The following is a 51,229-nucleotide window of genomic DNA, read 5'->3' on the forward strand; positions in this document are numbered from 1 at the left end:
ACCGAGCGATTCTGTGTGTGTCTGTGTGTGTATGTGTGCATGCACATACTCTGGCCTGACACAGCTGGGTCCAGTGGTGGCTGAGTTTAAGCTGTTGGTGGAGATAGATTTAGCCTATGCTGACTCTGTCCTAGAGCAATTAATTTTATTCAGTTCCACAAATCCAGGAGGTGGTAACAGTTTAAGTCACCACAACTGTTTGCAAAGTGAGTTTATTTCAACACTGATTTAGGTTAAACCACACAAATGCACTGTTGCCACTTCATACAGATTCCTTAGACATGATGAAACGTAGCTGCGTCTGGTGCTGTTTTACTACAAGAGGACAAAATCTTGTGCTTTGTTAGTGCTGTGGGAAGTCACTCTGTATTTAGCTGCTCACCCTTTTTTGCCCCTCTCTGGAGTAGAGCCTGGCTGGCCTCCCTGGGGTTGTTCTGGCAGGAGGAGACTGCTGAGGGCTGAAATGAGTTAGCTGCATAAGTAAGCAAAGACTCAACAAAAAAGCTTCTTCCCTGTACCCCCTGTGTTGTCTGGCACTTCAATTATTTCAGTTAGAGTGAAGTAGTCTTTGTGGGTGGAGAGTGATCTTGTAGGTAGCTAGAAGCAGTCCCACAGACAACTTGGATACCAAGAAAGAGACAGTGTCCTGGGGGTTTATTCTGGGACTACTTGACCTGGTTTCAGGCAAGAGCTATCCTGTTTTTAGCATTTTTGGATTCAAGATCCATCAGAATGGGAGCAAGAAGGATGAAATGAATTTGGGAGAGATATCCTGAGAAGAAATACACTTTCATTTTTTTTTAAATTATTTTTTATTTTATTTTTTTGCAAAACACCAGTCTGCAGAAAGCCTACAATGTGATCTTCAGAACAAAATTAGCTCTTCTCTCACAAACTGTTAGGGATTCCTCCAGTTCCTTTTACAATTTAGGGCATCAGTTCATGAACATGCAATTGAACCATGAACGAAGCTGTGACTGTGCATTGTGCTGTGCAGTCAGTACCTGTTGGTATGTTTGTTGTGCTAGGTACTGTATTCTCTTCACCTGTGGTGAACAGGAGGTGGCTTCTTGAAAGAAAAAGAGGGGCATGCTTTCTTAAGCTTTTACCACAGGTAAAGACCAGGCACATTGGCATTGACCACTGAATCGTGAGGATGCCGTAAGCGTACACCACAGCTTACACCATGGGAGCATTTTTATCTACTGATAGCTTTAGTTTAATCGATTGTGTTATACAAGCTTAACCAAAATAAAATGTTTAATGCTGCCTCTCTCTGGCAGCCGGGTAAGGAGAGTGACTTATGGCATGTTTGAACTTTGCTTACTGCTAATAGTGATGCATTTATTTTTTTTTTTTTTACTTTGAGGGAGAATGCAAAGTTGTGGCAGAGCTCAGTGGGATGGTTCCAGTGGTTTAAGTCAGCATGTTCTTGTTATAGAAAACAGAGAGACAGTGGGATAAACTTTAAATCCTGCAGATGTTTAATGACAGGTTTCAGCAAAGTTACAAACGCCTCAACTATGTAGCACTATACCAGAGCCAGACACCATGGACAGTATGTTTCAAAGAAATATTTAGAAGTTGCTACTGGAAGCTAAACTTTGAAACATGTGAATTTATTCTTGAATGGATTCAGATTTGTTAAATGTCATGTGAACAGCCGCTGATTTCTTGAAGCTACTGTTAGTATGCCTTGATGGAGAAAATACTGTATAGATATGAGTTCACATATGAAAGAGGGATGCTGTTGCGTGCAGACAGGGCGAAGTACTACTGCTAGTTTCATGTGGCATTCTGCTCAATGCATGTTTCATCTTTTTATGTGAGTCTTAAATAAAAACTATTTGGATATTTCTCTTTCAGAATCGTAATGAAATAAAAAATGGAGCGATCCTTCGATTAACAACATCTCCGGTGAGTTATTGTGAAGATTTGATTAGTAAATCACTGTGAATTATATGTGTATTTTTAAGTTTTACCCACACTGTTTCCCATAGTCCCCCTGCAAAGGAGGATGGATGATGGTGTGGTCACAGGATGACTGTATGTGGTGTTCTCTTTTTCCGAGTTACGGAGGCAGGGATGGTATCTCTGAGTGGCATTTGGTGATAGGGATGGCACAACTGGGTGTTTTTAGTCTCTCACTTCTCTCACACTGGGAATGGCTTTCATGTCCAAGATACCACTCCTTCCCTGCTGGCATTGCAGCCTCACTGAAGTGCTCCTTTTCTGTCCCAGAGCTCAGAGCCAAGAGAAAAGGCTGAGAGCTCTGCTGGGCAGCTCAGGTCAGAGCCTTCCTGCTCTCTTGAGTTTCTAATGAGTGATCAGCAACTGTAGTGTTGAGATTTTACTGTTTGCATATTGTTTTTTTTCAACACCACGTCCTTGACAGCTCCTCAAAAAGCACGGCAGAGTTGCTGGTTGTCTTCTAATGGCCTGTTTTCCCGCTGAGTTGAGCAGTACTGTTGCCACATGCTGAAAGCCACTGTTAGTCCCAGAAGATGTATGTCTAAGGCAGCAGCAGTCCCATTTCCTTGCTGACATATGTAGTGTGCCATTAAAATGGTCTACCTCTTCATGGTGCTGTTTTGGCTTCTGCAGATTCAAAAGATTCTTATGGCCAGACTCAACCACCCTGTACTGCAGCTCATTTGAACAGGCAAGACAGAGCTGTGGGGGTTTAACTTTTGGCTTCTGTTAAAAGTGGGGTCAGTTGTGCCATAAAATGTGAAAACTTCTAGATAGAAGCCACACAGAGTCTATAGATACAGTTTTGGACAGATCACTTTTCAGCTAGTAGGGCCTAGGCTGAAATTAAAGAAATAGGGAGGTGTATGTTGTTCTGACTTCTCAGGTTCTCCAGACATTGTGTACGTTTCCTCTCCTATCTAGCCTACTTAACCTGATGGTGGCTTATATTGGACTTAGGAGATGACTGAATTTGTATGCAAGTTTGTGTATAAGTGGAAATTGAAGAAGCCAATGTGGGAACATATACATGTCTCAAGTTTTTTAATAAATGACTGTAATACTACTCTACAGGAGTGTAGCTTGTTAACAGAAAGGACTTCCAAGCAGCTGCCAGTTGGGCAAAGACAAGAGTTTTCTGTTATCCTTCATCATCTTTTTCAGTGGTTGTTATATACAGAGCTTTACAGTCATAAGAATAAACAACAGTTTAAGACCATGGCTCTGTCAGAGTCTTATGTGACTCCAGAGTCTCTTGCTGTATGTCTCCAGAACAGCCTTGTATATGGAGAAACCACTTGCTGCTGGAGTAAACCCCATTTGGTGAAACTTCCTCAGAAACAGCCCCAGCACCAGCTCTTCCTAACCTTTGGGACTTTTTAAGAACTAATTCTGACACCACTGAAGAAGGGCTATCTAATGCCCAGACTTGGGACCTCTGCTGCACCATGCAAAACTGAAGAGAGACCGTGCTGCAACTCATCTGTGGAAACGGCTGTCTGCATGTCTTCATGATCACTTGTGCAATTGGAAATGTGGCCTACAAACACAAAAGACCAATTTTGGATTTATAACACTTTCTTCCAATATCTATGGGCAGGAAGGTGGAGCTTTGCATAAGACTCTCTTCTACTTGTTCTGTTTATTTGGTGATTTGCCTTGTCAACCAAGACAGGGGTCCTTCAGATATTGAGGTACTGAAACCTACCAAGTTATGGACCACTCTGGCACTGGCCTGCAGTTATGAGTGACTTGGCCATCCTGTTATAAGGCCAGTCTACATTCTAGTCTTCAGTATTTATATTTATCCCTGAACCAGTGCTTATTTTCAGATTTTTTGATGTTCTAAAAAAGTTTGTGTTAACTTTTTCCCGGAATTGGAGAGGTAGCTTGGAAGGAGGTTTCCACAGACTGGATTGATTTTTGACTGTCAGATTACAGACTCTTTGTGTTCTCTAAATAAACATAAAGTTCTGCATGTTCCCGCCCTACAATAGTATCTTTGCTTTTAAGATACTGTTGAAGTGGTCATCACAGAAGTACCTAAAATAGACAGATTAAAGGCTTCCAAGCTGTGGTTTTTAGGCTGGTGACCCGCACAACACTTTTCGTTTACCCTGGAAAGTTAACAGGCCATCTGTTTCCATTTTTTCCTCTGAAATTCTGTATTAGAGCAACAGTAGTTGGAGGAGATAATGTGAAGAACAGGCTGCATGATATACTCCGACAAAATGGGAAAGATGCTTTCCTAGCTGCTAGAGCTGGGTGGGAAATGGTTTTCTCATCCTGTGAAAATATTAAGATTCTGAATTCACCTATACTCCCTTTTTTCTCTACCCTACATCAGTATAAAGCTGAAACTATATCCCCTTTTCCCCAGAAAATCATACCAAAATTGCTTTTTGAAGATGTGGGGAAGTTGGAAAAGAAGGAAAGGAAATTGGAGGCAAATTAAGAGGAGCTACGTACAGGTTATGCAGTATCTGGGATGTGTCCATGTAGTTCCAGAGAGGCCTGAGCTGCCTACTTCCTGGCTATTTTGGGCAGAAAACCCTCATGTCCTGAGCTTCATAAGCCTTTTGAGGAAACTTTTCTTCCTTGGAAGAGTTGAGAAGAATAGTTTTGGCCAGTCTGGAAGATTGCATGAATTTAAAATGCTTTTCTAGTTCTTAATTTTCATGCAACTTATTACCTTGACAGCCAGTAGTGTGGCCCTACCCATACACAGCTGCATATTGTGAGTCATTGAAAGTTGGGTGAGAAGGCTGAGAGATGATTTTTTTTTTTTAAGTTCATTAGCCTCAAATTGTGTATGGTTCATGTACCTGGAGCAGGTACTATTAAAGATTAAAATGAGGAAGAGGAAAGAAGATAGTTTTACCTATAATTAGTAAAACAGCATTTTTGGGTTGGCTTTTTTAAAATTAGGATTTCCAATCTGTCCCCCTAAATCTAAATGTTAAATATTTTCTCTCTTTTAATCTCTAATTTAGATTGTTTTGTGTGCATACATAGGGACCTTTCTCTGAAAAATCATAATTAATATTGCAAGGGTGAAACTGCAGTTATGGTGTGCTGCTAAATCCATTATAAATGCTCGCCTTCAGAGATTTACAGTGTGTCTATTTTAAACTTCTTTGAGTTAAAACTTTGCAAACGCCAGTCGTCAGGCCTGGTGGGAATTTGAACTGCCTCTTTGTTTCTGTAGGTCTGTTTGCTAAGTTTGTTCGATTCTCTGAAAGGCTGTTTTTTCTAAACAACGCTATTTTTTTCCCCTCTACAAACCACTCACCACACAGACACTCTGTTTCCTAGGTAACTTGAGTACAGATTGAATTTCTCTCATATTATCTTTGTTCCTATATCATCTTTCCTATTTATTTTTAACCTCGCCTATCATCTTTCTTAACCATTCTTTGTGCTATTGTGTGTTTTTGCAGTTTTCCATTACCTGTTTTCCCCCCTTGTCCATTTGCATTTCTGAAGGGACTCATCAGAAGTTTCTTATGCAACATTACTTTGTATTGGAACATGTGTGACAGTTGAAATGCCAGATTGCTGTTGTCTCTTTTGTGATACCCCTATTCCAGGGGATGGTGGGTTGATAAATGAGCTGTTCTTGCTCCAGACTGTGAGGCTGTTTCGTAAGGACAGCTGTGTCCTGCAATGCAGCAAGCAGAGTCCAGCCTTTTAGTGTGTGCAACTGCAGGATTCCTTCAGTCAGATCCTGCAGATCCTCAGTCAAATGACTTATCATTTGGCAAGGATGCTAAAATACTGGGAAAATTATACTGAAGGAACTGGCCTCTTAAATTTATTGGTTTTCAAACAGAACTGATTATTTGAGTACTTGCTGTTTGTTTGAAAGTAGCTTCTTGGGCACTTAAAAAACCCATGCCTTGCTCATGAACTATAAACCTTAAAGGTTGAGTCAGTGGCTGGCCTTTTCTAATGTGGTATTTATGGTGCCTGATCATTTGCTTTTGTTGCATGTTTTTCTTTGATCTCCTGGTTGGAGATGGGTTGAGTTCTTAAACCTGTAAGTTGTTTGTAGGCAGCTGTATTAGGATTTCTAGCATGAACAATCCTGTAAATAGGGTTGTTCATTAATAGTCATCATGGTGTTTTCCCTAAATGCTTTTACAGATGTGAGCAATTTTTATTTATGTGATCTACACAGATAATTAAGTGTAGAGGTTTTTTAAACCTATTTCTGCTTATGCATCTGAATCCTCTGTTTGATTAAAAGTTTGGGGATCGAATCTATTATCTTTGATCTACAATTGCTTTCATATGTGTTCAACTGTCTTAATGTTTCAGTAGAATTTCAGTAAATGTGTATTTGTAGGTCTAGCCTGTGATTGTGATTATGTTTATCATGTAATGGGAAGTTAGTTATTATTTGCCTTGTACCAGCAGCACTTACCATGGAAGTCAGTGAGCCAATTTTGTTTGTTTTCTCATAGTACAAGAGGAAGATTTGGAAAGTGGAGTTGGTTTTTGTCTTTTTATAGATAAAGGTTTAATCTCGTGGTTTCAGGTTTCCAAAGGCATATTCTGAATAGTGAGCAAAAAGGATTGTTTCAAAGGCAGCAAGAGGAAAATTTGCTTCTCAAACATTCATAAGTGGCTAGTGATTGCAAAAACTTATTTTAGGTATATTTACGTAATACTTATGGCTATGTATTTGTCATGCTTTTATCATTGATTTAGTACATGACTCTAGACATGCCCATTTTCCTGTTTCTCTGTTTCTGCCTTCTTAATTGTGCGTAGTGATTGTGTAGGACTGCTCTGTGTATTACGTTTGTACAGGGCTTTAGATGTAGGAATTGTGCTTGAGTATTAATGTAAAAATGTTAACAATTAATGTCCTAAATAATTAAAATGTCAGCTCGTTGCTTACCTGGCATCAGATGCCAATCAACCTTGCTGGGTCTGTTGAATCTGGTTTGCATATAATGATGGTTATGTAAGATAACCCCTCCTCCACTGCTTTCTGACGTATATGCCATTCTAGGTGAAGTGGCAGCAAGGAGCCAGGAAAAGGCAGCACCATGGTGTTTCAACACTGAGTGATTTAAATTAAACCACAGAAGCTGACCTGTTTGGTTAATACAAAACTGTATTGGGTAGTTACTGATGGTCTGTGTGCTCTTTTCCTAGCAGAACATTGAACCATGTGACAAACTTACCAACAGGGAAGACCAAAATACTCGTATTTTACTTTATTTGCTTTTTGTGAAGGATAAGGAAGAAAACTGTTTACATAATGGCAAAACAGCAATTTAAATTAATGGCCCAAATTTCTTCCGTAGCACATTGTTTGATACTGGTTGCATTTGGAATCTGTGTCCTCCCTCCATGCTCGCTGTGTTGTGTATTCTGTACAGAAACCCTGTGTACGTCTGGGTATTAAGTTGCTTTCAAAGTTTGCACAAAGTATTCAGTGGCAAAGAAATGATAATTTGATCACTAGAATCCCTTGTTAGGATGATCTTGGGATTCCTAACCTCCAAGTGGCTATTTGAGTCTCTAAGCAAGTCACATCTTGGATTTAGGTCATTAGTTTTCCTTTTAAGCTGACAATCCCATCAAGCTGCTCCTTTTAAGCACTGCTCCTCGCTAAGGGCAACCTTTCTGGCTGTCCTTGGAGCAACTCATTTAAGACTAGACATGCAGCTTATGCCTCTTGACAGCCTTTTGAAATGCTGGGGCTTCAACAGCACACGTTTTACAAGCTTTCCATCTTCCTTCCTAAACAGGAGAGCAGTTAATGCTGTCTTTCATTTACTTGAACAGCTGTATTTCTGTTAATTCCCTCATAAAAGTTCTCAGTTGGGCAGGTTTTATATATTTATTTATTCTTACCTGAATGATATTTTGGTATGGGCAGAGACATGGCAGCTCGCTCAGCTGTTGCTTTAATGAGCTGTGCTCTCTGTCCATCCACTGATGGATTTTAAATCATTAAAATAGCTCCCTGGTAAGCCCTCGGAGCATATTTCATCTGAGTTTCATTTTTAAATGCAGTCGTAAGTGAGCTGTACATTCCATAAGCACGTATGAGTGCTATGGCAACAAGAACTCGGAGGCTTGGGATAGCGGTGTGGTATTCACTGAAGCAACATTTTCACCCATCGGGCTCTTGTGATGACAACAGCCAGTGTTACTTTTGGCCATGTTTCCAGTGAGACACGTACCAGCACTGTTGCTGAGACAAATATTTGTTTGTCCCTTTAATCAAGTTCTGCTCTGCCATTATCAGTCCTTTTCTGATAAGAAGGACTGAGATTTATTGGATGCAGTGTCTTGCAAAACTTATTTAAAATAGAAAAGTCATCTGTGTAGAAGCTTTGCTATGGGGCATTAACATTGGCATAGCCAGATAAAGCCTGTGATGTTAGTAAGCTCTCTTTTATGTGCTTTAGCTGGGACTGAACCACTTTGATATCAGAGAGACATTGCTTTATAGATGTTTTTGTGCTCTGTAGAGGGGACCAAGCTGTCTCTGATCTAAGTTTATCTTTTGGTTTTAGTGTGGTGAATTTCAAAGCTCTCACTGACTTCAGAGGAAGGAGGATTAATGCATCTCTGTCAATAGATTGGTCCCGCTCATGCTGCTGTTCTGCAGTATAGGTGAGCTGGTAAAGCACATCCCTGTTTTGGTCAGAGGTAGGGTCAGCTGTTTCCATGCTTGGCATTGATTCGCATGAAATGGAAGTCTAACTGGGATGGCAGCAGCAGTTCATCAGCCCCGGGTGTTTATGCTGGGAGCAGGAATTTCTCCCCTAAAGGAAGAGTGAGCTTGACCATTAGCAATCTGTGTGCGAAGATGAGTCATTGTTTGCACAGCAGTTGTAGATGTGATGTGTAGGGATTTAGAGGAGGATGTTTTCCTGGCTCTACTTACATGTTCTTTTTTGCTTGCTGCTGTGTTGCACAGGCGATTGCAGTCCTCATCTATTTGGCCACAGCTCTGCTGCCCCAGTTCTGCCCACTCAGTCTTACTGGTTGAGCAGCTCAGGAGAACTGCTCGGTCACACTGAACCAGGTGTTTTGTTCATCTTTACTGCTTGTTTCATTTTCACTGAGTCCAGGAGCTTTCAGAGGAAAAGCTGGAAAAACTGTGTCCATCAATAGGCAGATAGTGGGAGTGGTAACTTCCCAGAACCATGGTACATGAAAAAAGTCATGTGCTCATATGTTAATGACCTTAAGGTTAAATTTGAACAACCATTCCCAAAAGTCAGGGGAAAGGCAGCTGCCATGGCAGTATTGAAGATTTTCCAAAGTGTTTCTTTTCTGAGGTGGGCAGGAATTCAGATGTTGCCCAGATGTTGTTCTGAGAAAGAGTAATGTTTTGGGGATGCTTTGCATCTGAGTCTTCTTGAGTTGTTATGACGGGGCTTCTAGAGTAGAAACGGTTCAATGGAGGAGGTCTTTTGGTGAGGTAGGAGTTGGGTGTTGAACAGTTTAGGTGATAGTAGTGCTTGCTCTGAATTTTTGTAGCTCATTATACAAAAGTACTTTAGCAAAGCTTCCTTCACCTGCTCTGAGAAAGGGAAAAGGTTGGAGGAAGTATTCTGTGGTTATCCTGGGAGTGAGAAGTTAGTGGGATTTAATTTTACTACTTCCACATGCTTTGACAAATTATTTAGCCTACCAGCTGCTTAAGTTTGAGAGAATTTTCTTTCAGTACCGTTTGGTCAGACATTGCCATTATAGAGAGACTGTATAAGCCTTGTTTCTCCATTACAACTCAAACCTATTGGTAGAGTGGATAACATGGGGTGGTAGAAAGACCTTTTGGATGACAGGAGTCTGGCTTTTTATAGGTAATATAACTGCTATGGCTGCACCACCCAGTACTTAAGGCATAGAAAAGCTCAGGACTAAAGATATTCTGTTTCTTTTTAATGTTGCCTTAACCGAAGATGTTAAGCACAGTCTCATTAACTAGAAGATATTTCATCCCCACACATGCTTCTCACAACGTAAGTTCTGGCCAAAAGCTGACTGGAGACGGTACATTAGCTTTTACTTGTAAAAATGGGAAGCAGAAAACCTTGCTGATCTTGGAGGATATTTCACAAACATTAATAAATTAAGTGTTCAAGCAGTCATAGTTATGTGGATAGGAAGCTGTATCTGTAACAACACTCTGGTGTTTTGTTCCTATATTCCATGTTTAAATGTTCTCTTACACTAAAAGTGTCTACTATCGCAGAATCTTGGTCTGCAGAGATGACCATCTCTGTAAAGAGTATATTCATTACTTGAACAGAAAAGGAATTGTCTGTCAGCACAGCCTGTTCTTCTATTTTTCTTCTCCAGCTGAGAAAGAATAAGCATAATCTCAGAGAAAATAACTCTCAGCAGAATTTACCATTATTTTGGTTTCCTAATGACACACTGCTTCTCATTCAGATTTCATTTGGTGCAAGTAAGAAATGAATTTTAGGTAATTGAATTTTGCAAGTAACTGTATGTAGTGAGGAGATTATTTTTCTAAGAAAAGTATTACCTAGCAAGCTGTTATCTGAAGCTTTTGTGTATTGTGTTCAGGTAAGCGAAAGCATCACATTGAAATCGTGAGATGTATTTGTATGACTAAAGAGAGAGACAATTTAATATGCATTATTTAAATATCCCTTTAGCGTTTTATCATTAGTGTTCATTTTAGATTTTACCACCTCATCCTGTATTTGAAGCAGTAATGGGCAGAATAGCCTAATATGTGTGGATATTGAGCTTACATAAAGACATATGAGTGATAATATCATAGTATTATGTGGGAAGTAATTATTCCTATGCTCCTTGTAAGAGAGTATGGTAATTTTTGAATTGGTTGTAAACAAAAGGAAGAGGGGGAGGAAGGAGCAGAAGACCTGAAGTTGGTCTCTACTGATATAACCTGATTAGAACAGTGTACAGTCTTCATTGTTAAAGGTCACGAGAAGTGCATAAATGGAGTAAGAGTTGACAGGAAGAAAGTGCTGCCACTGTTACACTGAGATTGTCTGATGCAATTCGGTTTATTTTCATTTCTACTTTTATTGATGTGGCATATAAGCTCTTCAAGCCAAAGACTCTTCTGTAATGCTTACATTTTGCCTGAGACAATGGGACACACATATTATAATTCTGCAGCAATCCAAATAATTATAGGTAATAATGGAGTAATATATGAGTAATACAAATTACTTTCTTATAAGTATATGTGAGCTACTTGATTATTTCTGAGCATGCACATGTTAAGTATCGTTGGTATTAACCATGGCCATTGTTCCTGTTTGTGCTAATGTTATATTAATTATTGCCATTTTAATGAAAGCTTTTTTGTTGTTTTCTGGTTTGTGTGTTTTTTTTCTCTTTCAGGCTCAAAATGCACAGCAGCTGCACGAGAGGATCCAGTCTTCTAGTATGGATGCAAAGTTAGAAGCACTGAAAGACTTAGCCAACTATTCACGGGATGTTACGTTTGCCCAAGAATTTATAAACCTAGATGGCATTTCCCTCCTAACACAAATGGTTGAAAGTGGCACAGAGTAAGTATTCTGCTTAAATCGTTGATAGTGTATTTAAAGGCTGATATTTAAGTGATGTCATCTGAAAACTGGGTTTTAAATTTCATATTGCTGAGAACATGTGGAGGGAAACCCAGGTCTTACTTTATTTCCTTTTTTATTGTTTTAATTCTGGCTGTGTTTTTTCAAATGACTGTGGCATTTTGACATAAAATTGAAAGCTGACTTCTGAAAATACATTTGTTCTTTACCAGAACACCTTACGAGTTTTCACCATTGGTGAAATTCGGGACCATAGTCTTGAGTAAGTGTCTGCTGGCTTCATGAGAAGGGTACTACAGAAAGTATCAACTGGGTTGTTGCACTATTAAATTATGTTCTGACAGTTACTACTTCAAGTAGGCTTTTGCTCTCAAGCAACAGTAGGGGTTAAAGCAAAAGTAGTAAGTGAGCTTTGAAACAGAACACAAATTGTCTCTGACAGTCCCATTCAAGAGGTACTGGGAATTTTCCACAGAAAAATTAAGTACTTTTTAGAATCCAGTAGTTCTTAGATTGGGAAATGTAAAATATGATCTCATTGATCCCTGCCTGTTGTGTGGTCAATGGTTTATTGGATTTTTAATCCCTATTGCCTAATTCCAGCTATATTCTGCATTTCCAATAGCTCATGGTTTCATCTTCAGTGTTTTGGGGTTATGGTCTTTATTTTTTGCAGTGGTGTGGTCTGTAGCACATATTATGCCACTTTAAAACAAACAAACAAAAACCTGAACCAAACGAACAAACCCCCAAAATGTGTCTAGTTATCAAATTTGTCAACTTGTCTTGTGTTCATATAATATTTGTTGTTTAGGGACCAAATTAATTTTAAAAACGAAGACAGGTTGAAGTAGATGTAAACATATGCACATGGTTACTGTACTAATTAAAAAAACATATTAAATGGGCAGGCTCACATGTGCCTATGAAGATCAGAAAGTGAGCAAATTAAAAGTCATTGCTTCTAATTTATTTTGTCATTAATTTACCTAAGTTAAATGGTTTAAGTTACTCCACTGCAGAAGGTATTTAAACTAAAGCACTTTATTTTCTATTGAAACAGTCAGGGAATGTTCACATTTTTACAAGCATTTCATTTAGCTGCATCAATGCTAAAGAAAGTGCCCTCCTCAACCCTCAGATGTGTTTGTAGTACTGTTTTGTAGCTGTGGGATGGGCCAAGCTGTAGCAGACTGGTCTGGATTAAAAATAACTATTTGGGAGGGAAACTACTTAAGCCAGCGCCACTGTTGAAAGAACTGCTCAGCAAGTTACACCCTAGTAGTAATTCCTGGCTGAGGGTATAGGTTTTCAAACCACACAGTAGGCTTGTAGACTGGACATGTGGGACATGTGAGCAGAGTCTATTGCTTTTTTTAATTAAGTGGCTTGCATTTGGAGGGATTTCAGATTTTTCTTATTTGATGTGTCACCAAAGATGCATTGATCGATCTACCTGTCTAATCTGTTTATCAGTGTTTCTGCCTGTGGGGAGAAACGCTATCTGGTTTGGGCATTGAACAAAGACTCAGTCTGTAGGAGTTTCCAGCAGCTTCACGTGTTGATGAACTCTCAATACTCACTGCACTCATCTTGGTGTTTTGCAGCTTCTGAGAGGGTCTGCGGGTCAGGTTTTTCCAAGTCTGGTTTTGCAAAGGGAGTTGTAAAGCATCTGTGCTATGCTGTACATGCCTTTCTGTTTTTAATACTGTACATCACTGCACATAAGTGCAAATTTAACAGAACCTGAGATTTAATAAAAGAGCAAGTCCTAATATATGCAGCCTTAGCAGCCTAAGCCTGCCATGGTGCTGCTGCTTTCCTCTCTCGTCCAACTTTAGGCTATTGACCCTGTCATCCCTCTTCAGGGTCTGTCACTCATTGCTATTTCAGCACACTCAGCCAAAATACAAACTGTCAGAAGAAGCTTGTTTGTTTGTTTTGGTTTGTTTTTTGACTTTATTACTACAACAAAACAGCTACCTGAAATGGTCTGTGAGCGAACAAGGTGTGTGTTGGAGGTGAAGAAGGGTAGTATGTGGAGGAGAGAGTGGGACAAGGACAGCCAGACATTTGAGTACCCTAGGCTGTCAAGGAAAAACAGGAGTCAGCCAATTGTCCTCTTGTGTTCTCTGTTTCTGTTTTTGCCTGGACCCTCTGCGACAGCATTCGAGGTCCCACAAGATGCTCACTGAGCAGGCAAAGCAAGCTGAAGGCCTCCTTGCCATTAGCTCCCATCCTGGGCTGCACACCCTCTGCAGTGTGGCCTTGTGGGTTGTGCTGCTGATCAGGTCACCAAAATGCTTCAAACCAAAGAGCTCTTTTCCCCTGCCTCAGTACCTGCTGCTTTCTTTTCCCCAGTGGTATTTTAAACTCTGATCATAGATGGACCTACCCGAAAAATTATAGTAGCATTACAAAACAGGGGCATTTTAGAAGGCAATATATTCTGTAAAGATACCTTTAAGGTATTTCTTAGCTGTGGAGTTATCTTACCCACCTTTGAGCTACTGCTGTTGAGCCAGCCTTGCTTGAATGAGGCCATGACTCAGCCATACAGCTGAGAACCCTAATGGCTTGGTGCTGCTTAGAGATGGTCCAGCTCTCTGCCCTCTTCTCCCATTCCTTGCGTGTTAATCCCTGCTCTAAGCCCAGTCCTGCTTCCTTCTTCGAGCTGGTTCTGGTGCCTGGATGCTTCACAAATCCACTCCAGCTTCTTAACTTGATTGCGAAGTATCCACTTCTGTTTCACTGTGTTCTTCTGCTCAGTCTGGGACTTGAAGAAGCAAGAGAGGAAGTGGGCATGAGTGGATGCAGAAAGCAGAAAAGACCCTTTTTGTGGCAGCGGACCATTATGTGGGCCTCGGTGCATCATTGAGCCACAGCCTGAGAGCGCTCATGTGAAATAGCGTGAGAGTGGCTGTGTCTGCTCTTGTATTGCTACCTGGAGACTGACACTAAGACTTTGAGGGGGTCAGAGGGGATGGGACATACCCTATGGGGTGGCTGCTGCTGCTCTGCAAGGAGCCCTTCTGCATGTTTTCCCAGCTGCCCGGGTGTTAATGTGGCTGAGGACAGCCCTGCATCAGTAAGCTCAGGCTGAGTGGCGCCTCTGTTCATGGTGTGGTGCAGCTGTGCTAGAAATCGATGAATTTTGTTAATTCAAGCTTTATTCTCTATTTTCCCCAAAGGGGCAGACAGCACTCATTAAAAGTACCGTCATGCTCAGTGTAAGGTTGCTCTGAGGTTTTCTCTGCACGTGGAACTCCTATTAGGGCAGCTCTTAAGTTATAATTTGAGTGTGTAATTAAGTTTTAGTGGGCAGCCTCTGGAAAGCAAGACTCCAGCTTTTTATATAACTTCCACCAAGGAAGAGGCCTATGCTTTATTTATAGTTGGCTTGCTTTACTGTGCTACTTACTCATTATTTCAGTGAAGCTGATGACTGTAAAAGTATAGTGACCAGAGTAAGAAAATGTAAATTCCTGGGTTTCTAGTTACATCTGGTTCGTTTTGCTGGTGATGAAAAGAAGTGGTAATAGAAAAAGCTGACAAGAACTAACAATTTCCTAGTTAATTTTCCATATGCTATATTCCTGAATATTGAAGAAAAATAGAATGCATTAGACAGTAGGCTTTCCAGTTTCTTGTTGTTAATATAGCTTAGAAAATAATTAATCGAGGGAGGGTTTTTTTTTTTACTTTCCATATGTTTTCAAAAGTGGTTTTAATACTATGTGCAATTAATATAATTTGGGCCAGATCTCCTTGAGTGCCTGCTGCTTAGAGCAAATGAACTGTGGACATGGTGTGGTATGCTGGGACAAAGCCATAGGGCTTGGTGGTAGGCAGATTGTAGGGTGCATGGGGCCCTCATGGAGCTGAGAGCGCATCTTGTCAATTTGATTATTTATATTTATATCAGCAGAGATGCAAGATGTCTTAGAAACTGTCCACATGTGTCTCAATCCTCTTGATTGAGATGGCTCATCTTTGTTTTTCCTTCAGGCTTATTCTTGCTTCTGTAGCATGCTGAGTCCCTTATTAACTAAAGAAAAGAAAAAAGGAAGAAGAAGAAGATGGTTTAGTGTTTATTTGTATGGTTTGGGTGACGTATAAATTATAGCAGAGACTGCAAGACAAGTTAGATCATGAAGAACTAGTAAATGCTGATTGCATTTTGTAATTATCCATGATGTCCAATCGTTTCTCAGACTCTGCATCTGCATCACCAAAGGGGGTGTGCGTGTGCATGGTTATTTTCTTTTTCAGAGCCTTTGCAGAAGAAGATTTCTATAACACTTCTAGTGCCAATTTTTTGTCTGAAGCTCAGTTTGTGCCTAGTCATGGGGAGCTGAATATACAATCTGTCTGGTTGGATGTACAGGCAATGTAAAAGGGAAGTGTAAGGTTGTTCTGCTTCCCCTTGCAGCCCTGAGTGCCATGCCCTAAAATGAGGCAGGAGAGTAATGCTGGAAGGTCCTGGTTACCATGATCACTGATGAAAAATGTGTTCAGGAGCTAAACTGAAAGAAGTGTTCATGTCTCCTTGCCTACCCTATCTGTGGTAATGTACTTCACTCATTCATAGCTATATTCCATAGTCTAGCCCACAATTAATATTTCAGAAAGTCATGGCTGTATAGACAGTTGTTCTGATGTAGCAAAAGATTGATAAAGATGTGGTGGGATTTTTTCGTGGTGTATCAGAAGAGTCGTGTGACTAGGACTGGCTCTGAGCCTTCCGTAAAAGGAAAAAAATCCCTCATAGTCCCTTATAAAGTAAGAAAAGGAAAATGTAAGTCACAAGCCATAAATACTGAAAGACCGAAGAGTTAATAAAAGGAATCTAAATTTATTTTTGTCACTACCAGTAATAATAATGATCTCATGACTGGGAGGAAAAGGAGGAAGGCCTATGCAGAATTTTCAGTATTTTTTATTGGCATTATCACTGTCTCTGTCACTTGTCGTTTGGCTGAAATAACATAAAATTTTTCCAAAGAACAGAGAATATGCTAAGCTTAGCTGTCTTGACAGTAACCAGAATTGTTTCTGCTGCTGTTGAGAAGGTTGTTGCTCAGAGGTCTGCTTTGTCGATGTGGCTGTGGTGAGCAGCTTTATTGCAGTACAGCTGTGACACTGAAGCACACCAGTCGGTGCTGCTCGGCGATGGTTGCAGATAGCCTGGTTTTAATTTTAAGGGAGTTGTAATTGCGTAGGGCACAGGTTGGAGAGAAAAACTTTCTTTGAATTGGGATGGTTGTTAAATTTTATCATCTTCCCACTGGACATAATGAATGCAGCTAGATCAGGTTCATATAACCTTTGAAATAAATGTGTATTTGTATGTTTTCTGCCTCTCAATTAAGAGAAGTCTTCTGTTGAATGCATGCAGTTGCAGAGTTGGCTGCTGTACAGCTGGAAGTCTCTGAGGCGGCAATTGTGCATGCTTTAAGGACAAATTGTATTGTTCAGTGAAATTCTAGCTCTTTGCTTGTCTTACAGAGATAATACTGTGTACCAGCCCAGTGGAAAACTGAAGACAGATTGGTTTGGAGTTATTCCGACTTCAACATGCTTTTTGGGACAGTTGCTCACATACCTGCTAATGGTTTTTTTCCATTCCAGTCTGATGAGTATTTCAGTGGTGCTGAAAAAACACTTAAGCAGCCCCTGTTCACAGCCACTTGTTCCTGTCCTGTGTCATCTGAAGAGTTGTGCCAGTACTGTTTGCAGCAAGCTGGGCTGGAAAACTGCTGGAGATGATTAAAAGTGACAATAAAGGCTGCTTTGAATACAATATTCCTTAACCCAATTCAGTTCCCTGATTGAGCTCACAGTCTTGCCCTAGAAAACAGTTGTGCAAGCACAACTCATTGGGTAAATGGAAAATTAATTTTCAGAAGATATGAACAGTGCTGAGCTAGGAGGTCTTTGCCACTAAATAAAGTAGTCTTTTCTTCTGTCCTTCTGGCAACTTCAGGCTGTGTAGTACCTGCTCCCTCTCTTGGCCAGCTCCAGTGCTCATCTCACTCCTCAGTGAGGCAATTCACTTTGCTAATCTGGCAGAAAATAAGTCAGCCGATGGAGAGAGGAAAATAATTTGTATTTTTGACAGCACTGGGCTGTTAGACAGGCTCAGCCATTCCTGTGAAGCTTCACCTGGAAGCATAGATTACTTAATCTGACATTGCTGCCAAAATCAATTCTTGTCCAACAAGGGATTTATGCAGTCTTCATTTTTTAGAGCTTCCATAATGTCGGGAGATGGTGACTACTCTCTATGAGGCAAGAATCCAGAAGAGTATATAAAATCAGGTTATCCAGTTGTACCACTATGAAGATGGTTAATGGCAAGCGGATAAGCAAAGGGCTGCAGCCCAATGTTTCTGTGCCATTCTCATAAAGGAGGAAAGTAGGGTAGGTTTTCTTTGTGGGTGGATTTTTTTGTGGTTGGCTTATTTTTCTCCTTGCTTGCTCTCATTTGGGTTTATTTCCCCATCAGCCTTCAAGCTTGGATTCCACCTTCTCTCCATGCACGCGCGAGCACATTTTTTTCTATATCGTGATCAATGCCATATACATAGCACATGCTCTTTTTTTAGATAAAATATAAATAAATAATTTAAAAAATGGCACACGCTATTTTTTAGATAGTTCAATTTTCAGATGAGCCCTATCAAAGGTCACATCTTTGGAGAGAAGGGAGAGAGTTGCTGCTCCTTGTACTCCCCTCATCCTAAATGCCTTTTTTCTAGGGTTGTTTTCCTTACTTTGCCTGTGCTTAAGAATATTAGCATTTAAATGACCCCTGCTAAATGGTGATATCAACACTTTGTTGACAGGAACAGGGAAGTCGAGAGGAGTGAGTTTTACTGGGATTTGTTTGGCAGCCACTTTTGTAAAATGTAATAAAAAGAGTAATTCCAACAGATATATATTTCTAAATGTTCTTCAGAGTACCAAGCTGGACAAAACTTTTTTCTTTTTTTTCTTTTTTTTTTTCCTCCATACAATAATGTAATATTTGAGGAACCAGCAGAAATAAGAAGAGCTTAGCATCTCCCATTTCAGTAGCTTTCCAGGATGTTTTTGTCTCTTGGACCATCGTGGCTGTGGGTTGTTGTAGTGGCTGTGAGGGGTGGGAGTGCTGCTGCATAACTTAATAGTAATTTTGCAAATTTCATCCCAATAATTTATTGATACCTTCCAGCCAGAGTGTTTCCCAGTCTTCATTTATATGTCATAGCCGCACCTGATACAGACAAAAGCTGGAAATACGTACTCCTGTGTATCTGTCTTGTCATATTTTTAAACACTGCCTGTTATCCAGAATGTGAGCTATCCTTGTGTTTTCTCGAAAAGCAGTGGCCAAATTTCAATTTAAAGTAATTCATCCATCATTCCGTTGGTTTTTCTGTGGAGGAGGAAGATTTTGTGAACATCTTCCACCTTTGCCAATGGCCCTTTCCAGGGCCTTCCTGCATGAAAAGCTTTTATCTTCCGTGATATTTTTATCCTTCTCTGCACGTCTTTAATGAGTGCGGGCGCAGAAACATTGGTTATGACGATGTGGTGTGACTGCTTCAGTTCTTGGCATCACTAAGTCCAGTGGGTCCGTAATGCGATGATATTTTAGTTGTTCCCCCCAGTGCAGCCAAGCCCTTACAGTGCACTGTGTGTTACCCCAGCTGGGGTTTGTATTTGGGGTGTCTTTGGTCCTTGTGCAGTGGTTTTTGCACATGAACAGGTAGGAGTTGATCTGGTTGGGTCCTTCCTAACCTGGTCTCCGCTGGAAGCTGCTCGTGATGTAACCTGCAGTATTTGAGCAAGTATTAAGTCTGTATGGCTTGGGGAAGTCCTAAGGGAGCTGCTGCTCCTTAGAATTCAGCTGGAAATGTATCACAAAGTTCCTCTGAGGCCAAAGAGGGAACATATTATGGTAGCAAAATGTCTAAACCGTTAACTTGTCGTTAGTGTTTATTTTGCGTTGTGTTGGCCTTTGTTATGAGATTTCTCCCTGTATAAAAATTGCTGCCTGTTTTTGTCTTTCGCCACTGTAGTATCTGAACCTTTCAAAAACGCTATTTAATTTACCCTTATAATGTTTGTATTTTGGCCATGGTTTTGTTCCCATCTGTGCAAGTACAATTTTTTTTTTCTAAAGATAAATATAACTATTGAGCTAACTTCACTGCCTACATCAGTAAGGCTTTCAGCATTTTCGACAATACTTGTGGTAACTCGCCAAGGAAGCGTTTTAGAGAACTGTCTGGTTGCTACCACAAAGTCAAACCTCCAGAAGAAACAGCAGTTGTGTGTATATATAGAAAGAGGAAAGCTGATGGAGGTGGCAGACTCTACTTGTTCCTTTCCAGGCTGACCTGCTGGAAGAGTCGGCTTGACTGCTCCTTCAGTGATAACTTCATCATGGTGAACATGAAAGGAACTCTTGTTCATGCCAGGTCCTTCTCTGTTAGGTCTTTTGTTCCATGATGGGATCAAAATAACATGCACTACTTTAGATAACAGCCTCCACCTGTTCAGTGGTAAAAGTCTATCTGTAATCATCCTGTACCATGTTGCTGCAACATTTGATGCCCTTGATTGATTCCTGCTCTTATTACACTTTCAAAAGCAACAAAGAGTAGTAGAAATTGTTTGGTCTAATGTTGTCTTTCAAGTCAAAATTTGCTGTCTTCCTGTTGCTTCACTGGAAAAGTCCTATATGTTTCAATTATTTCTCCATGTTACTCTAAATTTGTATTTTCTTTTACATTACATTTTTTACATTGCACATTTTCTGACCGCAAGTTAACTGCCAGCTAACTCAAGATGGGTAAGAGTTGTGTAAATGCTAAGAGAGTTGCTTTCTAAATGTTTCGCTTTAGGGCTCAGATGTTTGTTCTTTAATTCCTGGGCTCAATCATGGAGAAAATGCACCTGATTATAGCCTGTTGTGAAAAAATCTCTGGCAAAACTGAGCCTGCCCTTTTGAAGTGCTACCAGTTTGCAAACACCGCACTTCTTTCTCTTTAATGTCAGACAGACGCAGCACCAGTTTTAAGTTTACTTGCTGCTTAGCCAAAGCCAGCACCTGGATGAAAAACAGCTGCTTTAAAAACTGGGCTCAGAAGGATGCTATGAAATTTTGCTGGCATGTCCTGCGTAAGGTTGCTTGGATCCATGTGCATTTGAGAGATGAGAAAACCTGTTTGTGGTGGTGGTTGTTCTTGTTAGGGTTTAGCAGCCTGCCGCAGCAAGGAAGCACACTGCAGGAGCACAGGAGTGACATTCTGCTGACGTGTGGATCTCCTACTGTGGGAAGTGCTTTGAACTTTTCTGCTCCTAAAAGCATGTTGAAGGCAATTTTCTCCCCTTTTTAAGGCTGACAGGCATATCCTGATCATCAGGATGCTTTTTGTTTGCTTATTACAACTGGCTACACTGATAGCTGCTGTGACATAAAAGAACCAAAGCCATGAAATCGAAGAACAAAATCTTGTCACTGTTCTAATTTGAGCTGGGCTGTAGCCCAATATGTGCTTGGTAAACTGTGCCATCATTATCTTTTGGACATGAGTATTGCAGCTTGCAGCTAGCAGTGAAGGCTTTCAAACCACTGTTCCTGTGATGTACATTCTGTGTTTTCTCCCCTGATGGTTACACTAGCCAGCCCAAAAGCTGCCTTCCCTGATACTGGTCGCTCTTGAAAAGCATCTATACATAAGACTCATGCGGTCTCCGTAGAAAGCACAACATGACTTAGGCATAAACAGAATGAAAAATGCAAGGTGGAAGGAGTTAATGCTGTACCAAAGGGGATAAAAACCACGATCAAATGTAGCCAAATTCTGGGAGAGAGTTGAATCAGCGGTTGGAGAGCTTGGAGCCCTAGAGCTGTTGTGGGCTGAATGGCAGCGAGTGCAAAGGGAAAGACCTGGGGAGAAGGGGACAGGAAGGAAGGAGTGACCTCTTTGTTCTCCTTTTGAGCAGTAATCTGGCCAGTGTGGAGCTGCAGCCAACCCTCTATATGAAAACTGTGAAACAGATTTAGGAGACACAAGAAGGGGTTAAGCAGGAGATGGATACTTTTTGTTTTGGTTTGGTTTGTTTAAGTGTTGTTTTAAAAATAAGTTATTTATCTTGGATGCCATTTTTGCCGTGTATAGTCTCTTTCTTCAGCTTGCCTAGTAGCATAATCAGCAGTTCTGAAGCCAGTTATTAGCAAGAGGATGACGTGCAAATGGTGATTAGTGGGCTACAGCTTTCAAATGCACTTATTATTTGCCTCCCCTCTTCTTCCCCCTTAATATTTGGCTTCCAGTTTCCTGAATATAGTAATATAATGCCATACCTTCTGGTTCACCGATGAGACACAACGGTGTATATCTTGGAGGAAAAATAGGAAATGCCTAAATAAAAAAAAATTATGGGGTATGTTAAAACTCTCGCTGCAACTAGGAACCAAGTGTTGGGAAGGATCACACTGAAGGTTGGGTGTGTAGCTTGGCCTCTTAAAATCTGAACCAATAAGTGACATTCGTAAGCAGGTCCTTGTCTTTCTTGGTTGATTCAGCATCTTAGGTCTGGGCATGTCCATCGAGGTGTGAATTTTAAAGGCAAAAGAACTACGGGTGAGCTTATGCATTCTGTTGGAATAAGACTGCTGCACTGTATTTGTGTGTCATGGAGCTGGTGCAAGATGGTTTAGAGTTGTTGAGTAAATGCAGCTCTGGTTAAAAAGCCAGGGCAAATTCTTTGCCTCCCTTTGAAGTCAACAGAAATCTTGTCCCTGACTTCAGAAAGTCAGAATTTTGGTGTGTGTTGGATCTAGGTACACAACAACTTACAACTGTGCTGACAACTCTGGTGTCTGTATTAGTGATGAAGACTGGAAGTAAATAAGGGCGTTCTACAAGCAATGGAGCAACGAGAGAGACAGAAAATGCTTAATGTGTAAACCATTATTGTTTTGTACCAAAGGCTTCTTTTATGGAAGTACTTAACTAATTTAGGATGCCTAGACATGCTTTAATGGTCAAAAGAAACAAGTGTTAGAGAGATCTGATCTATTTCCCCTATCAACTGTCGTCTTTTTTTGTAATAGAAGTTAACATAAGTATTCTGAACAAATATTTGAAATTAATTTTGAATGTTCTTTACCAGTTACTGAACTGTTTCTGTTCACAGCAAATTGTTAGCAATTTACTGCCTCTCATTGTGTGTCTGTCTTTAAATTTTATGAACCAAGTATGGGTGTGGGGGAGGCGTATGAATGCACAGGTAAATAAGAGTACAGATGTTTTAAAGTGTGTCTCCTCACGTGCAAGTTTTAATTTTGCAGACGATATCAGAAATTGCAGAAGATAATGAAGCCCTGGTAAGAACCCAATTAGATCATCACCTTGCACACTGCCTCTTTTGCATGACTGAGTTCAGGCCCTTGCGCTAATCTTTATACGTAACTACAACTGTGCATATTCGTTCAGCAAGTCTTCAGCCTTCTCTGTTTTCTGCTCTTTGATGCCTGTTCAAATTTTCTGATGAAGCCTTTTTTGCTTTGCTTGTGGAGTGAGTGCTTCATTTCTGTACCTTCTGCAGGGGCTTCTGCTTCTTTCTGAAGTAAAGCTTTTGTTTTTTTTAAAATTTAAGCAAACAAACTATTTCCCCACCTTCCCTAATTCTCCTCACAGATTTATCTGGTTTACATGGTTGATAGTAGGCAATTTTAACTGTTGATGCTAGTAAGATGAAAATAAAAGTCATTGTGCCAGTTTGAATTCCTATTATTTGCTAGTCCCAGGTAATGCTAATTGTTGCAGATAACTGCATAAAGAAAAACATAGAGTAAAGGGCCTTGTATCAGAAAGTTAAGGAACATGCTTATTGCCCTAATGATTTTGAATGGAACTCTTTTGTGTGCTTCAAGTTAAGCACAGGCTTCATAGACTTTGATAAATTGAGACCCCAAGAGATACTCTGGTATCTCGATTAGCTTCCAAATTTGATGTCTAAAACCCAAGGAAGCGAAGGAATAATTAATCCATTAACCATATGTCTGTCACTCTGGGAGCTTGATGTGGTTTGTCATGCAGGAAATGCAGTTTCCTATCTGAATCCATGCTAGAATATACTTTCACAAATCTGCTGAAAACCAAGTTCTGAAACATTTATTTTTAAATCATTGCTTAATAAATAAATTAGACAGTAAGAATAAATCTGGCAGGAAACTGAAATCATTCCTCTGCATTCACTTTCTCAACCTAATACAAAGTAACTTGTTTCATAATAGAAAAGTTTAGATTCTGAGGAAAATTATTAAAATGATATGAAGCTTTCAGAATTCTTGGCAGCATCACCCCTGCTGAGACAAGATACCTCCTGTGCATTTAGATGGTGGTTTTTTCCTCACTGCTGTGAAAATAGTTCTTTGTGGAAGAATAGTTACACTAAGCCCCTCTCTGCTTCCAAATTCTGTTATCCAGTAGGCTTCTTTACATTAAATTATGTGATTGGCCTCAAGACAGTACTAAAATACTGACTTAGAGTTGCATTGCACCCTGACGGTTAGGACCCGATCATACTGATGATCTGAATTAGGTTTGTTTTTTTTTTAACACCATTTAGTTTTGTTTACTCATGGGAACAAGGCATTACTCACTTTAGGAGGATTCTAATTGATCCGTGTAGATATGGCACATCAGTGGATACAGTAATAAAGTGTGACTCAAGGTTATTCTAGCTTTGGAAATTAAATCCTGCCAGTAGAAGCTTCAATTTACATCAGAGTACACAGTTCAATGTTTTGATTTCTATCAGTAGTACATTTAATGATACAATTAAAATAGCACATTCTTGAGTTTGGGACTTGTACTAACAAAGATACCAGAGCCATTGATCAGGATGTGAAACCGATAGTTCTGGAAGCTGACCTGTTGGTACCTTTTGAAAGTAAAGTGTATCCACTAGTGCTCTACGAGTGTCGAACATCCTGACTCTTTTTCACCCATGTATTAGTGGGAAAAGGTCCAATGAAAGAAGAACTATAAAAAATCCTCAGAGCTTGATATAGTGAACTAAACTAAACTTTAAAAGTTTGCAACCTCCACCAGCTGTCTTCTTGACTAAAGAAACTTAGAGAAATCAAATGCTAATTAAAAAAAAAAGTACTTTTGGTTTACAGGATGACATATTTCATGAAGTGCCAGTATTTAATTTTATCTTTGGTAGCTTGCGCATGCTGACTCGATTAAAACCTGATTTTCACAGAGCTCTCTCCACTGAAGGAAGTTATTCTAAAACGTGAGTTTCGTTTTCTGTCTTTTCAGTTTTAGAGGTTCCCATTCTGTTTTTGAATTTTATCTATCCCATGTTGGCTAATACTTGGAGTTAAAAAAAATAATCCCTTAAAACAGCTCTATTAATTTGAGCTTTGCATTGCAGTACTGAATTGTAGTCTAACCATGCTGATTGGAGAGTGATTCCTGTGTAGTTAGCTATTCCCAGTCTTTTAAGAAAAGCTGGTCCATTTAAGGAAATTACCGTGAAATGAACAAAAGCAGGAATTTGAAAGATGAGGAATAAGAGAAGAGGTAACTCTAATCACATCTTCATGAAGAACCAGTGTGTAATAGTTCCTCTGGGCTAGTTTCCCATGCAGACAAATGCTTAATGCACTCAAAGCGGATTTAGTCATACTCTATAATAGAAGTATCTACACCTGGATTTATTCAAGAATAGTTACAGTTCTGTTTAAAATTCACACCTTGTTTTCTTTAATCAGAGTCAGTTTTCAAGCTTAGAGAAGCCCTTATACCAGGGGTGCAAAGCTATTTCAGGTTTTTGGAACACAAGTGATTTGAAATCAGTAGGGCTAATCCCTTGTAAAGAGCAGTGAAACTGTACCGCAAAGAAATATTTCAGTGTTACTTGGCTTGATGCAAAACAAAAACCAACCAAAAAACCCCTGTGTCAATTGCAGTGTAGCAGTTAGGTACATTTTCTGTAATCATGTAGAAAAACGAGGGCAGTCACCCTGCAGATTGTTCAGCCATTTTCAACTGTACAGAGCAAGTACCAAGTGGGTGTGAATTGCTCCTAGTTTGATTTGATGATGGTTTAGCTTCACCCTTGGAAAGGTTACTTGAACGAACAAGGCAGTGTGGAAGCAATGAAGAGGAGCCATAGCAATAAAAAAGGTACTTGTTCACATTGTGCTCGCAAAGCATCCTGCTGCATCATCAGTCTTTGTTTTAGACTTAGTGAGGTTCCTGCCTCTATGGCTCTTCCAGAGCTCTTGTCCTCAGATGATTAGTTATATTCTGCTGCCCTGTTTAAATTTATTCATGGCCATTTATCCTTGACAACTCTTAACTTAAAAAGCTGTTAATACTCTTTGATGTTGACCTCATTGATGGCAGGCCTTTCAGCTGCCCAGTATTAGGCTGTGAGCACAGTTGCTGAATGATAAGGGATTTAAAGTTAACTGTTTCCTTAACTCCTGCATTCAGTAGTAGGTTGCTACTCTCTTGCTTCCTCCTGCCCAGTTGTAGTTGTTTTTTTGCTGTCTTCCCTTTGCACAATTAGGGATCAGCTTTGGTTCTCTTTTGCCCGTGAGAAGTGGCTTGTGTAAAGATGTGCTTTCTTTGGCTTCTAGTCTTAACGGGCTAGTGGCTGTATCCTGGTTGTAACAAACAACAGTTAACTTCCAGGTTCTTCTATGAAAATTTTGTTATATACAACATGAGACAGTCAACCTAGCATTATAAAAGCTTATATTCCTTTTTTGCTACTGTTATCTGATGACAGGTGAGCCTAACTAATTATCTCCATTTAAAGAGTCATTTGAACAGCTGAATATTTTTGCCTCCTCAATAAAAATAAAATGTTCATTTTGGTTTGTGTGTTAAACGTAGATTGAGATTTATTTTTTTTTCCCCAAAACATCCAGGGGATTTAGGTGCTTAAGTCCCATTAATTTATTAATTAATCAGGCTTTGACCTGATATTTCTCTGAAACCTAGAGATGTGAAATGCAGCTTTTGACTTGCACTGCAGTCAGGTTTCTCGGAGAGGTTGAGGTGCACAGGCTGTGGATCAGAGCGTGGCCATCCATCCAGGCTGGAGCTGCTCATGCTGTCACAGCAGATGGTGTTATAGACCGCAGCTTTTTCTGCTTCTGAGGCTTTTTATGGGTGAGGAGGTGCTTCACGACCAGCTCTCCTATCATCCCAACCATGGTTAGAAGAGGGGAGTTAGACCTCAGAGAATGGGGAAACTTCATCATCTTTGCCAGCATAAGGTGTCCTCATGGAGCCCTAAAGAGCATTCTGGAGTGGTTGTACAAGGAGCTTGAATGATAGCGTAGGTCATTCAAATGTCAGCGTTAGTGAGATATAAAATTGCGCTTACACAGTGCATTTTCTGATCGTTTTTCCCTTCTTGCTGCAATGACACACATTGAAAAGCACCTTCATCAGGAATTACATAAAACTGTTAAGTCATTTTGCCAGAGCAGTGAGAGTTTGATATTTACAGAACTGTTGTGCCTTGTGCTGTGGGTTAGTCTAAAAAGACTTTATGAAGAAAGAGGCCCCATCATTTTTCAAACTTTTTGTATAACTAAAATGCTGACTCACTGAGATTTCTAGTTAAAACAGCTCCTACTATATATTTTCTAAGATTATGACTTTTGTAAACAAACTTTGATTCCCTTGAATTTTCTAGCATCTATTCTGTCTACCGCTCTTAATAGTGTGAGTGTGGCTGTGCATGTGTGTCTTGAAATGGAAGTCTATTTCTACCTATCTGCTTGTGTTTAAACACAAAACAATGAATCACCACCACTCTCTTCCCCCTCCAGATACTTTAATCCTTATCTTGCTCTAGTTACCCTGGAGATTGCTTTCATCTCTGGCTGTGCTATTCCTAATGCTTATCCTTTAAGCCTGGCTTTTGACTTTTGCAGTGCCACTTAAGAGAATACATGTGTGTGCAGGTGCATATGTATAGCTATATATTTTAAAAATACATGCTATGTATGTATGCGTGATGCTGCGTAATATAGAGAGCTGGAGTATCTCTTGCTGCTTGATTAGTCCCAGTGTCATACCTCTTCACACTCATCATTACTTGAAGCAGTGTCGCTGGAGTGACACCTGGTGGGGTGTCCACACATTTGAAGTAAAAAATACTTTTGCCAGGTTCTCAAACTCTTGTATAGTTTTTACATCTACTAAAACATGCGTTAATGCCACTATTTTCAGCTCTGTTAACCCTGTATCTGCTCCAAAGCTGTGGAGGAGGCTGGGTTAATTGGCAGGATTAATCAATAGTTTTGGTGAGAAGAAGAAATGAGACTGTTGGATATAAAGGAATTAAACTAACCTGAACTGCAGCCACTGATATTCTGAAGATGAATATATGAATAAACTGTATGCAGGTTTAATACAGTTTAAATTATCCTTCTAAACCATACCTATTGTTAATGGGGGTTAGCTTTCATGTACAATTAGTTTATAGAGGAATATTTGTGTACTAAATACAAGTTAATTGACTAAATTTTTAAACAATATATGAGAAAGTCTAGGGGAGATAAATTGTTGAATTTAATGCTGGGAGAAATACTTTAATCTACTTTTCTACCTATATGGCCTGTCTTTTTGTAATTTTTTTTTTATTTGGATCTAATTTAGTCTAGCTTCTTAAAAATACCAGAATTTCATATATTTGTGGAAGTGTTCTGTCATGATGATGCATGAGAATTTAGTTAAAGTTTTTAGAAGGAAGCCTTTCCTTGGGGTGCCGTTTTATTTTTGGATTCACAAATAACCATTTCATGCAGAAGGAATGGATTAGGAAAGAAAAAGGACTGGAGCTGATTAAATTTCCTGCAGAGTTTTATTGTTGTCTTGTTATGAAATCCTTGGTTATTTGGAATGCTAATGATGACATCTTAAATCTAATTTAATTCTTAAGAGTTGCAGTATTAAAAAGCAAGCAAACAAAACTCAATCTCCCTGCCCCCCAAAATAAAATAAAAAACTTCCAGAGCGTGTATTTGCTGAACAAAATATTCCTTGCAAAATTACAGTGGATTTTTAAGACACTGTATTTTTCATGTTTGCTCTTTGGTGTAGCTTTTTCATTTTTTTCATAAATAATTAAAGCTACAGTGAACACCCTTACTGTGGAAGAGGAAGGTCTGCGTTGGGGTTTTTTTTGGGTTTACTTACAAAATTTCAAGAATGACAAATTCCTTTTTAGTGAAGGGCACCTGTGGAGTTTTGATGAACAGGAGCTCCTATCTTAAATGACGGGGCCACTAAAGGCTGTGTCTCACCAATCAGAAATCCTTAAATGGCAGACTCTATCAAACACAGTAAACTTACTATTGGAGCTGCACATTGAAAGTGATTTTGTGCCTTATTCCTCTGTACGGTGGTACATGTCTTCCATCTGAAGGGATGTTCACTTAACTGTGATAGTGGGATAGTAGGGGAGCAAATCACACAACAGGAATTACCAATTACATAGCTTCACTGTGGCTATAACATTAGACTCAGATTTTCTGCATACTGAGCATTGTAATTCCAACATGACAGAGTTGGGTTTTTTTAATCTTATCTTTTTATTAGGTAAGCTGTTGCATTAAAATCAGTGGGACTGCTCACGCTGTTTAGATTGATTGTGTGCTTATGCTTGCTAATGGCTTAGTGGCAGAGCACCTTGCAGGCGGTTTGGCATGCGCTTAAAAGTAATAACGCTGCTTCGTTTCAGGCTCTCTGCACTGCTGCCTATATGGAGTAGTTACCTCGCTGAATGGCTTCATTGAAATCATTATGGCTACTGACTGCTGCCCTGACTATATATAGCAATGAAGCTAATCTTTACAAGCTGATTTTTAACATGGAAAATGCCTATGCAGCTGGTCAGGTTAGAGCACATTCTTTATGTTGAGTTTAAACCTGTTTCATTTTACTTGAGTTAATACAAAGATGTATTGAATCTCAAATTTACTAGTGTAAATTTACAGGTGTAAAATGCAGTGTAGTGGCCTGCAAACCCTAAACAATTTGAGCTGCATGCTTGGATAAACTATGGGAACTTGGCAATTTGCTTGACATGGTTGATAACAAAAGGAGCTAAATCTTCAGGTTCAAAGAAAGAAATTGAGGTGTTAACTATTGGAAATTGCTGCTCAGTTGAAAATCTCTTCTGGTGCATTTTTAAGATACCTTAGCTTCCTTGTAAGAAAAGGAACAAACAATCCACTCACTTTCCCCTAGTCTGCTTGATGCAGAGGGTACCAAAATGTGGCACCTCCCTAAGCTGCTAAGAAGCAGCTAGCTTCTTTTCTTCTGTTAGATGTAAAGCTCTGAATTTAAAAGACAACTTTAATTTGGACTATCTGATTTCCTTGAACATTGCATGTGGTATTCTCCTGGGTGTTAGTTCTTCTCTTACACAATTGCTTTCTTGCAGGTGACTATTCTTGATGTCTATGCTAAATTGTTTTGGAGTCTATTTGTTGCACGGCCTCTCTTGCTCCTCTGCTACCTCTTAGTCCATAATTGGCTTCATTTTCCTGCCTTTCTGAAAGCTTCCTGCTGCTTTATGCCCTCGGTGATTGCCCTGCTGCATTACTGGTAAATGTTGTCATGACTCCTGTCTCTTGCAGCTTTGGAGATATGTTGTCCTTTACACTGACTGCATTTGTTGAGCTGATGGATCATGGGATTGTATCGTGGGATACATTCTCTGTGGCGTTCATTAAAAAGGTAAATTTGTAATCAGTGCTATGTGTTTTATATTGGTTTGCGTCGACATTTTAAAATTTTTGAGGTGAGTTGTGGGCATTCTTTTCTAGATACATTAATTTAGGTCATTGGTCAAAAAAGGTACGTGAAAATGGGATTAAAGTGCTATTTCAAATTATAAATACTTGTAGCTGCAGGATCTGACCCAATTTCTACTGAAATCAATGGGAGGGAAATGGGATCAACACTGTTTTAGGCTTGTTATGCAAGAAATTGCTTGCTCAATTGCAGCGTGACCTCCTTGTGTAGTTAATCGCTTAGTTAAAGCAAAAATTACTGTTTTGGTATAATGAAAATTAAAATGAGTAATACCATATTTCTTCAAACAAAACCAGTACTGAAATGTTTCTGCTGGGGTTATGGGAGGAAGAGTTAGTTTACAAATTGGAATTAAGCTGATATCTACTAAGTTTATCCACTTGAACTCTGGCCTCCTGAATCGTGCAGCTGAGGTCTGTGGTTTTGAAACACATCTTTCCATGAACTACAACATTTCTTCTTTTCTTGCATGTAGGAGGTACACAAAAGCAGCAGAAGCACGGGAGTGCAGAGATTTAACGGACTTCAGAAAAAACTATTTGTTACTGATTTAACCATTTTTATTTACTGTGTGGAAAGAGCCCACACCTCTTTACAATGTATTTTAAAACCAGATTGAGCTTATGTAAAAGTGCACTTGTACAAGTTTGAGAGATGTCAGAGTTGCTTCACTAAAATGATAGCAGGAGCAGTAATGGAACTAATATAACCCCTGGCAAAGATCTCTTTGTTCTAACAAAATGTGTCAGAGCACAGACTTCTAATTTAAATTTGGTTTAGAGCATTGCTGCCACCAAAGGAATTTTACTTTGTTGCCAAAAGTGAAAGAAGAAACAATCATGAAAAGAGTATTAGATTTTGAAACTGTTTCAGTTATTAAAAACGATGGATGCAATTTGTCAGAAAAATTAGTATAATTGGTCTGCTTTTTGGGCTCTTCTTTTTTTGCTAATCTTGCAGGCTAGCTAGATTATGATCATGATTATTATTATCTTTATGACAAAGAAAATAATACACCTGTTTTTAACTGACTTCGTGAGTCACGAGGTCAAGCCCAGAAAACCTTATTTGCTGGGAGAGCCTACTGAGAAGTGTATGAAGAAACTTGCTAAAACAAGTTTAAATCAATTTACTTTGTTAGTCACTCAGAATTATTGTCATTGTCCAGCCCTATCAACATCTTAGGCCCTGTGGGTTGTATGGTAACTACAGAAGAAAGGTTGTGTGCATCCCTGTTAATGGCTCATCTCTTCTGTCTGTTACTTCCATAGGTTTCCCTGGACAGTGACCCAATTTAAAAAAAAAACAACACCCCCCCCCACCCCAAAAAAAAAAAACAACCAACAAAACCAACCCCAAAACATTCTCATAAAGTACCTCTACAAATCAAAACTGGAAAGTAAAAACCAAGAGTGAAACTGGTGGATAAGAAGGGGATCAATAAGAAGAACCATATTGGAAAGAGTCACAGATGTGCCCTGACCTGCCATGCAATTGGGAGCCAGAACAGCAGAGCCCTCAGTGGGGCTCTCTGGGCACGGGGCAAACCTAAAGGAGCCCCTTTGGACCTTGCCTCTCTGGCAGCAATCTGATGCTTAATTCTCATTTGTTTCTCTGACCTTGGCTTTTGACAGCCCACTTGAGGTTGCTCATGGGCTGGCTCAAGTGGTTGGCAGGATGGAAGAGGGAGCTGATAAGTTTCTGATAGCTGACAGGGAACTTCGCAATCCTTCAAGTGCTTCTGCCCTTTAATGTTAATTGGAAGCCAAAGTGAATTAATCTGAACTTTTTTCTTGGATAGTTGTCTAACTTAAAATTCTGAAGCTGGAGGAGACCTCAAGGGGAACCTCTAACTGCTGCTCCTGACTAACTGCTTGGTGGTGGATGCAGTCTCCCTCCCATCCTTTGGGTACATAAAGACTGCTGTTCCAACTGCTGCAAATATGAATTGACACTTTCAAGGAGAGCTTTGTTATCTTAAGGGAAAATAGGATAATCTAAAAAAACTTCTGTATAATATGTAAGATTCTCTCAAGTCCTTTTTCTTGCTCATGACAATAGAGTTTATTTTTAGCTCCCATAGTTGCCTAAAGGATTTGGATGCCCAGTTCTTAGAAAATGTCATGGTAACTGGGTATCAAAATACAGTCTACAAATTTGGTCCCCCTATCTTTAGTTCCTGCAAGAGGAGAAATAAAGTTCGTAGTGCTGGTTGAGATAGTTAAAAATAGATCTTAGAATTACTTGTATAATTACTGTTTCATAACTGTGTGATGCAGAGCCTTAACCTTGAGGAATTGTTTACTCTGCCTTCTAAAAAGTACTGTGCAGGAAAAGGGAGTGGCAGCGGAGAAGATATCTCTGTGTCTCACAACTGTCAGTTCTTTTTTCTGTAGTTGAGTGCAACTCTAGTTCATTACTTAAAATTAGATGCACAATTGAAAATTTTCCTATGCAATAGGAGATGACAGAGAACAAAACTTTTGTAAAATTTTTCTTTACATTTCTGACATCAAAATGGTCCAGGCAAATGACAAATGAACACACCACTGCTCAGAAAATCGTATCTGTTTTCTGCGCTGTTCTTTCCCTGTGTGATTTTTTTTTTTATTTTGTTTGTGGCTTTTTTTATTTCTTCTGAGTTTCAGTTTTTGAATTCTCTCCTGTGCTTTAAGTGCTTTTGAAACAGGAAGAGAACTGAGATGATGTTGTTTAGTTTGCCGTATGTTTCTTATCTACCCTTGCTTTACATGGTTAGCTCCTGTTTCACCAGAGCACTGAGACTGAATACATAAAGGCATTCTGATTCCTAATTTCCCTTGAAATCGACTGGAATTTAAGCACCCAGCCACTTCTTTTGTATGTGGCTATATATGTCCCAATGGGGCTATGCAGATATTAAGGTTTACAAGTGTTTTGCTGAACTAATAGTTTTATCCTTAATGCAATGCACCCATGTAAAAGGTTTTCCTGTGGAGTTGCAAAGAAATGAAGTTGCTTATTTCTGGAGGAGAGGTTGTGTTTCTATGAGCTTGAATTGTTTTTATCATTAGAATTTTTGATAAATGGGTGCAGGATTAGTTTTAGATGTTGAAAACCCTCCCTGCATGTGGTGCTCAGTAAGCGGACAACAGCAGATAACACAGATTTGAACTCTTGTTGATTGATACTTGTCCCTTTTCAAGAAGGGTATTTTTTTTTCCACATTCAGAACTTCAAGTATGGTAATAGAATTTCTTTTTAATCTAATTCTGCTGCCTCTGGAACTAGCATGCCTTATTTATCAGGATAGACTAGCCTGTTATTTTTGGCCAGACTTCATGCTTCAGCAAAGTGGTCATGAATATACATAGCAGATGTTTTGCATGTATGTTCTGAGTGGTATGTCAGAGCTTTTTAAACACACAAGCTTCATACCTTGGGTTTGTGTTTATGGTTAAATGTAGTTACGGTCCATGATCAGAAGAGTAATTGTCTAAGGCAGCCTGTTTTAGGCTGAGGTTTCAGTTTTCTGTACTGTTACATTTCTACAGGCCCCTGAAGTGAATATGTTCTCTCCCAGGGAAGCATTTACGCTGACACTTGAAATATTATGGGAAGGAGCTGCTGCACCAAGAATAATTCATACATATTAGGGCTTCTAAAGAGGATGGTGACAGCAGTCTGACAAGTTGGACACAGCCTGGACGTATTGTATTCCTCCTGCACAATTGGTCCATGGATGCCTGATGCCTGTGAGAGATCCAGAGCACATTTGGGTTATTGTGTGAGCAGTGCAGAGTTGCTTTGTGCATACACTGTCCGTATTGTAGGCCTCCTGGGCATCCTGCAGCTCTGGCTGCAATGCATCGGAAAACAACTGGGTTATCATTAAGAGAGGTAGGGTAGGACAGCGCTTCTGAGATACAGCTTATTACTCTAAATAGCACAATGTGCATTATATATATATATATATATATTATATATATATAATCTGAGGTCAGGAGTTGCAGGCAGCAGATATTCAAAGCACAGACAAAGAGGCTAATTGAGTTGCTTCTCTCCTGCTATTCTCTATGCATGCATGGATTGGTTTTTATTTTCTGTAAAGTCAGTGTGTATTTCCTGGATTGAGTTATATTCAGCACAGCATGTACTTGTCATAGTAATGCAAACCAAGGAGCAAGCAGCAGCACTGCAATAGATTAGAAGAAAAATCTGTCATCTCCAATCAAAGTTGCAGAAAAGGTGTTTTACACCTTCAGCGCTACTCAGAATGTCCCAAGGGCAAAACAATGCTGCTTTTCACATGTCAGTATTTAACTGGGAATTTTGCAGGGAGTTAGGTAGCTTTTCCAAGAATAGGGCATGCCTTTCTTTCTCCAAAAGGGAAATAATGCCAAAGCATCCAGAATCAGAAACAATATAACCACATTAGTGGCTTGTAGCTTGAGTACTGAAGAAGCACATGGACTTCAAGTTTTCTGGAAGGAGCGCATCAGTCTTGAAACAGAGCCACTGTAGGCTGCTACTTGGCTGTAAAGAGCAAATAATTGTGGTCACACGGCATTTCTTCTGTCTGTCTGTGCTTCCTCGGGTACCTTTCAGCTTGACTGTGCTGTTATCAGTGTGTTCAAGGAAAACCCAGGCCGTTCTTGCTTACTGCATCAGCAGAAGGAAAGCTTATTTCTGGGAAGACAAGTCTGTGGACTGAGCAGCATGTGGAAGAATGTGCATTGCCACATCTCAGTGCACAGCTGTGCTGGCTCTGCAGATGTGAGTGTGCAGCGTGTTATTGCCCCACTGCAAAGGAGTGAGGTCAGACCTGGTTTTGATTAACGTGCCGTTTGTTTGTGTCAGCTTGCAGTAAAAGTGAAGGTTATTAATGCATGAACACTTAGCAAGACTGGATTCCAGACAGAGTTATGGAACCAGTTATGCCGATAAATGGTCATCAACAGAGTTTTAATTTGTAACCTGGAGAGAGCTTTCAGTGTTGTTAGTAACAGTAAGGCAAAAGAAAAAAATAGCCTATTTTGCTAGAGAGCTAGGTGTAATTTTCTCTTCTGAAACAGTTGCTTTCAGCCTAGATATTTGTTTAGATAAAACTGGCTGCACAGATTTCTACTGGAGAGAATGAGGAGTATTCTTATTGTACTTTCCAAAGTTTTCCTCACAAAAAATGATAATAATTCTAGTTCTTTAATGTTGATTTATCCTGTCTATAATGTAATGCTGAAACATACATTTCAGTGGCATGAATATTGACATAAGTCTGTGGTGACTCATGCTAGCTGAAGAATCTGAGCCACTGTGTCCTCTGAAGGTATCTGCAGTGCCTGGTTGATTGCTTTCAGGTATTCACTGATACCTGGCATGTGGACTTTTATTCTAATGCCTTTCCAAACCACATCCATGGTTTTCTTTCTTTCCTTCTTTCTTTCCCTTCTCTTCCCTTCATCTGACAAGATGTAAATTCTCTAAATGTTTGAATTTGTAGATAGCAAGCTATGTGAACAAATTTGCCTCGGACATCTCTATCTTGCAACGGTCACTTGCAATCCTGGAATCGATGGTGCTCAATAGCCATGACCTGTACCAGAAGGTGGCACAGGAAATCACAATTGGGCAGCTAATCCCACATCTGCAGGGGTGAGTGTCTTCAATTGCCACCACATACAGTGGTTGTTGGGTTGGTCTTTTGTTTTATTTTTGTGTGGGGCTTTTGTTTGGTTTGGTTTGTTGTTGTTTTTTTTTCCCCTAAGGGAGCACAGCATTTGAAAAGAGTGGCATAAAGACTGGCAACCTCCTGTATTACTCCTGTACCCACTATAAGTGGATGGATGACTGGTAACCATCTTTCTGGAGTTTTTTGATCCCTGATTTTCTTTTCTTTTATTTTTTTTTCATGCTAATCTGTCTGTGTAGTTGGAAATGGGGAATTAAGAGAACCCTATAGTAATAAAATGCTTAGCACCATTATCATACAGATGGGGTTGTTTTGCTTGCCAGCCTCTGGGAAGTGTGTAAGACAAAAATTGATCAACTTTTGCTGAAAATATATCTGAAAAGGGAGAGACTTTTTCTTAAACAGTAATGTGTAGTGGTTCAATGGATGGAAACTGCCTCTTGTAGCATAGGGTAATGTATTGTGAACCATAGTTATGCTTGCCTCCCAGCTCTGACATTTTCCACTCACCTGAAAAGCTTTTAGTCCCATCAGGTTCATCTCCAGAACCCTTCAGGGTAGATTCCCCTTCCTCTCTCTAGCTGTTGGGCATCTGGCAGAAGCCAACTGTGGGCTCCTGCATGATCAGTGGAGGGTCAATAGCATTTCGAGGGTGTGATTCATTCCACCTTTCTTGAACGCTGAGTCTCTCTCTGGAACATCTTGTCTCTTAATAACAGAGACAAACTGGTCATGACCAACTTTGATTACCTAACTTTTACCTGGTTAGCATTAAGTGCAGTCAGTCCCTGCACTTTTCCCTGCAGCAAAGCAAGTGGAAGATGAATTTCTACAGCTCGTTTGTATTCATGTTCTTCTGTTGTGTTTATAATTTTGTTCCAAACAGGACAGACCAAGAAATCCAGACATACACCATTGCAGTAATAAATGCGCTTTTCCTGAAAGCACCGGATGACAAGAGGCAGGTAAGTTGTCTGGTCCTGTATATCTAAATATCTGTAGGAAAAGTGTGTCACAGTCATGCCTGCAGTTGTCCCAGTCACACTTTTCCTGCAGTTAATTCAAACTGAAACTTGTTCTGTTGTTTCATGCTGGTATGCCATTTATTTTAATGGTGCTACCTCCATCTTGCACTAATATTAGTAGAGATTAAGCGTTCTTCTATGCTTTTTTAGTTCCCTGTAACCTCACATGAACCATATTGACTGTGGCAGGCTGTAGTATTTATTGTACTGAATTCTTTGCCAGCATAGCTTGTAAAACCAGGCTCTTTTTTGGTAAACTCTTCTGCCTCCGGTTTTTTAATAAAAATTGCATTCCTTTTGAAAACAGAAATATCTTGCCATGCAAGTATTTCATGACTTTTGTAGTATACTGTTTTAAGTTAATTTTAGTGTCAGCAATCAGAAGTCTCAAAAGGAAATATATCAAGATTGCTAGTTGCTGTTAAATGAGGGTGGAATGTGATGTATTATGAAATAGAAATGTTTTGTCCGTGTTTATCAAGTCATTAGCCTGTGTCAAAATGGATTTAGTCATTTATTTATTTAACATTTCTGTCACCAGCAACAGTGATGGTAAACCTTGCGGTGACATACTGTTATTGTCCAGAAAAAGTTCACTGAGAGCTGCTGAGCAGGTCTAGCAGGGACTTTCTTTAGACTTATTTACATTTTAAAATGCTGGATATTGTTTAAACAAACATCAAAGTCCTCATGGGTAATTTTTCTCTTTTGCTTCAGAAATATTTTTAAAATTACAAACACGGAAAGTAAAACCATGGTTCAATTTCAATATAGTGTTTCCCCCCCGTTCCTTTTTTTCTTCTTCAGTTAAGTGAAGAAGACACCTAATGTTCAAAAATGGGAATAAAAACTTACCTTCAGTTTTGACCTAAATCTATGATAGGTCCTTGTAAGAAAAGCAAATTAATTCATCTTTTACATCTGTAAATAGTTAATGCTGCTTTAGGTTTTGTGAAAAGTATGCTTCAGTTTTTTTGAAGTTGAGAGATAATGTCAAATGTAGAGAAGACCTTAATAGTAATCAGTGGGCATGTGTTCCTGAGGATGACTGTAGGACCAAGATGACTGTACTTGGCACTGGTGAGGCCACACCTCGAGTACTGTGTTCAGTTCTGGGCTCCTCACTATAAGAAGGATGTTGAGATTCTGGAGCGTGTTCAGAGAAGAGCCACAAGGATGGTGAGGGGTCTGGAGAACAAGCCTTATGAGGAGCGGCTGAGGGAACTGGGGTTGTTTAGCCTGGAGAAGAGAAGGCTGAGGGGAGACCTCATCACCACCTGCAACTAGCTAAAGGAGGTTGTAGAGAGGTGGGTGCTGGTATCTTCTCCCAGGTGATGGAGGATAGAACAAGGGGAAATGGCACCAAGCTGTGCCAAGGGAGATTCAGGTTAGAGATAAGGAGGAAGTTCTTTACTGAGAGGGTTGTCAGAGGCTGGAACAGGCTGCCCAGAGAGGTGGTGCAGTCACCATCCCTGGATGCATTTAAAAATCGGGTAGATGAGGTACTTAAGGATATGGTTTAGTGGGTAGACAGGAACGGTTGGACATGATGATCTCAGAGGTCTTTTCCAACCGAGTGATTCTGTATGTGATTCTGTGTGTGACCACAGGGTAGTCTCAGCAGGTAAAACTGTATTTTACCAACAGTGTGACCATCTAGTGAGACTGTCAGTGGACCATGACCAGACTTCACTTCACCTGTAGTACCTGCTGCTGTGACACAAAATTGTTAGTCTTGGGGTTTATGATCATTAGATCATAATGACTTGATTTGGCTTGAAGGCTAATAACCATGACATTTGCAGAAGAATTCCTTCAACCTTCAATAACCTATAATAAGTAGTCAGATTATTTCTCTTTATATCTATATTGTGATTAATTAGCAAACCATATATTGAAGAATGTAAGTGTCCATTGGCTTCAAGACAGGGATAACTGATACAGTTTATTGAATTCTGCCTTTTTAAGACAAAACAAACTGAGGAGATGCAGACTCCTATAATTATCTGGCAGTGGCTACACCAAAGTTAAGATCCAGCACTTACCACTAATAGTTAGGAGTGAGAAACTGCACCAAACTCTGTATGACTCCAGGAGCTCTGGCACCCTCTCTGCTACCGTCTTACAGGGACCGGAGTGATATGGATGACTTCACTGCAATTAAGGAAAGGATTTAAATTGGTGCTAGTATCTGAATTGCTTCCCCTCCTTTGTTTTTATCTTTTTTAAAATTATTTTTTAAATCCTTCCTATTTCTGTGATGCAAAAAGTCAAGAGGTTCAAGGTTTTTCTTTTGTTTAATGAGGACTCACTGGTTGCTTTGCTTCCTTTGCCACCATCAAGGAACAAATTACCTACAGAAACCTAGGTTATATTAAAAAAAAAAGTGTATCAGAAAAGAACTGGGAATTTGAGCATTGAAATGATACTGTGAATGTTTGAAACACTTTTTTTGGGAACTGTCTGCATTTTTGCAGAGATGTGTTGCTGTGGGAAATGAGATGACAAATTTTGTCAAGTAATTCTTGTTCTCATCTGTTACTACAGTACTTATTTTAGAAGAGGCAGCTCACCATCAGCTAATAGTCATATAGCCGCCTTGGAGACCAAATTGATTTTGTTGCAGTAATCGGTTTTGTGAATGCTTGTTGCTCCTCTCAGTTTTTGCTCCAGTGACAAAAAAAAAGTATCCCAGTAACGACTTTTTAAATTAAAGGTGTAAGAAAGAAGAGACAATTTGATAATCCTCTCTGAAAAGTAAGATAAAAGAGCTTTTTTTTTTTTTTTTTTTTTTTTTCCTTGAATACAGAAAAGACTACCTCATATACTTTACCTGTCCATCTTTTGGCAGTGGATATACTTTGACAAAACCAGCCAGTCTGTTCGGTAACATGAAGTGTATCATGTGCCTGGCACTCCCCCTGCAGCTCAGCTGTGTGTTTCCAGGAGAGATGGAAGCATCTGTGTAATTCATTCATTCCTTGGCTGCTACGTGAAATTGAAACCTGCTTAGCCAGAAAAGGCTTAAAAGATATATATATATTTACTCTTCAGCTCTCACAAAGATGGCAGGATTTTTTGAGAATTTGTTTCTCCTGAACGTGAACAATATTTTTGATGTGGTGCCAACTTCACGGAGTCACACTGCATCCTAAGAATGTCCTTAAGCAAGTGTCAGCATTGATGTGATTTGTTGCACTCTGTTATGTAAGGCTGTGAAACGTGAGCTCTATCAATGATGTGCTAATTCCAAACATTACCCCTTTGTGTACATATAAACAGTATCTAAATAGTAGTGTGCAAGATGTTATCCAAATCCTTATAAATAGTACCTTTTGAAAACAAGAATTTAAAATTGCATGATAATAATATAAGTCATATCCATTGCATAGGCTAGCGTATATCCACAAACACACACAGACATTTCTATAATGATGTGAAAGATCATGGAAATTAAAAATGTGATATGCACTTGTAGGTTTGGTTATGATTAGACTCTCATGCTTAATAAATATAAGATATTTCCTCCTATGCATTGTAGGACAGTTGGCAGCCTGGACTGCCAGTATCAGCTGCTTAAGAATGAAAGGAAAAGCATGTTTGCCTTGGTAGGGACTTCAGACAGGTATAGGAGGAGAAGTTAATTTAAGACAAAATAGTGAACCAATGTCAACATTTCTACCAAAATGCAGGAGAGAAGTATTATTTGCTATGATGAAACAGTACCGAGTTGTAGGCTGACTTGCTGTGTGAAAGTTAGAGCACTTGACTTCAAAACAGCCAAAATATTAATGTAAATAAGCATGTCATTTGACATCTGGCTTTAAAGTCCTGGCTGGCTTCCATTCCATGCTGTCTTCTGTGTTGTTTGCAGGGGGAAGGTTATGCTTGAACAAGTGTGTGTAAATACTCTGTTTACCCACATAAGTCTCTTCTGAGGTCTTTCATCGCTGGTTTTGGAGCACCAAAGCCCTCAGCTTGTGACTTACTTTTCACTTTCTTTGCCACTTTTCTCATAGTAGAGTAATATGATTTTGTGACCCCCAAAATAATGCATATAGTCGAATTACTGATACGCAGCTTCATTTAATTTATAAGTAAAACTGCAGAAACTTAAGATAAAGACCTTTTAAGTCAGTGTTCTTCTAGGTATGGCACTTAAATATCTTTCTGGCTAATACATATTTTTTTAACTAAACCAGGAAATGGCAAACATTTTGGCACAAAAGCAGCTTCGCTCCATCATCTTAACTGTAAGTATGTAATTTTCAAATTTATTTTTCAGTAGCAGAGAGAAAAGATTACTCTATGAACATCAAAACTAGGTTTTATATTAATATATTTTAATTGCACTTTTATTTTGTTATGTTTTGAAGCCTGTAACATTGGTCCGATTCTTGAATGGATTCAAAACTGATTATCAGAAAGGGTATTTTCCCAGCCAAGTAAATTGTGGTTTCTTCATGAAAATACAGTAATGTATTTTCTTCACAGGGACAATATGAAGTTTATTGTGCAGATGAGGGGTTGTCTTTGGAATTCATAGCAATTTCTCTGTATTAAAGTTTGGAGCTGATGACAGCTGAGCAAGCAGTACAGCAAGCAAAATGAACCTCTGTGTTTTTCAGTTCTACAAATTATTCTGTCTTGATATAAAGTTGCAAACAATTTGTCACTTTTGCACAAAAGAAGCATGAAATGTAGCTCAGAGTGAATAATGAATGTAATATATATTATTCACATGTCACGGAAAAACAAAGGGATTTTTCCTTTGACCTTAGCATAGATTACATCTTCAAGGGGTGGGGAGGAAAGTGCTCTTTCTCTGTTACGAGATACTAGGCAGTGTAAACCAAACCAAACAACAACCAAAAAACCCCTCCCTCTTTCTCACTCGCTGTCATAATTTCAGTGATGCATACAGAAAACCAGAATTTGTTTCAGAAAGCACATTGTTACACTGCTTGTGTTCATAAAAAATCTGGTGTAAGCATATGATTATGGTGCCTTTTGACAGAGAGACTCTTTTGTTCTCTGGAGCTGTACAATATCAGTTGCTGTATCCATCTACTACTTGATGACTCTTTCCTATGTATGCTCTGCTGTGTTTAGTTCCCCAGCTGGTGTTTTTTGGCACAGCAGAGATCTTTAAATTGTCCATCAGTTCAGCATGTGCTTTCTGAATGGGGTAATTCTGTATGTATATATAGTAATATATTTCTAAGCAGTCTTTCTCATACAGAATGGAGTTGTCTGGCACAGGTAGGATTGTGGTGTGATGCTGACAGCAGTTGCCCTGTTACATCCCTGCATTTGCTGGTTGTGTTTGCAGCCTGAATATTTTTTTTTAATGCCACTTCTGAACGTATTCACAGGCTCTATCTAGTGGCTAGAAGGAGAAAGCTTCAATGCATCGCTGTTGTAAAGTCCTGTCCCTTGAAGTTACTTATGTAGTACCTAAATCAGGACCATTAGTCCTGGTTTGATTTTTCTTTTATTCTGGAGTATACATCCACTATTGCATAGCAAACATACTTACAGAAATGGAAACACCTGAGTTCACCTAATGTAGTTTTCTGACAAGATAGCATTCACTGGTGTCTCTTTTTCTTTGCAGCATGTGATCAGGGCACAGAGGGCCATCAATAATGAAATGGCACACCAGCTTTATGTTCTGCAAGTACTTACCTTTAACCTTCTGGAAGACAGAATGATGACAAAAATGGATCCACAGGATCAGGTAAGCATCTGGCTTGATCTTGTCACAGCAGTAAGAGAGCAACTGCTCATGGCTGTGCCTAAAGCTCTTTATGGAGGAAAAGACACTGCTAGGAACGCTTTCTCCATTCATTCATTCTCTCTCTTTATCTGTGAAGTTGGATTATGTTTTCTGGTTCTTAGAAGATCAGCTGGCTATTGCATTCCTTGTGCAAAAGCACAACAGCACAGCCAGGCCTTTTTCCTCCTTGGCATGTAGTTCCATGAACTGAATTTGGTGTCATCCTGAGCCAAAACTCTGAGTAGCAGTGAAGCATTTGTTTCTTTTGTGTACTTTTAAGAAGCAAAAGATATGTATGAAGTTAATTGGTGTTACAATAATACCCATTTTTGTTACTGGGAGTCTATATAGTAGTTGTTTATTTGTTTATTGCTCTCTGTGTCCAAACACTAGCTTTAATATTGTTAATTTTGCAACAAGAAACACTCTCGTAAGAGAGAGTGTTTAAATATAGAATCAATGAGCCATAGAGAAGATGTGCTTTGTTTCTTTATTTTCATGGCCCTTTTTTTCTTTAGGACTTTTACAAGGAGGAACCTGATTTCATTTTTTAAGAGGGAGTTGTGTTAAGAATTGCTGATAATTTGGGGAAGAGGAGATGGGAGAGCGAGATGGCTGTAAACAGAAGTAACATCCTGCTGTAGGGTTTTACCCTGCATGTTTCTTAAGATTGAGACAGGAAAGTTTGACTTGCACTAATGTAAATGCACTTATCTAGTGCATATCTCCATAGACAGTGACTAACACATTGTTGTTAGTATTGATGACATGGGAGTTATCGCTGTCTTGAGATGTTTCTAGTGATGTGTAGTTGCAGTGATTCCTCTCTTGCCCATTCCTGTGCTACCAGAAATGGACAGTTACCAAAAGGAATGCAGGGTGCTGAGCCGTTTTGGTTTCGGCCAACAAAGTGCTCAAGTACCAGGTTGATTTGAAATATGTGTGATCTCTTCTGTGGTTTCATGCCTGTGGTTAAAATTAAGTGTGTCATTAGTGGCCTTGCTAACATGGCTCCAGCTGCTGGAAGTCAGCATTTAAGTGGCTGCATGCGAACCCCACAAATGTGAGGACTTTGGAAAACGGGAGCCGCAAAGTCATTCTTGCTGACTGTCACTCTGAGTAAGAATTAGGGAATTTAGACATAGAAAGGTTGGGCAGCAGAGGGAATTCAGTACTTTGAATCAGCTTTGTGGTATTGGTTATTTAAGTGAGATGTAAGTTATTTTAACCATTTTTAAAAACCTTGTTTTAACATAGGCTCAACGGGATATCATATTTGAACTCCGAAGAATTGCATTTGATGCAGAATCTGAACCTAACAACAGCAGTGGAAGTATTGAGAAGCGGAAATCTATGTATACTCGAGACTATAAAAAACTTGGATTTATTGTGAGTATTTTTGTGTGGTGATACACTGAAAGTGTGTGAGTGCATCTGTTGTATATCCTATAAACAGTCACTTTTCTTACTTGGTCTTCTGGCTATTCCCTATAAGAGAATAGCTTTTTTTTTCTTTTTTTTTTCCTCCCCAAAATCCTGTTGACCCCAAGTGACTGCTTTAGCAGAAATTAGAGTAAATTGAAAGAAATAACTAGCTGAGATTGAAGCACGTAGTTTTGCATGTCATGCCATATATAAGATCTAACTTTTAAATGATATCTTGAATGAACAGGCATTGTCTAATGGATCTGTGGCAGACCTGTACTCTGTTAGTAATTTTACTCTGTTGATAATGTGGACAGGTGAGCACAATAAATCTGAGGTAGGGCTCATGGTATTTACTTGTAGGGCTTTGTGTTTTGGTTGCTTGAAGTCTTTTTGTCTATGAGTAGGGGTTGCAGAATCTCTTACCCTGACTTAATCAGACCAGTTGGAGTTCTGGACTTGGCTGAAACTGTGTTGGGGAACAGAGCATGATCTGGCTAAACTCTTGCATTCATTTGTTTTAATGAATAATGTGTATTCCCCCCGGGTCCCCAGAAATAGAGCATGCATACACACACACACACTGGAATCAGTATCTTCTTGATTTATTGTTTACTCTTGATTAGTATGCAATTTTCTTTCTCCTTAGGTAAAATTGTATGCTTCATATCTTATGTGATTCATTACTTTGCTGTTGGCCTGGCAAATGTACACTGAATACAGTGCAGTAGCCACAGCTATAGACAGGGTGGTTTTCAACACTGCTGGTGCAAGCTGAAGCTCACTGTGGAGTTTGAGCACTCTGCTCAGCTTTGTGGTCTAGAGCTCCACATTACCTAGTCCCCTTGTGGTTTTGGAGGGAGGCTTTCTGAGTTTTGATAGTTGTTTTCATTACTGATGAGTGACGAAAAATTACTGCTGTATCAGTGCTGTTGCATCTGTAAGTAGTCGTAAGTAAATAGAAAGGGAGGAACTCAGCATTTTGGGACTGGAAGCATGATAGGAAAAACTAGTGCTTTGAAGAAACTTCTGAAGCTCGATGTGCTTTTTTTGTTGTCTGTGAATCTGTTCTTAGTTCCAGTGTGATAGAAGACCATTGCTATCCCAGCTTCTGAGATTGGTAAATGCTATGGTGAGATGAGCAGAGGACTTAGTGCCCTCAAGGTCAGAACTAAAAGAAAATGCAGGCCCTGGCTTAGAGACAAATGGGCAGGATATAGAGCTTCCAGCTTGTGGTGAATGAAAACAGAGGTGGGGGTCACTGTCATAGTAGGAGAAAAAGTAACTGGTGGCAGAGAAAGAAATGACAGAGAATGATGGTATATGCTAAAATGACGGTGGGGCTGTACATACAGAGATTGTGACACATGGAGCAATCAAGGAAATAAAACAATTGTTCTTTAATTCATGCTGATCACTTTTGGATATCTCCTGCTCAGTCTAGTTTTATGAGATGTTGAAGACGCTCAGCTCCCATAGCCATCACTGGCACTTAAATATCTGGCACCTCTGAAAATCTGATCTTGCTTTCTTAAAGCTGGAGGTGGAAAATTCTGAGCATCCAACAGAAGCTGAACTGGGATTAGTGCACAGATCTGAATTCCAATCCTATTTTTCTGCTGCTTAAGAAGGACTAAAGATACCTAGTTGTGCAGGCTGGCTCTAGTTCTTCCAATGCGTTTGTTTGTCCCACAGGATGTATTTTAAACCTGCAGAACTGAAATTATGAACAGCAACATGTTTTAGCTGATAGGTTTGTGAGGAAAACACTCGATGTGAATCAAAATGTGTTACTATCTTGTTTGAGTCTTGCTGTGCCTGTGCAGCAGGGATTTATCCATTATCTTCATTACTCTCATTTGGGCTGTTTATTGGGAAGCCAACTGAAAACACTCCCAATGGTTATCAAGCACAACTGGAGCACTATTCACTATTTAACATTGATAGCTTTCCACATGGGAATGGGGAAGAAAGGAGAAGGGGAACTGAGATCAAAGCAGTGAAGAAAATGTGGAGAGGGCATAATAGGAGACCAGAAGAAATATGGGAGAACAAGCTGTGAAAGGAGCACCATAGCATGGGTGCCACTGGGAGGCAGGTTATCTCAGTAACAGTATGATGGGGCAAAGTAGAAATAATGGTGTCAGTTGTGAGCTGTGAGGAGAGTTATTCTACTCTTGTATGAAGTTTTACGTTGAGCTGAGAGTATAGGTGACCCTGTACGTGCAACTTCTCTCACAGCTGAAAAGGAATTTGACCTTCCTCATGGAGGTGGAGGAGGAAGCAGGACCTGTTCTGAAACCTGACTGGTGATCTCTGGCTTTGCACATCAGCTGTGCTCTGACTAGACTCCAGTTAGCCTGGCTGCCATCACCCAATCTACTTCTTTTCAATCCATCATTAAAGTGTCTTAGATGCTTTCATATACTGCAGGTAGAAGAATGCATTAGCAAATTGATCTATGCCCTGAATGATGGGAGGTTTCTCTCTCTGTGTTACGGCTTTGTGGCACGAGAAGAAACCCAGCCAAATAAGATGCTGCCTTTGAATGCTGTCTTCATTCTACTGGTGTTTGGTGGTTAGGATGCTAATTTCTTGAACTGATTCAATGCTCTTTCCGAGGCGGAGAGCAAAACCATGTCTAGCCATCAAGTTGTTCCTGGACTGCTTGTTCTCTTTCTGTATGTGAAATGCAAGAATTCTGTTCCTTTCTCTCAGCCACATCAGAAAGCTCTGCCTCACTACAAATACAATGTCAACAAGAGACAAAGTCCAGACATGATTTAAGAAGTTTACAATATCATTTGTAAAAATACATAGTTAGAAACATACATCCAGTTAAAGAAACCACAAGACCTTTCCAGATGGTTGTGTGAAGTTTATTATAGACAAAAATATTTTCACATGAGACATTCTTGAGGAGGTTTATTAAAATGCTGTTGAATACAACAAAAGATGACCCAGTTAGATTATCTAAGATACACTCTAGCCTATTGAATTATTTCCTAAGTCAACTGCAAATTGAATAGCCTGAATTTCTTCTTCACTCCTACTTTTAAAAACTCCTTTGGCCAGGAGATCCCAACCAGTGTTCATCCCTGACAATTCTTGTAGCAGAAGTAGAGTTTTGCAGACTTTCAAATAATAAAGTAGTTCAGTGTTAGAGTTATTTAAAAGATAATTAACCACATGCATTGGTAATGATAAAATCAGTCCTAAAATTCCTGATATTTTAAAATAATTTATTTTTGTAGAATTCATTGTTTATGAAGCTTTTAAAGTTTTCTTGCATTTGAGAGTAAGCTTAATTCCCATGACCATGGCAGGCAATAAATACAACTCAAGAAACTGATATCCTGTGTATTTTCATCATAATTCTTTAAATATCACTAACTGTCATTGAGAAGTTGTAGTGAGTATGGTTTTTTTTTTTTTAAAGTTAGAGGCAGATCTGACGAAATTTTAAGGAATATAAATAGGTTAAAAAGTTGAGGAGAGAAAACCATCTCATCCTAGGACAGCTTTTCTTAAATTTGCAGTGTGTAGAGCTTCTGGGATTTTTTGTTTGGCTTTTCTTCAATAGGATATAAATGGTTTCTATGAATGCAAGAAGTCAACATGGAAAGTGATTTCATAATTCTGCCATGCATGCCACACTGGAATTAATTAGTTTAGCAAAATAAAGTTTGGGTTGTTACAGGAGTACAAACTCGGTAAGGAACTGTCTGATTAAAGGTGACAATTAAAAGAGGAATGAGTGGAATGTTCTTCAAAGGGCAGGCCTGGGCTTGACTTTCAAAATATTAGTAGTGGTGACATAAAAGAGTGAGCATATGCTGATCAAATCCTCTGATGAAACAAATTTGGGAAGCATCAGTGAAAGAATCAAGTCATTCACAAATTAGATGACCTTTTAGATTAGAGAAATAGAAGTGTAAGTTTATTGAGTGATACAAAGTGCAATGGTGTTTGTTTAGGACCACTGCCAAGAGTTTCTTCTGTAGGCAAATACCTAATTTATGAGAAAAGATAAGACGGATTGTGCAATGTAGCCATAAAAAAGTCAAAAGTTAAGCTGGGATATGTCTGGAAAGATATTTTCAGAGCAGCTGAACTGTTAAGGCTGTTTTCTGCATTTCTGAGACATCGTCTAGAACACTGCATAGTTTTAGTTACCTGCACAGTGACTTGTGGACTGATTGAATGTAGGATGAGTGCAGAGAGCAAGGCTTGTACAGTGATGAGGGAGATGTCTTACAAGAGATGACTTAAAAAGTTGGATTGTTTAGCACACCAGGCTGAAGTCTGTGGAAATACCAAGTACGTGAATACTGAGAGGGAGGTATTCATGTGTAAGCTAAAAGGTAGTGACAAGGCCATCAGTTTATGGAAAAGATTTTTAATTTGAATGATGAGGACAAAATTAATTACTAGTTTAAAGATGGAGCTTGATCCTTTATAAAAAGTTTTGTATACTATGATTGACAGTGGTGGATCCAGGAAACAAAACACATGAGGACTATATGGGGAGAAAACCTCTGAACCTTTAGATGACTTAGAGAAGTCTGAAGGGAGACATGAATAATTAGATGAATAATGACTTAAAGGGCAGTTACAAAAGCTTACTAATGTGAGGAGAAGCAACACCAGAATAGATAGTTTAGAGGATGTGTCCTGTAGAGATCTCTGGAAAGAAACTTAAAAAATAGTTGAGAGTAACTAAAGCATGCCTTAGGAAGAATGTAGACTGATGAGCTTCTGAGATTTCTTCCAGACTTGTTTTTTTATCTTCTCCATGTCTCAGATGAGCAGCCGCTTTGTTTTATCCTTTGATCTTATTCTTCAAAAATACCTTGTTTCACAGCTCAGTATCCAAGTAGTGCTCTGAAGAGAAAAACTATTCAGTTTTCTCATGGGTTCTTCTGTGGTGCTTCTCATTTGCTCTCTGAATAGCTCATTAGCTGATGCCTAGGGATAGTGTTGCCCATTTTTTGGGTTGGCCAAAAAGTAATTGTGGGTTGTTTATTTGTTTGGTTTTTTTTTAATAGACGAACATACGTGTCTTGAAATGTATCTAATTTCATTTTAAACTGCAGATTCATTATGTAACTTGACAGATGACAGTTCAAGCTTTGTTTTAGAAAAAGAAAGTGCACGATTTCATGTAGAATTATTTATCTGGTATCAATTTCAAAATGGAAAATCAAAAGGAACATTTTCATCGTATTTTGCTGTATTACTTCCAAAAAGGAAAAAAACACTGTGCAAGCTCATAAGAAGTTAGGTAATGTGTATGGTGAAGATGTCTTAAACCTATGGCAGTGTCAGAATTGGCTTGCTAATTTTGATGTTAAAGATGCACCATGCTCAGAAAGGCAAATCAAAGTTCATAATGACAAAGGCATTTCTCAAATCCAGTCAGTATTTAAAGACACGAGAGATTGCTGATAAACTTAATGTATTGAAATTGAGTGTTGAAAACCACTTAAAACAGCTTGCATGTATTAGGAAGCTTGATATTTGGGTATCACATGAGCTCAAAGAAATTAATCTCACTAAGTGCATTGACATCTGTGATCCTCTCTTGAAACTTGAAGAAAACGATCCATTTTTGAAACGTATGATAACAGGTGATGAAAAATGGATTGTCTACAACAATGATGGATGAAAAAGATCATGGAGCAGGCATTTGAGGTTCATTTGAACCAGCTCAAAGCACTTCAAAAGCAGATATTCACCAAGGGAAAGTGATGCTGTCAATTTGGTGGGATTCCAGAGGTACTGTGTATTTTGCATTGCTTCCAAGGATCCAAACCATTAGTTTGAATGTGTACTGTCATCAACTGGATAAATTAAATGATGCCACCAAACAGAAGTGCCCAGGATCGGTGAATCACAAAGGTGGTGTGTTTCTCCATGATAATGCTAGACCACATACAAGTTTGGTCGCTTGTCAGAAATGGTTGCAGTTTTGATGGGATGTGTTACTACATCTGCCATATTCACCAGACCTGCATCATCAGAATACCATTTGTTTCGGTCTTTACAAAATGTCTAGAATGGTAAAACCTTTACTGCTGGTGAGGATATCAAATAGTTCTTGGAACTGTTTTTGTCTGAAAAAAGATGGTAATTTTTCTGAGCGCAGAATCATGAAGTCGCCTGAAAGATGACAAAAGGTAATTGAATAAAATAGATAATATATTGTTTAATGCAGTTTTTGTTTCTCATGACAAATTTACCTGTCATATATCCAGAAAAAAACCACAATTACTTTTTGTCCAACCCAGTAGTGATGAGGAGAAGACTTTTCCCCTTGAATTTTCCAGCTAAGGAAAAATGCTCAGGTGTTAATTTTTCAGACCACCACCTGCTTTCCTCAATGCATGGTTTGTTTTACCTGTGTGGGTATTACTGTCTGCAGAGCTGAGTGTATCAAATCAGGTGTTTGGAAAATGAAAAACATACAGTTAGTGACTGTCTTTGACCTTACCTTGCAGTCTTTCTGAAGCCCACTTGTCTCCAGGCATAACTTTCTCACAAGGACAAGTCCACGGCTTTCTTAACTGAGACATTTGGCCTGAAGTTTAGGTTGTTGCTGTTCTGCCAGCAAATGAGAAGTTGTTGAGTGTAGTAATTTTTTATTTCCCCAGAGCAGGTGAAACATAGTCATTCGCTGTATGGAATGGAAAGCCCTTAGGGTACTGTGGCCAAGAATAACATAGGACAAAGTCAGCAGCTGCCTGAGTGACTGCCCAGCATAATTTAGTCCCCTTCAATCCATTTTGCTTCTTCCTGTATGTTTATTCCTGAGGCTGTTTCAAATAGAAACCTCTCTTGGGCTGTCTTCTGTATGACTTTTATCTCCTCTGACAAACTAGAAAGATTGCACAGTAATGTCATTTTATATGACACTATTTATTATT

The 51,229-nt window shown here is 39.3% G+C and overlaps 1 protein-coding gene across 1 annotated transcript; it reads left to right on the top strand.

Annotated features, from left to right (window-relative positions):
• Positions 1–1,870: 1,870 nt before the first annotated feature.
• LOC104537469 (engulfment and cell motility protein 1-like) lies at positions 1,871–44,267 on the top strand (the record flags this gene model as incomplete). Its single annotated transcript, XM_010180363.1, has 9 exons — positions 1,871–1,917; positions 11,353–11,522; positions 22,894–22,929; positions 30,229–30,328; positions 35,886–36,037; positions 36,961–37,039; positions 41,302–41,352; positions 42,717–42,839; positions 44,136–44,267. Coding segments are annotated over exons 2-9 (798 nt in total), but the record flags the coding sequence as incomplete, so codon positions are not given.
• Positions 44,268–51,229: the final 6,962 nt, after the last annotated feature.

The sequence above is a fragment of the Mesitornis unicolor genome, unplaced genomic scaffold (genome assembly GCF_000695765.1).
Source record: "Mesitornis unicolor isolate BGI_N332 unplaced genomic scaffold, ASM69576v1 scaffold5513, whole genome shotgun sequence".
NCBI lineage: Eukaryota > Metazoa > Chordata > Aves > Mesitornithiformes > Mesitornithidae > Mesitornis > Mesitornis unicolor.